This window comes from Mya arenaria, chromosome 7 (genome assembly GCF_026914265.1).
Source record: "Mya arenaria isolate MELC-2E11 chromosome 7, ASM2691426v1".
In the NCBI taxonomy this organism is placed as follows: Eukaryota; Metazoa; Mollusca; class Bivalvia; order Myida; family Myidae; genus Mya; species Mya arenaria.
Window position 1 is genome coordinate 19,418,278 of NC_069128.1, and position 72,089 is coordinate 19,490,366.

Below are 72,089 nucleotides of genomic sequence, written 5' to 3' on the forward strand. Positions count from 1 at the left end.
TTACTTTAATTTTTTGTTTGTTTTGTCATTCAAAGTTTGCAAAAAGGTCATTTTACGTTCGATTATAGATGAAAAAAGAGCGAATTTATAATCTGTGATAATTATAATATGTATCATGCAGTGCTGCTTTAGTAATAATCAGCCATAAAACCTTCCAATTTTTACCAGCATCATATGGGGTCACCAGCCATCAACATTGAATTTTTTTATGACAAATAAGATTTACCATACTTAATACAATTGTTTTAAAATACCAATAAGGATGAATAAATGTCGAAATCAACGTTTTTAATGAAGAAAACCGAGTTTAGTTTGAAAGACAGGTGCAGAAAACTCGGTATTTCTACCATATGAGACGATAGTAGATCACAGTAAATCTTTTAGCACCCACCAATCATTTAATATTTTTGCATTTTAAGCTATTGAATACACGGTTACAATCTTATTATCAATAATTAATATTTTCCATAAATGCAATATTCAATAAGTAGTTTAAGGTTTATCACTCAAAATTTATGTTTGTGATACATGTGTATGTATTGATTTTAAATAAGAGTGTCACTTGAAGCTTACTTGTGGGTCGGACACCTTAAACTACTTTTATATTCCCGTCCTGGTTTTGTTTTGTTTAAGATACTAACGAAAATCTTATCAGCACCTAGTTTATAAAATATTTCATGCGAGCGTTTTTACAATTTGGTTTAAATCGTATTGAGAAATGGTCATTTCTGCATGTTATTTTTTTTTTGGCAATTTTGAACAAAAATTAATAATGTGAAAATAAAGTGAAGACGCGACATTTAGAAAGACTACAAAAATGGTACGTACATTGTTTTAATTATCGGATTTTGGGTATATATTCAATCGTCAATAATTGTTACATTTATAAAAACATAATAAAAAAGTAACTGAATTGATATTTTAGCATGCAATTTAAAATACATATTCTTAATTTTAACAGCGTCCAATTATTTTCAACTTTAAAATATAGTTTCAATTTGCAGTCGTAGTTTTAAAGATGCACTCTTACTCCCTAATAAGATTTTACACAATGAATACAATTGTTTTAATATACTAATAATAACGAATAAATGTCGAAAACAATGGTTCTTATGAAGGATACCGACTTTAATTCGAAAGAAAGGTGCAGAAAACACGGTATTTCTACCTTATGAGACGAAGGTAAATCACAGTAAATCTTTTAGCACCCACCAATCATTCAATATTTTTGCGTTTTCAGCTATTGAATACACAGATGCATTTTTAGCCAGTAGTTAAAGGTTTATTACTACAAATTTATGTTTGTTATACATGTGTATGCAATGATTTTGAATAAGACTGTAACTTTAAGTAAAGCTGAAGTTATCATTCAAACGATGTAAATAAGAAGTCGCCAGTGAAATGTACTATAAGCTTTTTTTCACTAGATGCATAATTGAACCATGTTAGAAAGTGTTTCCCTTGCGTTTTCTTATATAAAAACGGTAACCAGAAGGCGGAGCTTAGCGGTTCAGTTAGGAGTATGCGTACTAAAAACACAGTTATTATTATCAAAAACTTATTATATGTGTTTTCGGTTATGCCGTATTACGTGTATCAGATCTTTTTTTGAGTCATTTGTTCCGTTAAAAATCATTTCTGTGGTCAATGTTCACCAAAAAGTATAATAATGCGTTTCTTGCATCCATGTCCAATGAATTGCTATTATAATAATTTAATAAATATTCATAACGTTAATTTTAAAGCAATTTCAAATATATTTTTTTTATTTGTTTCGTTTAATATTTATGTTTTTGAAAGATTTGTTAGATGACTCGCTATAACATGATAATTTTTAAAAAAATGCAAACTTTTAGCATTATCATTATTCTCTCTTGAGTAAAACAGATTCAAGGCATACATGCATACACTTAAACATATAAACCATTATTTTTGTCTGGTCACATATTAAATTTTAGAAAGTATAATTTCTCAGGTGACAAGCCAGATATGTCTTTACAAAAATAATATGATTCTACATGTAATTCCATTTTTTTTCGGTAGACCACCGCTTTGCGATCAAAATTATAACTCGGGAAATATACGCAATCTTTATATCCCGATTTGTGAAAATAACAAGTTTGTCCTTGTCTGTGAACAAGATGAGATTTTTAAGCATTCGTTAAGATTCATTGTTTCATCTCAAAGGTGAGATAAATATATCAATTAACAAAATGTTATTGTTTTCATTTCTACTTTTCAATAAGGAGACGATAATGATGATGATGATGATGATGATGAGATGATGATGATGATGATGATGATGATGATGATGATGATGATGATGATGAGATGATGATGATGATGATGATATGATGATGATGATGATGATGATGATGATGATGATGATGATGATGATGATGATGATGATGATGATGAAGAAAACTTTGGCCGGGATATGGTAGTACCTACCAAAATTCGTCGCTACCAAAGTACTGCGTATCTGAGATAAATTTACATTCTTGATATTTATAAACTGATTAAATATCATAGCTTACATATACAAACAATGCCAAGTAAAGCGTAATTCAACAGTGCACCTTTATCAAGCAATAATTTTAAAAGTTGATCTTACAGTACAGTAAAACAATCAAACGTCAAGATAAGAGCGAATCAAGTGGGTACGGATACATTTGATGTTGATATCATGATTGAAAGTCAAAATTCTAAACTCTTATGACTTTTTTGTTTACCAAAGTCTGCTTTAAGGTCTCCAGTGGTAATGTCACAAATTTTATTCACTTTTGCACGTATATATGTAAACCAAAACGATTGCTTATTTTGGTTAATAAAATGTGACTAAAAGTCTTGTTTTAATGATCAAACTTTCTAGATACGAATACGAATATATATTAGCTTTTCTCTTTTCTCAAGAGCTAAGTTACACAAAAGGTCGACATGTCTGCCCTAAAGTTATGAAGTAGTTCGTAGGTGGGCATAAATTTTCGTAAAGCAATAACTAACATTTGAAGGTGGGCGTCTGTTAATACCGTCTGCTAGATTTGGTACTGTATGCTTCTTTTAATATATTTGATGCAAAAATATACAGGAAAGTGATGATAACATGGATAAATAATCTATCACTTTCAAAATGAGCAGACAGACGAATAAAATTCACCCGGTGAGTGATGACGATGATGATGATGATGATTATTATTATGATGATGATGATGATGATGATGATGATGATGTTGGTGATGATGATGATGATGATGATGATGATGATGATGATGATGATGATGATGATGATGATGATGATGATGATGATGATGAAGTTGGTGGTTGTGGTAGTAGTGGTGGTGAAGATGATGATGATGATGATGATGATGATGATGATGATGATGATGATGATGATGATGATGATGATGATGATTTTATTGATGATGATGATTTTATTTCAGTCTGCTTCAAAACAACCACCGTCTTTGGCTGGAAACCGGAAGTCAACAGAGTACACGAACGATGCGTATCAGGCGTTTCCGGAAGAAGAGGAAGAACAATACAAGATTTCCGGAAGTGACGACAACTCTCACTACAGCGATGACTTTGAAAGTGACAGCGCCACTTCAACAAACGATAGTGCGTACCAGACGATCTCAACCTCAAAAGTGTCGTCTGCAAACGGTTCTGTGCTTAAACAGAGACGGAAGTCGACCAAGAAATTAAGGTAGGGTTTGTCTTTTTAACGTTCAATTCGAACCGCATGACTGTTTTCATATAATAAAATTACAATAAGAGTATTTTAAAAGGGAGTTGTTTTAATTTCCAGTTTTATGAAATAGTTATATTCCTGACACATTATGTGTAAAGCAGAAATTATCATTGTATTTGGACAATAAAGTCTATTGGCATTCTTGAGAGTGTAAAGTGACTTTTTTTTTTTTTTTTTTTTAAAGGGACACAAATAAATGGGACGTTTTTCGAGAAACATCTGCAGAAAACGTCACTGAAAGCGAATTGAACTTTTGGAAGACAGTGTTTCGGCTCACAAAAGTGTTATTTGCCATCATTTTGTTTGTGTTTGTTCTTGGGACGGCTGTTATTTCCAAAGGGACATTATTTCTCATCATTTCGAATATTTTCCCGCCAAATGAACTTCGGAACTCCTCGTTGAAGACCGTAGATGGGTACTTCCGATATAACACAACATGTACGTTATGATATTAAAATTGACTTAACTATGTCTTAAGAAGTTAAAACAAATGACCATTCCTTAAGTGAAAGCATGACTCAACATTGTAGTAAATATCTTTTTTTTTAAAATTGTTTACCTTTCACTGATTATAGGTCTCATGGATGTGCAAGCATGTTTAGATGACGTATTGCACAGAAAGTAGTACCATCTTCAGAATAACATTTTATTAACCATGAAAGCTTAGACATCTACTGTATAGTAAAATACATAGTTTATGTTGTGCAATACCTTTTCTACATGTGTCCCTGTGGTGCATAGACGCTTACAGGGGGTCTGCATTAGTTTGAATAATAATATGTGATGATAAACATATTTCATTTTTATAATATTGTAAGTTTTGGGTATTTTTTAATTGTGATACATGTATTTTCACATTTATCGAATTCTTACACTGTTGAAAACACACTTCTTGAGAACTTACTATAAATACAAAAGCACGTTTAAAATAGTAGAACTAATATAGCTGGTTTTAATCCCTTTTAACTTGTAAGTTGTACACATACTTTGATGACGTAGTTTTCAAAGTGTTGTCCACTAATACAACAAGTTGTGTATTTCAATCTCTCTGAATATTTCTGTATGTTTTACAGATACGGCGATAACCTACGTCTGGTCACTTGTACTGATCGTGGTGGCACCCTACGTGTTTACCGTACTGTCGTGTTTGTGGAAACTCATCTTTAAAAAAATCCGCCCCTTGGAGTTGAAACCACTCCTTCTGGTACGTACCGAACACTAGTTCTCAATCGGATAGCTCTCTGCGATTTTAATTTTAAGCCTAACATAGCGTATTTATTTGGCAAGGTGTAAATTTATTGGACTTTTTTATTTTAATCTTTAAAAACGTCGAAAAGAAGTTGCATATTAACAGGGTATCTCGGCCGTTTTGATTCGATACCGTAGCCGTACTTATTGAGCTGGAAAATATTGAACATTGGTATATGGTTCTTCATAAATGCCCTTATACATAATGCTATGTTGCAATATTATCGAAACTGTCGTTTATTAAGGCTAATGCGTAAATACCGATCGCCAGGTTGGGTAGGAAATAATTGTATCGCCCCCGTCAGGTGGGGTAGAATAATTGTGTCCGGAATGGTCGAGCTACCGCTGAGATTTGGATTATGTTTGATTTAATCGAATAATGTTTTGTCTTTTGAGAATACGTTGTAGTACACAAGTATTGTGCTGTATGTATAATATCGAACAGATATCCTCAAGGCATTGTGGATCTGATCTTTGAGGTCGGATGTCCCCGGTCTTATAAAGGGGACAGGTGCCTTTGCCTTTCAGCGGGGGGATTTCACGGCGTTTACCTTTTCAGGCTAATTCTTACGTCATTTTAGCTTTCAGGGGACATTTTGAGTCTTTAGCAGAATGCCACAGATTGTATTAAGGAGAAACATTTAACACACTATATTATTTTTTTGCCTCTGTCCAAATAGAAAAATTCCAACAAGAAGCGTCCTATGTGTCCGATTCCATAGGTAAGTAACTTCTTTATCCGTAAAAAAATGACCAAGCTAGATAAGGGATTAAAGGTTCGATGTTTTACAAACTATTGCAAACTGTATTTTACAGATGATGGTAGTAGAGACAACCCATTCGGCCGGTATGACCCTTTTCCTGTTTGGACTGCTGCCTAACCTTGACCCCGTTTCCGGATCCCTTTTCTGTATGAACATAGGACTACTTCCGGCCCTCCTGAATCTGTTTTACCCAGGTTAGTATATTTTTGACATCAATTCTGTAAATTTAATATCATTATAACTCTCTAAAAAGTTAAGATATGTAATTATTGATATTTTTAAATACGTCTTTACAAATTTAATTCAGCTTCATCGATAAAACCAGACGAAAATCCAACATGGCGACTGGTGCGGCGCGTACTTTCCATCGTTGCCTTGGTAACGAGTGCAACGTCTATTGCATTCTGGGCTGTTTACGTTTGGCGCGAAGACAGCGCGTGGCAACAAGATTATCCTGGTCTTCTTATTCTGTTTATTGTTTGTCCAGTATTCATTTCAATCTCTTGGTGGGAAAACTTTGTTCCGAAGGTTAGTTTTTCTCTCTTAGAATTCCTTTTTACACTTTTGTTCTTTTGACATATGCTGTTACTATTCATAGTAACACACGCAATAACTATTTAAAGTAACATACGCAATAACTGTTTATAGAAACAGTTGTTGCTACTATTTTTAGTATTATTGTTGTTACAAGGATTTTAACTAGCATATTTTATTAATTAAACATTGAATACCAGATATAATTTTGAAAGATATTCGTTTAATTTTGGTATAAGATCGAGAGCAGTAATTGTTGAGCCCAAAAATGATATATTGTCTAATCTTATTAAAATGTATGCTTAAAGTGACACTCTTATTTAAAATCAATACATTCACATGTATAACAAACATAATTTTTAAGTGATAAACCTTAAACTACTAACTTAATTATGCATTTACGGAAAATATTAATTACTGATAACAAGTTTATAACCGCGAAGTTAATAGCAGAAAGCGCACAAATATTAAAAGAATTTTTTTTCTTTCATCGTTTTCGATGAAATATGGGGTTTTAACAGTGAAATAAAAACAGTGAAAATATCAATTTGATATTTTCACTGCAAAATAAGGAGGGAATATATCATTTTTCAGAACTACTTTTAAATTCCTTTGTAGTTACTTGCCTTGATCAAGACAGAACATTTGACTTTTAACCAGTAAATGTTGGCAAAAAAAGTTTAAAAATTAAAGAAATGTTTTATAAATTTAAATAAATATATATTTGGAAATTAACAACTTACCGTTTATTACCGGTTATCTCGTTTTTCAAACATTTTCTTGATCTTTGAAGCTGAATGTTCGAACATTTGCTTTCATACCAAACAAATTACAGACAAAACAACTGTTCGAACATAAATATAATTTTATATCATCGTTCAAATGTATTTTGAACTGTTTGCCGTTGTAGTACGTAAAATGAGCTTCCCGGAAAATTCACACAACACACAATAATCCAATATTGTTTACCCCACCCACACCTCAAAATTTGTCAACAAACTAGCGTTGCATTCACTCTTTATCTGGAAAACAAACCTGTTTTCAAGCGAAACAGACTGGTCTCTGACAGTAAGATGACTGAATATTAATTTACTATGAAACTATGCAGTCTTAATCTAAGAAGAATGTTTAAAATCCAATGAGTATCCGCATCTGTTTTGCTTACACATTTGACCATCCAAATTTTCATTCATTAAATAGCGGCGTAGTAATTTGGTTATGTATTCATGCCCCACTTAAATAAAAGTGTTTTCACGATTTTTTCGGGACATATGTGCACTTATAAAACTTCTTTGATCACTGTTCCTAAAAGCTTTGTACTAAAAAACGAGCGAATATTAAACATTAAGAATGAATAGAAGAGAACTATTTCTCAACAAACCGGAAATAGAAAAGTTGACAGCTATAATTTTGCATGAGGGGCGCCCCACGGGTAACGCCTTAAAAACCACCCTTTTCAAAAAGGGGGTAATTAAGAAATAAATAAAAAACTAATAAAACTCCGAAAATAAGCATAAAAGAAACATAAAATCTGTTTATTTCAGTGTAAGATCGCTTCGCCACTCGTGAAAATATGTTTTTCTATGACCACTCGTGAAATAAAATACGATCTTACACTGAAATAAACAAATATCCTCTATTTTTTTTTATTTTATTGTTATTACAAATATTCCTTTTTAATGTTTTCTAAATTAAACTTGCATATTTTAAACTGAGAATATACATTTAGTATAAAAACTTATACCAGTTAAAGAATATAATTAGGAAATGGTTGCTTTTAAGGAAAATGTACAGTTTCATTTTAAATACTTCTGTATTAAACTACAACCTCAAATTGTTCCATGCAATGAAGAAAACATAAATATGTATATTTAATTTCCTAGGGTGATAAAGATTCAACTGGCCTCATTCGCCTGAAGCGCCAACTTCACAGCTGCAAGACAAAAGTTCACTTGATTGTAAACACGTGGAAAATTATCGTCACGGTTGGCATCGTCACTATCATGTTTAGCGTTGACTGCGCTGACGGAAATGGCTGCATCGAGACGCTCTACGACGTCACGCCAAACGCGACTCTCGCGTCAGGGACGTTCGGTCGCACGGAGCTTGTGATCAACGTAATTACGGGCACGTGCTCGCGGTACCTCCCACTCCTCGTGGCTGCTGTTAATATTGTTACAAGTTTTGTCTGCTACAAGTAAGTTTTAATTGGACCCGTTATTATATATATGTTTGCTTTTGGCTTGCCTGTTTTTTCCACGAAAACAACTTGAAATAGATCGTCGTCGTCGTCTTGGTCAACGTCGTGGGCGCTACTTTATAACCATTCAAGATGAAATTGAACCTTAGTATGCACATTAACATCAACACGGCGCACGTTTGTAAAAAATCCCATAGCTTTGTGAAGTAAGTGTTGAACTTTAACTCTTTGGCGATTGAATAAACGACATGTTAACAACAGACGAGCGATGACACCCGAGTCGACGCTCTGTTTTATGAATAACAGTTTAGTTCTTATTTAATCTGGTGGAAGCGTTTTTATCTATTCTGACTTAGAGGGGCTAGACACCAGATGATAAAATTGTAAGAAAACAGAAAATTGTCAAAAAACTTACATAAAATTGATATCGTTGTGTGAAACGCATTGGATCTTACTTACTGATGTATCACATCGCTTACGACACATGTATTTTTCGCGGTTATTGCGTATTTTGTCAATTCGAATTTAACTGGGTTTGTACTAATCACGTGACTTTCACCTTGTCATCTGGTATCTAGTCCCTTTAATAAATTTCTTTATTTTTCTTGACCTATCGTAATCTTGTTCTTAAATACTGAGTGAAGGAAAAATACACAACAACTAAGTTGAGTTGAGTGGAATTGCGAATATTAAATATCACTATAATTCATACACCGAAACTTCCTGTCTACAGGTGCGCGGCCGCCGCCAACAAGATCCTGACCCAGATTCCAAGCTTCTCGCTCCCCCTGACGCTCGCGACCCCTGTGGCCGTCGCCTTTATGGCGGGGGAGTTCTCTAGAGATGTACGTATTAGTATTTTGAAATGTAGTTTTAAAAAGTCCCAGTTTCAAAATAGGTTTTTACTTGACTTATGCACAAATAACTTTCCATTAGCTTGTTTCAGAATCTTGATCCCTTATCACAAACTCATATGCTCCATAGTTTATACTTACAGACGCAACTCGCTATGTCGAACTCTGTTATCCCGATGCTATTTTGGTAATGTCGAACTATTTTCAAATGTGTTTGGTTTATTAATACACTTGTTATATTTCGGTTATACCGAATTTTCGTTATCTCGAAGTATTTCCCGAGGTCCCAACGACTTCGACATAGCGAGTTTTGACTTTGTTTGGAAAGAAAACTTTAAGCTGATGCGAATAACATTTTATTCAGAAAGGCCAGATGCAGATCCAGGGATAACACTACAGAGGATTGCACCATTATAGAAATATACATGTATTAGCCATTATTTGTTTTGAGAGCGACCAAACCACATACTACATTTAGAACCTATATTTTGTTGTTCCGTGTGATAGGGGTGCACGCCCCCAAGTTTTGTCACCAAAGTTGCGCCCCCTCTTACATTTAATACCCGACCCCCTCATGGGTCCTGTTTCAATAAGATATCTTAGTCGTCAACCTTACCCTGCTTAAGAGTGTTCAGGTACACTCGAAAAGTTACGGGCAGAATCTATGCGATAAATTTCCTTACGATATTTTTTTATTGAAACGCAGTACTTAACGCGAAAAACGGAGTTACGAATAACATATAAAGGTACGATCTTAAGTCTTTCGATCGTTTTTGAAACTTAGTCCAAGTGCTTACATATGACCATGTGTCTGAGACACTTATTTCGCTGCATCCACGCCTCGCCATGTGTATAAGTATACTACATGAAGGAAGTACGTAATTTTACTTTATTACCCCCGCCAGACTTACAATGTGCGTCGGCCTAGTACATGGGGTGGGGGAGTTGGGTATCCGTCTTGTTCGGTTGTGGATACATACCGGATGTAACCCTTGTTACAGCTGCCCCTGGTTCTTTATCGTGTACTAGTGTATAACGCCTAAACGTCATTCACAGACGACGGTTAGTATTTTAGAAGCCAAAGCAGGCCTTGAAGAATACATCGATTGAGTTGAGTGTTATGTGTCTTACAACTAGATCGGGCATATTCGTATAAACCTATATTTATATTAGAATTCGTTTTATTTTCCAGGAATTATCTATCACTGATGCGTGTTACCTCCCTTTCCCGCGCTGGGAAGACGGACTGCAATATGATTGGTCGATGATTCTCGCGAGCATTCTGGGATACATCTCAATCGTCTGCTTGACGACACATATTTGGCGACAAGGAAGTGACCGCATGCAAAGAGAAGAAACGTACGATTCTGAAATGATAACTAATGACACATACTGTACATTTTTTGTACCCAAATACATAACTAAAAAGGTAAAAAATGGAGTAATCATATTTTAGTAATCATATGAAAATGTAAACGGTGATCGTGGTGGTGGTGGTGGTGGTGGTGGTTGTGATGATGGTGATGATGATGATGATGATGATGATGATGATGATGATGATGATGATGATGGTGTTTCAGAATGTTCGTACAGCCAATGTACTGCGGGGTGCTTCTAGAGCAATCGCTGGTCCTTAACAGGCGCAGAGATGAGGAGGACACGAAAGGAAGGGATGTCAAGGTCGGTGTCGCTTAAGCTTGCGTTCGACCTATTGTCCTGTGGTCGATTTCTCGACAGTACTTAAGTCTCTTATAACATGATCAAGCTAAGCTCAATTTTTTTTTCTTTTAAAATTTTGATATTAATTCTTTTTTGAAAGTTTATTGACTGTTTATTGAATTTATCTGTCTGTTAATCACGAAAAACGAAGTTTTATGTATCAACATCAGGTTAAAGTAAGAGATTTTACCAAAGAAGATAAGCTACTTAAGTAATGTTACGCTTAAGAAGTTTCGAGAAATCAGGGCAGCTGGTGGTTTCTTAGAGTGTGTCAACGTCTGCGCGCGCCAATATGACTTGACCCCGTTGTGACACAATCACGACTTAAAGTTGAAAAAAATGTCATTATTGACATGATTAAAAATTTAAGTCAATTGCAGTCCCATTCCAAGTCAAATACAGTCATTAGTAGAGTTAAGAAACAAAGTGAGATACACGTTATATCTGAAGCGAATAGAAATCTCAGTGCAATGCACCACACACGTGATACAACTTTCCTCAATTTAAACTAGTACTGAGCACCAGGCACGGCAGCTAATGGTACCATATCTCAGCCTATTTCGGTTTGATGTCGACGGGGATTGAACCCGCAACCTTCCCGCACCCGAAACGAACACTGTACCCTAGTCCATTTGGGCTGGAGTATTCAATTTCGTATGACATAATTGTAATTTAAATTGAGTATACGTAGGTTTCAGTGAGACATTTTGAGTTTGCAACCAAATACGGCTTACATTGGATCAATGTGAAATAAATGTGTTAATGAGATTTCTCAAGACTGCAACCAAATATGACTAATATTGGACCTATCTGAAAAACATTTGTTAAGGTTACAATTATGTCCTTTTAAGGCTAAAGAAACGGAACTGCCGATTCCCGAGAACCTGGAAGAATGGCAACCGGGCGAGGACGACTGGAGTCCGCTACGGACGGAGCAGACTCCCTTCATTTACCTGTGCGCTACATTGTGGCACGAGACAGAGAACGAAATGATCCAGATACTCAAATCCCTCTTCCGGTGAGTTATTTATAGAACTGCAGTTGTGGCACGAGATAAAGAATGAAATGATCCAGATACTCAAATCTCTTACAGTGAGTTATTTATAGAACTGCAGTTGTGGCACGAGATAGAGAATGAAATGATCCAGATACTCAAATCCCTCTTCCGGTGAGTTATTTATAGAACTGCAGTTGTGGCACGAGATAGAGAATGAAATGATCCAGATACTCAAATCCCTCTTCTGGTGAGTTATTTATAAAACTGCAGTTGTGGCACGAGATAGAGAATGAAATGATCCAGATACTCAAATCCCTCTTCCGGTGAGTTATTTATAGAACTGCAGTTGTGGCACGAGATAAAGAATGAAATGATCCAGACTTCCGGTGAGTTATTTATAGAACTGCAGTTGTGGCACGAGATAAAGAATGAAATGATCCAGATACTCAAATCCCTCTTCCGGTGAGTTATTTATAGAACTGCAGTTGTGGCACGAGATAAAGAATGAAATGATCCAGATACTCAAATCCCTCTTCCGGTGAGTTTTTTTATAGAACTGCAGTTGTGGCACGAGATAGAGAATGAAATGATCCAGATACTCAAATCCCTCTTCCGGTGAGTTATTTATAGAATTGCAGCTGTGGCACGTGACACATAATGAAATGATCCAGATACCCAAATCGGCAAATGATAATAACGTTAATATTTTTTCTGATCTTTTCAGCCTGATTCATTTGGTTTTCGAGAGAATGAGCGGTGTATGCCGGCGATTTTGAATTAATTCAGTTTGTCAAATTAGTCTTGTATCCATGTTTTTATTTCCTCTCAGAATGGATGACGACCAGTGCGCACGTCGGAACTTACAGTTATTCTTCGGTCTCCGGGATCCGGACTACTACGAATTTGAAGGTAAAACGTTTAACGTTTTTTTTTTCCAAAAAAAGTTTGTTACAAGTAAAATGATGTCCAAAAATGACATCAAGATAAATAAAAGTTGTCGAGCGCAACCATGATATGAAAAAGAAGCACTTGCATATTTTATGATCGTTTCTCGGACAAAAACATGACTGATATTCAACATAATTCTCGATTCAGTTGTATCTCAGCTATTGTCCCTTGCAATATCAAGAATTAAACTCATTTGAGTCTATTCTGGTATATTTCCTGCACTTGTAGAACTATTTCTGTAGAAATATACTGAGACCCAAATAGTGATGGTCAATATCTTCTTTAAAAATGAAAACCTACATCGACATATTTGTAGTAGCTTTAGGTGATCAATTTTTAACTTGTAAATTATGTTTTTCCATAAACGATGAAAGTTCTCTTTTTTTCTTACAGCTCATATTTTCTTCGACGACGCGTTCGATTACGTTGACGGTAACTCGGTAGCTAACGGTTACGTCAAACAGCTGATGAGGACTATTGACGGAGCTATAAGGTAAATAACGTAGTCCATGCTACATCGTTTCATTTTTTAGGGAACATAAACAATGATACATCATTACTTTAATTAGTTAAGGTAAGCCATCATACATCGTTACATTTATTAGCTAACGTAAGCCATGATACATCGTTACATTTATTAGGTAACATAAGTCATGATACATCGTTACAATTATTAGGTAGCATAAGCCATGAAACATTGTTACATTCATTAGCTAACGTAAGCCATGAAATATCGTTACATTTATTAGCTAACGTAAACTTTGAAATATCGTTACATTCATTAGCTAACGTAAGCCATGAAATATCGTTACATTTATTAGCTAACGTAAGCCATGAAACATTGTTACATTAAATAACTAACGTAAGCCATGAAACATTGTTACATTCATTAGCTAACGTAAGCCATGAAATATCGTTACATTTATTAGCTAACGTAAGCTTTGAAACATCGTTACATTTATTAGCTAACGTAAGCCATGAAACATTGTTACATTCATTAGCTAACGTAAGCCATGAAATATCGTTACATCGTTACATTCATTAGCTAACGTAAGCCATGATACATCGTTACATTTATTAGCTTACGTAAGCCATGAGACATTGTTACATTTATAAGCTAACGTAAGCCACGATGCATAGTTTCATGTATTAGCTAACATAAGCCATGATACATCGTTTCATGTATTAGCTAACATAAGCCACGATACATCATTTCATGTATTAGCTAACATAAGCCACGATACATCATTTCATGTATTAGCTAACATAAGCCACGATACATCATTTCATGTATTAGCTAACATAAGCCACGATACATCATTTCATGTATTAGCTAACATAAGCCACGATGCATCATTTCATGTATTAGCTAACATAGGCCACGATGCATAGTTTCATGTATTAGCTAACATAAGCCACGATACATCATTTCATGTATTAGCTAACATAAGCCATGATACATCGTTTCATGTATTAGCTAACATAGGCCACGATACATCGTTACATGTATTAGCTAACATAAGCCACGGTACATCATTTCATGTATTAGCTAACATAAGCCATGATACATCATTTCATGTATTAGCTAACATAAGCCATGATACATCATTTCATGTATTAGCTAACATAAGCCATGATACATCATTTCATGTATTAGCTAACATAAGCCATGATACATCATTTCATGTATTAGCTAACATAAGCCACGATACATCATTTCATGTATTAGCTAACATAAGCCACGATGCATAGTTTCATGTATTAGCTAACATAAGCCATGATACATCATTTCATGTATTAGCTAACATAAGCCATGATACATCATTTCATGTATTAGCTAACATAAGCCACGATGCATCATTTCATGTATTAGCTAACATAAGCCACGATGCATCATTTCATGTATTAGCTAACATAAGCCACGATACATCATTTCATGTATTAGCTAACATAAGCCACGATACATCATTTCATGTATTAGCTAACATAAGCCATGATACATCATTTCATGTATTAGCTAACATAAGCCACGATACATCATTTCATGTATTAGCTAACATAAGCCACGATACATCATTTCATGTATTAGCTAACATAAGCCACGATACATCATTTCATGTATTAGCTAACATAAGCCACGATACATCATTTCATGTATTAGCTAACATAAGCCACGATACATCATTTCATGTATTAGCTAACATAAGCCACGATGCATCATTTCATGTATTAGCTAACATAAGCCACGATGCATCATTTCATGTATTAGCTAACATAAGCCACGATACATCATTTCATGTATTAGCTAACATAAGCCACGATACATCATTTCATGTATTAGCTAACATAAGCCACGATACATCATTTCATGTATTAGCTAACATAAGCCACGATGCATCATTTCATGTATTAGCTAACATAAGCCACGATACATCATTTCATGTATTAGCTAACATAAGCCACGATACATCATTTCATGTATTAGCTAACATAAGCCACGATACATCATTTCATGTATTAGCTAACATAAGCCACGATACATCATTTCATGTATTAGCTAACATAAGCCACGATACATCATTTCATGTATTAGCTAACATAAGCCACGATACATCATTTCATGTATTAGCTAACATAAGCCACGATACATCATTTCATGTATTAGCTAACATAAGCCACGATACATCATTTCATGTATTAGCTAACATAAGCCACGATACATCATTTCATGTATTAGCTAACATAAGCCACGATACATCATTTCATGTATTAGCTAACATAAGCCACGATACATCATTTCATGTATTAGCTAACATAAGCCACGATGCATAGTTTCATGTATTAGCTAACATAAGCCACGATACATCATTTCATGTATTAGCTAACATAAGCCACGATGCATCATTTCATGTATTAGCTAACATAAGCCACGATGCATCATTTCATGTATTAGCTAACATAAGCCACGATACATCATTTCATGTATTAGCTAACATAAGCCACGATACATCATTTCATGTATTAGCTAACATAAGCCACGATACATCATTTCATGTATTAGCTAACATAAGCCACGATACATCATTTCATGTATTAGCTAACATAAGCCACGATACATCATTTCATGTATTAGCTAACATAAGCCACGATACATCATTTCATGTATTAGCTAACATAAGCCACGATACATCGTTTCATGTATTAGCTAACATAAGCCACGATACATCGTTTCATGTATTAGCTAACATAGGCCACGATACATCGTTACATTTATTAGCTTATGTAAGCCATGAGACATTTTTACATTTATTAGCTTACGTAAGCCATGAGACATTTTTACATTTATTAGCTTACGTAAGCCACGAGACATCGTTACATTTATTAGCTTATGTAAGCCATGAGACATTTTTACATTTATTAGCTAACATAAGCCACGATACATCGTTACATTTATTAGCTTATGTAAGCCATGAGACATTTTTACATTTATTAGGTTATATAAGCCATGAGACATTGTTACATTTATTAGGTTATATAAGCCATGAGACATGGTAACATTTCGTAAGCCATGCTACTTCGTTACATTTAATAGGTAACTTAAGCCATGTGGTATAATCAAGGTTTTGTCAGATGCTGAAACACATACATTTTTATATTTATATACAAAGCGCCGGAAATGGACTGCAATTAATGCTTATCGTTATTAAAAATGTGTTTTATAAGCACGTGGAGTATTGATTTATCAGCAAATGTTTGAAGGTTCACGTATATTTTACCTGTTACTAAACAGTTCCGTTCACACCTACGGAATGAAAATTCCTCCACCGTCGAAAATCGACACACCGTACGGCGGACGTTTAATATGGCGGCTTCCGGGTGGGAACAAGATGATTGCGCATCTCAAGGACAAAGCCAAGATACGTCACAGGAAACGGTGGAGTCAGGTACGACGTCCGTCCGTCTGTCCGTCTCCGTCTATCGTATATGAGACCCATCGCTTTGTCCGCCCGCCAGTTTAGTTTCTATCTAAAAAAAATTCCATATAAAATGAAAGAGGTAAAATTAATTGATTATCAAATTATCAACAGCAACCAATTAAAAGGCGAAATGAAATATATCTTATTGCACGAGGTAGTTGTTCTTGCTAAGTTCTTATATGTGACGATGCCTATAAAAAGGGGACCAAAGGTGGGAAAATCACAACGTTTTTAATTGAGCCCGAAGCCGTCTGTCTAAGGACCATTTCAGTGCAAAACAAATGACTCTTGGCGTTGCTGTGGGAATTTTTGATAAACTAAGGTATTCATGAACAAAAAGTAACAATATGGTCCTTATTGTTTTCGAATAATTTAAAAAACACTCACACATTTGAAGGAAAACAAGATAATAAATTGTCATGATTTATAAACGAAAATGTGTTGCTATGGAAACTGGTTTCTAAAACCATTCACAAAACAATTAAAAGCATTTTTGTTACAAAACTATAAAGCAATGGTATTTACTATATAATATCAGTTTACGCTAAAAAAATCGGCTATGAAATACGTTTGTAAAACCCTGTATCAAAAAGGTGTTTTGTATGACCTAAACTTACAGCTTTTATGTAGCAAGATCGTTTTATTATTATTACAAAAAAGCATGTCCACAATTGCAGGTGATGTATATGTACTACTTTCTGGCGCATAAACTCTTGTCAATGGGCGGAAGCAAGGAACGTATAAAGACAATTGCTGACAACACGTTTGTTTTGGCACTAGACGGTGATGTCGACTTCCAGCCGTCTGCGTTACGTCTCCTGATTGACCGCATGAAACGTAACGCTAACGTTGGCGCAGCTTGCGGACGAATTCACCCGATAGGATCAGGTAAATCGGCACTAGACTATAAAATATGCAAGTACCTTAGTGTGGTACCTCAAATCAGTTTAATGACGTCAACAGTATATAACAGTAACATGAATTATTTCCATTTGATTTAGTTCTAATTTTAAGAGACTAAATTTACCTCAGGTTACAGACCTAGTTCTTAGTCTAATATATCTTAAATAACGTTACCTGATTGTTCAATTGGTCACACCAGGGTGAGGAATCATTTAAAAAAAAATCAACTCGACGAAATTTTGTAGAACGTGTCGAATTGAAATTTTGGCCATGGAAAATACAAGCAATTCTAAAATATTTTACACGTGTAAAGCCGAAAATTGCATAGTTTTTAATAAGCTATTTTTTTGTCAAAATAGTTTAGAAATTCACGTCACTTACTTTAAACATCGGTTTTGACCCGTGGTGACCCATGTGAGAACCCTTTTAAAATCACGTGATTCCTTACCTTGAATATTGTGTAAGCTTTTGTCTTACATTGTCTGTACATTTAGATATACATGTGTATTTTAAAGCCAACGCTTTTAACCTTATCTGATGTCACAACCAGATATATCAGTGATGTCACATATTTCTTAAATTTCAAGGACCAATGGTTTGGTATCAAAAGTTCGAGTACGCCGTGAGCCATTGGCTGCAAAAAGCCACCGAGCACGTGCTGGGCTGTGTCCTCTGCTCCCCCGGATGTTTCTCCCTCTTCCGGGGTTCGGCGCTGATGGACGATAACGTCATGAAGCGCTACACAACACCACCAACGGAGGCCCGGCACTACGTCCAGTATGACCAAGGTGAGAGAAAATCACATTGTTTAGAAGTACTTATTTGGATCCTTGTCGCCATTATGCGTTAAATTCCCCAGAGGCGTCTAAATTGACCTGTTCGGACGAAAAATCAAAGCTTTTAAAACTAATAAATAAAACTTTATTGTCATAAGCAAAAAACTGTTTTGCATTTACGCCTGCAGCATCATGCATTTCAGACAGAATGTTTCATGAATGTTACATACTGACTGACTGTACCGCAATTGTTTCGAACACTAACATTGATATACTAAAATCGAACTCCGTTGGCTCGAACTCGTTTGGCCCGAATTCCTCGTTGGCTCGATCTAGATTTAAAGGGCCGATTTCTCTATACTGAAGATAAGCAATCCCGCTTGGCTCTAATTTTCCGATGCTCGATATATTTTGGCGGTCCCTGGGAGTTCGAGCAAAAGGGGTTCCACTGTATAATGTTTCTTCCACAGGCGAGGATCGATGGCTGTGTACACTCCTCTTACAACAGGGCTACCGAGTGGAATACTGCGCGGCGTCGGACGCCCTTACATACGCACCGGAAGGTACGTACGCCAACAGCGCCATATTTTTCATGACGGTCGGCAGGGTTTTTGAAAGTGTGTATCTAAAACATATAAGTACGTTCTATTAAGTCGTTTTGGGAATTAATTATTTAATTAAGTTAAACACAGCTTATTAACACATTCAAAGCATAGTTACCTGTATATGAATAGCTCTGTAATATATGTACCATTGATGTAATTTGATAAGCATTTATGCGGTTTTCCATATATTTTTCAAAATGTGTACATATGAAGATATTTTAACTTTATCTTAAGGTTTCTACGAGTTTTACAACCAGCGTCGCCGATGGACGCCCTCCACCATGGCCAACATCCTTGACCTTCTACTCGACTTCCGGAACGTAACCAAGCGAAACAACGACATCTCTATGCTCTATGTTATGTACCAGATGCTCCTGATGATATCCTCCATCCTCACACCGGGAACTATTTTTCTCATGGTCCTAGGTATGACGTCATCATTAATGTGTCGTCAGTGTGTGTATACCACGTGAAAAATTGCGTCATAAATGCTACGTCGGAAGGCAATATTTTGCTTTGAATGAAAACTTTAAACAAAGATAACTTCACTATTTCTTCACCCTTTTAAGTGAAACATAGCGCAGTCTACAATTCAGAGCCCCACCTCCGGTCTTTGACCAGAGTTTGATTGAGAATTTAGTTTCTTAAAACACTTCGACAAACCTTTTTACAATACGGCCTTTTGACGGAACACTGTCAATACACTATTTTGAAAACAGGTTTGTCGAAAGGTTTGATGAAACTAATCACCTTATCAAACTTCGGTAATAAAACGAAGGATACATGACGTAATTTATCACGTGGTGTACACACACACACTGTATTATAACGTGATGGCTACCTTTCTCATGGTCTTAGATATGACGTCATCATAATTGCATCGTTAGTAAGAAGTCATCGTTACGTCACAATATCATATCGATTGTATCTGCCATGTACCAGATGATCCTAGATCCCAGATGATAGTCTGTTCAATCCTAACACCAGAAACTACCTTCCTCATGGCCCTAGGTATGACGTCATCATGAATATATCGTCATAAGAAGTCACCATTACATCACAATATCATAACAATTTTGGGCCATGATATACCAGAGGGTTCTAATGGTCTCCTCGACCCCACGCCGGAACCATATTCCTTACGGCAATAGCCTGCATAGGTATAATGTCCTAATTTCATAAACTTAAACTACATAAAGCATCGTATGACGTAATCAAACTTTACGTCATGTACTAGATGCTCCTAATGTTGTCATCCTCTCTCACGTTAGGAATCATCTTTCTCTTGGTTATTCATGAACTTCAGATTTATTACGTCTGCACCATGGTTATTACATTATAGAATCGACTATCTGCTTTACACCATTTTAACACTAGTAACTGATGTGCCTAATGGTTCCCTACATAATTACGCCGAGATTCATGTTTCTCACCATCATTGTCATAAGCATGACTTTATCGTGACGTCACATCAACGTCTAATACATCTATGAAATACATTTTATGCAGTCATAGAAATGTCATATCGATTAGCGATGGTATGTTTAAGTGATTTTGATATTATATAATATATTTTCATCATAACGTATCGTATGGAATTCTCATAGTAGCATGTAGCCTTACATCGAACAAATAAGGCAGCGTGTTGGTTGTATGTAACCTTTTAGGGGCCATAAACATGGCTTATCTGCAGTTGTCCTGAACTTGGCAGTGACGCTGAATCTGGCTCCCATTTACTGTGTTTAATTAAAAAAATACAGCTGTCCCTTTAATGGGCCCTGGTGCTGAACCTGGTTTCCGTTGCTGCATTTATTGAAAAGAATCACACACCATGAAATTGCATTATGTATGACAATCTAATGGTATTTTTTTAACCTTTTAGGGGCCATAAATATGGCTTACCCGCAGCTGTCCCTTTACTGGGCTCTGGTGCTGAATCTGGTCCCCGTTGCAGTGTTTATTCTGCTATGTTACGTGGCAAAGTCTGATACACAGGTAATCTCCATGTTTATTTCAACAAAATTATTTGCAATTTAAGTAAATAATGATAGAATTTAACTAGATATTTGTATCAAAGAATTTCTGTAAAACGAAATTATATTTGGGGCCATGGTCAATATACCCCTAACCCTTATCCTAAGATATGTCTCCTTGATTCCATTCAGTCTACTGGTGCCATCGAAGGAATGCTGGGCTTGTGTTAATTGTATAATGACATTGTATAAAAATCTAAAATGGAATCTCCAATTTCTGTTTTCAGCTGGCGTATGCGGCCATTTTATCCACTATCTACTCGCTCGTGATGATGTTGGTGATTGTGGGGCTTATCAAACAGGCGGCGGACAATGGCTTCTGCTCTGTGACAACCGTATTCTTGCTCTTTGTGGCTGGAGTGTTCGTTATATCAGCGTTCATTCACCCTCAGGTAAGTACTGGCGGGGCAATTATAGGAGTGACGTCATACTTTGACGTCAGCTTTTAACATAAAAATAACGACGCGTCCCTTTTAGTAGATTGAACATAGATTGGTTTCGGATTAGTTTTATGACATTTGCCGGGCTAACGCTCCAAGTTGCTAATGTGGCCCAGACTATGGAATGCATCAGTCTAGCCAAACAATAGTGCAATGCATGAACACGAGTCGTGTAATCCTCAAAAAGGATGGTATGTGATCTTAAGGGTTTGTCTTCATTCTCCAGGTGTTTGTTTTTTGTAAGTAACAAACTTCATGAGTTAATAAGTGCACCTATTAGGGATTGAACCTTCGACCTCTTTACTCTGCAAGCGGAACCAATATGGCAAACCCAGTTATATGGCAATTCCGCAATGTCCTTCCTGTTAAGACTGCCACGAAAAGTTCAACATACTTATTTTGAATTTAAAGCATTTTTTATGTTTCGCAAAATTTAAAGTTTAGTTGTATGTAACCTTCAGGAGTTTTGGTGCATTCTCCACGGTTTCCTATATTTCCTGGCAATCCCATCAATGTCCATGCTGCTCATGTTATACTCCATTGGCAACCTGCATGTGGTCTCGTGGGGAACGCGAGAAACACCAAAGCCCGCCCAAGGTAAGGTTTGAACTTCCGGTTAATTTTCGTGTCGGAAGAGTCTCAATTAAATCGGTGTAAATTTTGCACAAGCTGAAATATTTGATACATATAGCTAATGGAAACATTTATCATTGCTGTAGAGGAAAAAAACCTATAAATGTTATATCTACATATGTGTCTGAAGTTTGGGGTTTCATTAAAGTAATATTCACATCGAGAGAATGCATACACAATTTAAATCTATATTTGGGCTGCAACACGTTTAACCTTGAGTTGAATGACTGTTAAGCGCATTGCTATTTTAGAGCTTTACAAAGAACGATTTGAAGTGCAACACAGTCGTTACTCCTTTTATTTTACATGGAGTTACTACGCTCTGGTGCTGATCCATAGGATTGTAAATTAAGTTCCAACAGTTGCATAAACCCTAGTCTACGTAAATTTCCTGTTTTATTTTTTTATTTAATTTCATTTCTAATCAACGACATCATTTATGTAGCCCAGAAGCCGGGGGAGGCTAGTAAACCGGTGGAGAAAAAGGGTGCGGTCGCCGAATGGTTGGAGAAAATCGGTATTGCGGATAAGGAGGGGAAATCGGGATACAGATTTAGCTTCGGAAATCTTTTCCGGTGAGTTTCGCTACTTTTCGTTAAATTCCGTATTGTTTATGCATTGATCTATTACTATCATACATTACACATTGTACTTAATTTCAATTCTTCTTCGGCTACATTTTAATTTTAAGATGTTATTTTTATCTTCCGCTCAATTCCGCTCAATTTCAAACGAATGGCTTTTGTCGTTCTAAATTTCAATGTCCGACTTTGACTGAAATACATTAATTTCTGGTACCATTAATGGTTTAAATGACATATTCATTGAAAAGCATTAAGTTAGGGATGGCAACGAGTACTCGAGTACCAAATCACTACTTGAATACTCGGAAAAAATATAGTTCTTTATGAATTTCACCAAATACACGATTGACAGACGTAAGTATCAGATCTGGCGCGTTTCCAAGAATACAATTTACGATCCCTCTTATCATGTATGACTAATGAGCCAACGTTTTTTTATCAGTGAAAAATTTTCATAAAAGAAACCCATTTCTGAATTTTTCAGGTGCGTCTGTTGTCCCACAGACACCGGTGATACAGGAGACATGAAACTCAGCGCCATCTTGGATCGCCTAGACGAACTCGAGGCTAAAATCGTTGATCCTCCTGGAAGTCACGTGACTGGAATGGATTTCCGAGGCGAGAAAGAGGTTGACAACAAAACATTTTCGGAAGTCTCGGATATGTTCGAAGGTGCTAAGGATAGAGGTACATTTACATGTATATACATTCCCGGAATTCTTTATATTCTATTAATAGCTCACAGGTTTAAATTCGCATGGATTAAAGTGCGATTGTCTATGCTAGTTGTATGATAATGCTATGATAATTTCAATGTCGTAAGAACGACGAATAATTATAGACAATATATTCATATAATCAATCTACTCGTTTCCTGCCAATAGATGAAAATAGTGGCGGCGAAAATGGCAATAATGAAGACGGTAATAAAACGATATTTAAATTGTTGCTTTGTGGTCTGTCATGCATTTCTTTTCGACTGTTTGATTGTAATCAATGTACAATATACATGTAACATCTTGGTATATTTTCATAAGACTTATATATACATGTACCCTGGACAATGTGAAAATGAAATAAAATGAAATTAGCATATATTTATAGGCATGCATCAATTACAATTATTATTATTGATTTTGCGAAATCATACTTGTACGGGTACGTGTACGTTTGAACTAGTTTTGGGGTGCTACGTCGTCCACGTAGTCTATGTCGTCCACGTGCGGTCACTTTGTAGAAGTTTAGAGCATGTAATCGGTATGCAGGACACAATGATGGAGAATCCGTGGTCGAGTGGTAAAACACTTGACTGTCAATTCAGGGGTCGCAGGTTCGATTCCCAACCGCATCACTAAACGAATACTTATCGTATTCCGGGAGGGACGTTGCGTGTGACGTTGCTATACACTGGTGCACGTTACTGAACCAGGGTAGCTCTAATTAGGGTTACATTCTCTCTGTGCACTAAGCTATATTAAACAACAGCTACCTCCAGCCGGCCAATCATAGGCCTGCAAAAGTGTTTGATAAATCTCACACACAACTGTTTTTCTGTTGGATATTTCAACTGGTAAATCTCGTGCAAATCGTGCACCTACTGATGTTACATGGACGTTCTTAATACTACAGAGATGTTTGTTTCCTGTGCTTTCCTCACATTTTTCTCATACAAATGTATGGTATCGGACTGAGAAACAAGCAATACACTTTCTGTTGTCTAAGTCGGATAGATCACGAGTAGCCGTTTAATATGAAATTATCAACTCGCTACGCTCGCTGATAAATTCCATATCAAACGGCTACTCGTGGTCTATCCTATACAAATATCAAATGATTAACAATCTTATCGGAGCACTCGCAGAATAGCAAGGCCATTATGTGGCCACACAGGTCAATGATGATAAGTATCATCGATTAAGGTCAACTGTAATTTTATCATTAAAGCGTGTATCGGCGGGCCTACTGGTAGACGTAGCCTGAAAGATTCGCAAATAAATTTTAAAGCTACAATCTCACATTGACAGTTTTGACATTTTTTTTTAGTTTTATCTCAAAAAACGCTAGTAACGCTTTAAAGCATAAAACTTCAATTTTAGAACGAAAATATTAAAGACTGCCATCTGATATTTTTCTCCACTGTTATATCACTGGTTTCCAGAAATTTAAGCAAAGATTGATTCATTCCAAGACTATATAAAGTTGTCAAACCGGTCAATCTGTGAGAGAGCAGCTTTAAGAGGTAATATGTTTTAAGAAGCTACACGTACAAGTAATGTTTCACAGTCTCTCGATTATCTAAATAATAAACTATATTGTAAAGCATGATTAAAACTGCATATTGTATTGTTGTGTAGACATTATATCATTCATATTTATATAATTAACATAGGTCAATAGTATACTAAACACCTCAAAATATGTTAAGGACCACATAAAGAAACAGATAGAATTTAGTTGTATATGAACTAATTCGTTTCATTTAATTAAGCACATACAAAGTTAATTATAGCACGTGTAAACCATTGATTAGAATAAAATCATATTGAGGCCATCGACCAACCAATTGTTAAGTGGCCCATCAAAATCGAATGATTTCGTCCATGTGGGTGGGGTCGTAGTAAACGTGTATCTTGTCGCGCAACCACTAATAACCTTAAAATAAAATGATATTTGTATGTGCATATCACTCATTCGAGTAGCAATACGCCCATTTCACTTAAATCTGTTGCAAACACATAAGTGTTTAAATGTTTACTATGGTTCAAGGCACCTCATCGTCAACTAGACCGATTGCATTGCAAAACCAATGCGTTTAAAACGTGAACAGTACGTCGCTAAAATCTTTCGAGCGACTCCAAACACATGTCCGAACATGTTGCATTCAAAATGTATACAAAAAGACACTTACACATTTGAAACATCCGGACCTAACGTAAAAGCTATTTTGTTGGAGCTTTTTTTGTCAACTTAAAATATCCTGTGTAACTTCGTTTGGACGTAGAAGGCATTTCCGGACTTCATTTCAGCAACCCAGTCATATCTCGTTCCCTATCTCCTAGTGGTCTACAAAGCAGGGATTGCTCGCGTAATCCATAGCTACCAAAGAAAGACCGCCAGCAGTGCCATACTCAAGGATACGCAAATCGCGATGCTTTATTCCTTTTTCGCCAAACCAGTTACCTCCCATTTAAGTTAGACGGCAACCCATAGATGAAATGGGCCCGCCCACATCAAAGGGAAAAAACACACGCAATGCTTTTGTTTTTTATAGTAAAATTAGGTCGAGTTTACCGTGTTTTTCCGCCAAAGGTGAACCCACATCATGTCTTACAGCGCATCTATCATTACAGAACGAATCAATTTTAAACGAATTTCTGCAGTTTTAATGACCCCCCGCCCAACTTTACGTGTTTGTATGGTTTATTTTTTTCATAAACAGTTTTAATGAACAGTTTAAAATGTCTTTTACTCACGCGCATATGGTCGAAATCATTGCATTTGGGCACGCTTCGCTCTAATACGCTGTTAGTTTCCTTTTTCTTGTATAAATGATATTTTTAATTGTAAACTTAAACTCCATATGCACCAATTTTATTGAAATATTTGACTGCCTTTGACACCATATAGGACATACCTATGACAAGATGTGGTCCTTTACTTATTGCGAGAATATATTAGAATCACATAACATAATTACTAACCTTTATAACATAAAAGTATATATAATTGTTTTAATGTATGATTATCTTTTTGAAGCACGTGCATGTTACAATATCTATATTATTCATTTCCCCTCTACCCTCCCTACTTTCTCCCAACCCAAATCGGATGTGACGTCATGACACTCGGATTTGACGTCATAAGTGAACCCTTTGTTTGAAGACGACGCAGGTGGCCCAAAGATGAATCGCAGTTGGCTCGAGGACGCAGACTTTAAAAAGAGCGCACAGGAGTACATTAAACCGGATGAGACGAAATTCTGGGTCGAGTTAATCGCCTCGTATTTGTTTCCTTTGGAAGAAGACAAGAAACAACAGGCTAAAACAAAGGAAGAGCTGCTTGAGCTTAGGTAAATACTATGACGTCATACCTGTTTTGAAATGCAATGATCAGATAACGTCAATTGACATTTCTTCATAAAAGATTGACGTCATATCTGTCCAACTTAAAATAACGCAATTTAAAGATAAAACAAGTGTAAAACTCAACTTATTTTCGATATGACGTCATATCTGTTTCGAAATGCAATGATAAGATGACGTCAGTTGAATTCTTCACAAAAGATATAGAGGATATTTGTTTATTTCAGTGTAAGATCGTATTTTATTTCACGAGTGTCATAAAAAAACATATTTTCACGAGTGGCGAAGCCACGAGTGAAAATGTAGTTTTTTTATGATCACGAGTGAAATTAAATACGATCTTACACTGAAATAAACAAATTTTCTGTTTCTTTTATGCTTATTTTCGGAGTTTTATTTATTTTTTTATTTATTTCTGAATTACCCCCTTTTTTGAAAAGGGTAAGCTTTACGCCGCTACCCGTGGGGCGCCCCTCATGCATACTTATAGCTGTCAACTTTTCTACTTTCGGTTTGCTGAGAAATAGTTATCTGCTATTCATTCTTATAGCTCAATATTCGCTCGTTTTTTATTGCAAAGCCTTATGAACAGTAAACAATGAAGTATTATTAGTGCACATATGTTCCAAAAATAATGAAAACACTTTTTATTTTAAGATGGACATGAAAACATAACCAAATTACTACGCCGCTATTTAAAGAATAAAAATGTGGAAGGTCAAATGTGTTAGCAAAACAAATGTGGATACTCATTGGATTTTAACCATTTTTCTTAGTTTAAGACTGCATGTACGCGTGTTTTTATAGTAAGTTAATATTCAGTCATCTTACGTACTGTCAGAGACCAGTCTGTTTCGCTTTAAAATGTTTATTTTCCAGATAAGGGTAAATGCCACGCTAGTTTTTGACACATTTTGAGGTGTGGGTGGGGTAAAAAATATCGGATCTATCTGTAAATTTTTGTTTGAATTCTCCAGGAAGCTCAATATACGTACTCCAATGGTTAACAGTTCAAAATACATTTGAACGATGATATAAAATTTTATTTATGTTCGAACAGTTGTTTTTGTCTGTAATTTGTTTGGTATGAAAGCAAATGTTCGAACATTCAGCTTCAAAGATCAGTAAAATGTTTGATAAACGGGATAACCGGTAATAAACGGTAAGTTGTTAATTTCCAATTATATATTTATCTAAATTTATAAAACATTTCTTTTATATTTTTTTAACATTTTTTGACATAATTTATTGAAGTCCAGTAGGCAAGTACATGTAACAACAAAGGAATTTAAAGTAGTTCTGAAAGTTGATATTTTCACTCCTTATTTTGCAGTGAAAATATCAAATTGATATTTTCACTGTTGTTATTTCACTGGTTAAACCCCATATTTCATCGAAAAGCATGAAAGAATGACGTCATATCTGTTCATTGAAAGAATAACGCAATATCGAGCTAAAACAAGTGTAAAACTAAACTTATTTTCAACATGACGTCATATCTGTTTCGAAATGCAATATTTAGATGGCGTCAGTTGACATTTCCTTATAAAAGATTGGCGTCATATAGGTTCGACTTAAAATTACACAATTTCAAGATCAAATTTGTGTTAAACTAAAACTAAAACAAGTTAACATAGATGAACGGAAAGACCACCTTTCGTTGACAGGCGTTTACATTTTAGTTTAACCAAATTTAAAAAGGTTCGTTGTTTTATTCATACTTCTTTTACTTTCATTCAAATACCAAGACCGCTTTCTCTGAACAGGAATACGGTGTGCCTATTTTTCCTGCTGGTGAACGCCCTATTCGTCACAATTGTGTTCTCCCTCCAACAAGTGAACTCGGACAGTGGCGGTTCCATTGCTATTGAGCTTCCTTGCGCGGATGGCGCAAAAGGGGAGGCTATCGAGCCCATCAGCATTGCATTTACTGCGGTCTTCGGTGTACTATTGGTAAGTTAACTGACAAAAGTGTCCCTAATTAAACCGTAAACGCGCACAGTGGCGGGCCCATCGTAAATGAGCTCCCCGTGCGCAGATGCGTATGAAAGGACGTCGATGGGCCATCAGCGTAAATATTTACCGCGGATAACATATGAAGTTAGTGAAATATGTCCTTTTTAATCCTTTATGCCAAGAGTGCGATATCATTTTTAACCACTGAATTTATCTTCGGTGCCGCTCTGTAGGTGGTCGCAAAGCATGAATAAAATCAATTGTATTGTATGGTCTCGTTTTTTTAAATCGTCTCCGTGGCCTAGTCGTTAAGGCACCGCATACGGGGCGGGAGGTTGTGGGTTCGATCCCGGGCCGCGTCACACCGAAAGACGTGAAAAGTTGGTACAAGTACCTCCCTTGGTTGGCGCTCGGCAATTAAAGGGTAGTGCTTGGAAAAGTGGTATACTCAGTATTGGTTTAACCCAAATTGTACCCCGTGTATCGGTGCTTTACAAGAGGTCTCTTCGCAAAGAGTTAGGGTATCGCACCCGGATCTCTTGTATCTCACTCTGGTTCTTTAAGTCTTCCAATGTTTGGATTTGACTGGGAATTGCTGTCGTTTCTATTTCATGTCACGTATGGCATTTTAACACAATTTCAGTAGTGATGGCGGCACGGCGGGGTCAAGCCATAATGCAGCCAATGTGGCGGGCAGACCATGATAAACTCAAATAAACAAATGGTCTCGTTTTGTCATAAATTTCATACAGCTGGTACTTGGTATAATGCAGAATTATAAGGATAGTCCTAGTTATACACATCGTCGGATACTCCCGATACACTATTGTTATTATTCGCTGTGTATCATAGGCGATTGTCCTAGGAAAATCTCGTAATCATGAATAATAAATGAGTGAGTTTCATTGGTTCCGCAAAGTACCAGATTCTTTCTCGTAGAAATCTTTTTCGCCAGAACTGAACCGGGTCCGTATTTTCAGTACGATAATTTTAGACAGCAGTCAAGACCACTCGCCTATGGAGGCTACTAATACTTTATGGTTATTGAAGAAAATTTTATAATAACATGCGAATTAATTGGAATAAGAGTTATCTCCCTGCCAAATGCATAATCATTAAAACGAGATTTTGTCAGACAATTGTCCAACGGTATTTATGAAGTATAACGGAATAAAGTCCCTTGGCTGCCGACAATGTGTTATATACTTTATCATGTTGTAGTCGTAATCAATTTCCAGTATATTCCCACCTGAAGTGACAACTGAAAACAATCCTGGTAAAACCCGTTCAAACATTTATATAACTGATTTATATTTCCTTTAGCTCATCCAGTTCCTGTGTATGTGCGTACATCGGATGTCGACATTCCTCCAAATACTTTCCATCACGGAGGTGAATGTCCGCTCACCCCGCCAGGTCTCCTCCGATGAAAGGGAGATCACCGTGGAAAAGGGGCTGCAACTCGTAAAGAACATGCAGGTGCGTGTGGTAGAATGGATAACCGTTCTTAGCATGTGTTGGTATGTGGCAAGACGCGTAAACATATCGGAAGATGAAAGTTTTGTAAGAAAATAAAATCGTAGACCAGATGATTTTTGAAGAATTTATGATGTATTACATTAAAATGGAATACATTTCAAAGGTTTTACTATACTTTTGTTTAACTTTTAATGACCGGTCATATTTTCAAAGAATGAAATGATCAAAACCTTGCTGTCACGCCGTCGTCACTATCATTAAAATTATATCGTGACGTTCACTTCATTCCATTACGTCGTAAAACGTGTATTTTGGATCTGATTTAAATGAGTTTGTGCCGTCGTCGGATTCGTCGTAGTCATGCAACGTTAATATTATTGTTCTGATCTCTGGTACCGCTCAAGATATCAACAGTAAATATGGTACAAGTCTATACAGTGCCATCATTTAAAATCCTTGTTGCTTACATTGCTCATCAGGCTCTTAAAGACGACGACGTCAAGTCAATGGCATCTGTGGACGCCAGTGTGGCGGAAGGAGAACAGCGTGACGCCGAAGAGACTGACGTCGTCGGCCAGAATGACGGCACGGACCCCCGGAAAAACCTCTGGGCAAAACTTGCCCGCCGACGACGAGAGCAGCAGTATAGTACGCTGAGCAACAATTTCATGCGAAACTTCAAGTAAGTTTCTCTTTTTCAAATTAGTTTCTGTTTATCAAGTAAGTCTCTTCAAAGAAGATTATTGTTTTCAAGCCAATCTCTAGTCTGTCAAGTTAGTCTCGTGTATTTATTGTGTGTTTCTTTGTATACGCCCTTTCATAGAATGGGTGTCGTTATGTATGTTGCACGATCAATAACTTTTGAAGCATTTGTCCAGTCATCACCAATTTTGGCCAGAATCTGTATGCGCATATGATCTCGGACAAGTTCGATAACCAGTAACATTTTGAGTCATCCGGGAGTTAGCTCCCTTTAATTATAGAAATTACCTAAAACGGGTCTTGTTTAAGTTTTATTCGTTTTACATCTGTATTTGTAGGGATTATGTTTGTCGCAAAAAACACATTAAAGGTTTTTGCTGTTTAACTCTTTTTGTACCAACACCCTTTTATAGAAACTTTTCAAATGTTTAAATTACCAAAATCAAATCGCTCAAAGTGCAGAAAAATAGTGCATTGCCTATCGCCACAGAAGCTTTAAAAACCCCAGAGCATCAGGGCTGGTAAAAACATCAAGAAAAAACGTGTTTAAGAGTACCGGGACTACTTACAGTAAGAGTAAAATAAACTTAGCAGAGGGTACGAGTGTTTGCGGTTTCGAGCCAAACCTGGGGAACGTTCTCTTTGCATCAATATAAAGGCCATCAGGACTAGTTTTTACCCCGGAAACTGACTCAAACGTGATTCATACCTGTTTGTAAAGTAGCTGTCTTTTCAAACGAGATAGCGTACGTAAGATATTAAGAAGACAATTTACTTTAACTGAACAAGAATCACTGTGTTTATTCCGCATTGAATACAACATTTTTTTAACTCTATATCGACGTTTCGGTCTAGAAGTCTTTGAACTTACTTATGGGAACTTTAAAATTACCAAATCAAAGCGCTCAAGGCGCAACTGGGTTAGAAACTTATCTATTGAACGCAATGTTTTAAAATAAAACTCTTAACAATAGTGCTCGCAAGAATTGCTAGAAAAAATCGTGTTTAAGAGTGCCGAACCTCCATGCATATATACGACCAGTAAGGGTTAAATAAACTCAACAAGGGGTACGAGTGTTTGCGGGTTCGAGCAAACCCGGAGAACGTTGTCTTTGCATCTATATAAAGGCCATCAGTACTAGTTTTTACCCAGGCCACGGACTCAATCATGACTCTTACCAGTTTGTAGAGAAGTTGTCTTTTCAATCGAGCTAGAGTACATAAGATATTAAGAAGACAATTTACTTTCACTAAACAAAAATAACTGTATTTATTTCGCATGGATTACACGTCAATAACGTTTAATTAAAGGATTTGAACTTAAATAAATCAGAAAACTACAGCGGCACATGGAAGACACGGAAATGAGTTCCAACATGAACCTGACCGCCGGAAATACCCTCCGCGTGCCAGCTTTCTCTTTTTCACCAACGGAAGAGGACGTCACGGAGAGGAAGACCGTCAGACGGAAGTTCAATCGATTTGACTGGAAGAGCGTCTCCACCATTGTTCAGATGTCCAAGGATCCGAGGTACTTTTAAGATTGTTAAGACGAACTTGTTTAACGATTATTCTGGCTGATTTCTTTTGCCAATGTCATTAGTATAAAGGGTGATGGGACGTAATGGGCGAGTGATCGTTGAGGTCGGTTGTTGGCGTACTATTGATAAGATGCTAATACATTAATTGTGCTTTCCCCCTGTCATTTCAGACTAGAAAAAAGTCCGTTTTCGCGGTCACGTGACCAACTGACTTTAAATATACATCACGTGGTCTTTTATCCTTATAATCTAAAATTTACACAGCACCTTGTTCAGTGTGTGTATACCACGTGATAAATTACGTCATATATGCTACGTCGGAAGACATCTTTTTGCTTAAATCGAAGACTTAAATCAAAGATAACTTTTATTTTACTACACCATTTTAAATAAAACAAAGATCAGTATACGCCGCTTAAAGAGCTCCACCTTTGTTTTATTACCGAAGTTTGATAAGGTGATAAGTTTCATCAAACACTTCAACAAACCTGTTTTGACAGTGCTCCGTCAGACGGCCGTATTGTCGAAGTGTTTTGCAAAACTAAAATCTCAATCAAACATGACGTGTAATATGTGTTTAAAGTCTTTTTTCGAGGCAAAATATTGCCGTCTGACGTAGCATTTATGACGCAATTTATCACATGGTTTACACACACTTTTGTTATTGGACCCATTTCTATGGAAGTGACAGGACAAATTCTCATGTTATTTTTGTTTGAAGTGACTCTTAAACAAAACAGAAGAATGGATAACAATGGATAACAGTTGTCCCCATCAAAAAATGTTCTATTATATATTATGGCGGCTGACAAAATATATCTGATCGATTAACAAGTGTTACATTTTCAGAATCAAGCAGTCCATTTTGAAGCGCGGTAACGTCGTGGCCAAACGCTGGCAGAGAGCCGCTCTTCGTGCAAAGATTCAGAACGCAAGGGACTCGGCGGAAAGGGGTGCCACCGGAAACGAGGCGACGGACGGCGCAGACGGTGGCGGCTATGCGGTTCCCCGCAAGGTGACGATTGCGGATATTGCGCAGCTGGCGGTCGTCGACAATGAAAGCAATGCTCCATCGGAGACGGAGTCCGAGGGTGAAGTTATACAGCAAACGACTTTTTAACGCGTTCCTTTATCGGGGCATATTTCAAACTTTTGTCTAACTTACAGGCCAAAAAAAAGTGTCATTTAAATTGCTTAAATGTATTTCATAAAAACAGTTAGCATTTCCGTCCTATACTTTTAGTTCTATCACTCTTCCAGAGCGTATTCTTTAGTTGGCAGCACTTGCTTTTAAGCGTAACTGTGTATGTGATGTGTATTATTCCAATTTTAATACTATAGAAAATACAATTTTTTTAAGGAAGATTCTTTGCAACCATTTTGTCCGAGATAGAGGCAAGGATAAGATATTAACCTCTAATTATACACATGTTACTATAAATAGTAACATTTTACTACAGAAATTCATTCCTGCAAGAATTATTATCGTCTCCGCCGTTATTCCTTCCACTGGGGGCAATTATCAACCAAAAGCCATGGTAAACCATGTATTTACCTACAACATAATTTATGCTTTGCAAAATTGCAGTCTTCTGCTCGGAACTTCTATCAACGTGTACCGGGGCTGACATGAAATTGAACAAACTTTTGAACGTTGTTTATGTTGTTGTTGTTGTTGTTGTTATTGTTGTTGTCAAATGTGATATATCTAGATTGTTCTTCAAGTATTCAATGTATTGCATGTGTATATGGCTGTTTTGAAGTTGATTCGTTAATGCTTATTTAAAAAAGTTTTAACAAGATGTTTACATATTTTCGTGACATTTTCTTGTATTAAGGAAATAAGTGGAATTTTAGATGCTCGGTGATCCCATATTATTTCGGTACAAGTTGAAAGGGTTTTCCAGGTATAGAAATAATGTGTAAAAATATGCCGAAAATAATATTACAAACTTGAAATATTCGAAATAGAATATGCCATTTCAGATTTCACTTGAAAAAGTACTTGGCTAGTATTCAATATTAGTCTTAATTAGATCTAAGAACGGTGTAGCTAATCGGATTTCTTGTTATAAATAACTTGCCAATAAAGTGAATGAAGTCAATGATGTATGACCATAAGATTGACTTAAGTGGAATATTGAATACAACCACTGGGACGTATTCATAAAGCAGCTTAAGAAATTTCCCAACTGATGTAAATTTCCTCAAAAAAGTAATGGTCAAATTGAAAGAAAAATATAAATATAAGTGTTTTTAACATAAAATTATCGGGTTTTCCATTTTAATCAATGAACATATTGTGAAATTATTCAGTTTTTATATAGTATGACCAATGATATATTTAAATTAGGAAAGGGAATTAAGTTAGGAAATGACTTAAGATGTTTTATGAAAGGCCAGCACATTTGTTTGCAAATGGAGATATGAAAAATGAAACAGTTATAAGTTATTCTTTATTAAATATCTCAAATCGGAATTGCAAAGGATTGACACAGTTGAAACATAAGATGTATAAAGCTTCTGTAGAATTTGAGACTGTGAATAATATATCATTGCCGTTGATTTTTGTTATGTATACGTCCAAATTATTTATTGTTTACTAGACGTTTATTTATTCAGATTGTACAATTATGATTGCTCACAATGTATGTATACACTCATAAAATAAGCTTAAAGCGGCACCCTCACAGATTGACCGTTTTGACTTGGTTTTTTTGTTGTTGTTTTTTTGTCGTTGAATAAACTAATTTCTTTAGCGTAAATGTCTGGTAACCAGAGATATAAGACTGCTGACAAAAGCTCATATCGCACTTTTCATATTTACGTTCGAAAATTTATGTTTTATGGCTAAAAGCGTTACTAACACTATAAGAAAAATGACTTTTTTCGGCATAAAACGAATATTTTGAACGTAAATAAGAAAAGTGCGATCTGATCTTTTCACAGGAGTCCTTTATTAATGGTCTTCAGACATCCACGCAAAACATGGGTTATTCCAGGCCAAAAAATAAAAGGTTGTCAAAACGGTGAATCTGTGAGAGTGCAGCTTTCAAGGATATCATGGCAATAACAGTTGTTTATATTTCTCATATCATATTTTATACATATTTCATTTATATATTATCGTGTTTTTGTATTATTATATTGTCTGATCTATTCACATACATATTATTATATTATATTTTCATACATTTACAATAGTAAATATACCCAAATAAAGAACACAAAACTGCTTCGTTGACCGTTGTTTTATTCGGCAAGAATTTGACATGATTTATATAAATGCCACATTTTAGCGAAGTAATAAACTGAATTGTTCAGATTAAAGATGCACTCTTACTCCAAAATAAGATTTACCACAATTAATACAATTGTTTTGATTTATCAAAAAGTATGAATACATGTCGAAAACAATGGTTCTTATGAAGGATACCGAGTATAATTTGAAAGAAATGTGCAGAAAAAAATAGCATTTCTACCTTTTGGGACTTAAAGTAGATCACAGTAAATCTTTTAGCATTCACCAACCATTTTTTTTTTTGCGTTTTCAGCTATTACATTCACGGTTACAATATTTTTATCAGTAATTAATATTTTCATTATGCATTATTCAGTAAGTAGTTAAAGGTGTATCACTAAAACAATTGTTTGATATACATGTGTATGTATTGATTTTTAATAAGAGTGTCTCTTTAAAACTACAAAATCAGAATTTGTTATTGTAAATGTCGTCCGGCATATTGATCACTGAATGTGATTGAAGTTTTCTATAACTTGCAGTTCCATACAGTATATCAATCAAATAGCATTATGTTAATCTTTGTTAACATAAATATAAGTATTTTTTTGATTATATTTTATCAACATAGAAATATTTACAGCAAAATAACCAGCACAGAAGTTGGCTGAAAATCATCGTATAACACAGTGTTAACTTTGACATCTTGTATATAACATAAATATAAATATAAAAAAATACAGTAACATTCAACAGACATTCACACCGAGCTAGGCCACACCAATTAATGTTTTGTTCTATGGAATTTAGCCGAATTAAATTGGAACGAGCGAGCGAAATAAAAATAGAGTTTCCTTTTTAGTTTATACACAAGTCTGGCGAATGCGAAAGCATGGTTTTCCTGTATAATTAATCATTGAGAATGATAATCATGAATATCAACACATTGATTCTCCGCTCTAAATGTTGTTTTAAGTAAATTTAATTTTAAATAACTGTTTCAGGCTTTTAGAAATTGTTTAACATATAAACACAAGTTTTGAGTTCTTCGTTTTAACATGGCTTTGCAAAAATGTCTTTGTGTCATTTTTTGTGTGATTTTTATTTTGGTAAAAATAGGAGACTTTTTGTTTATGTCAATTTCTGAAAAAAGGGAACACGGAAACAAAAATCAATTGGTTGGGCTCATACACACTTACCCTGTTAATAATTTGTATTTTACAGTTTTAATATCAAAGTATCCCGACCAATTGTGTACTATTTACTAAAAGCACACATGTACATCTAACATCTACATAACCGTAACATTGTAACACTAACAAGAACTTAAATATATTTGCACACAAGTTTGCTCATTTTAGGTTACATATCACTATATTTTGATATTTCAATTTGACGTATTAAGCCGAATTAAAATAATGGTATATAAATATAATTATATTGGTATATTTTAACATTCAAAATAACATGATTCAAGTAAATACTTATATTAACTTTTAAGAACATAAATACATGTCACACGTGACTTTTTTACTGATTTCAAACATACATGTTCATATAAATGTATTGGCGCATCGCATTTGTGAGATTTTTTTTTTCATCAAATGTTCATCAAACTTGCGATTTTATGTCTCTCCTCCCACTTTTCGAAGCTGGTTTAGTATTAAAACCACAAGTTAGTTCCCTTAAAGAAACTCAAAAAGAAGAATTACTATGTTTGTTTAAAAATAGAAAATCGGCATCAATCAGTTCGAATTAAATGCATAAGTCCAGTTGGAATATATGACTGATATCAATTCTGGACTTAAGTTTACAGTTCTGAAAGTACAACATGACTGCCGATGAGTTCGAAAGAGTTATTACATTTCCAAAAAAATCCTATTGCATAACATAGTCTTGAATATGACATCACTTTTGCAATGACGTCATCAGCTATCGACAATAAATACGTCATCGGGTGCCGGAACGCTGACACTTCCGGCCTCACGAAAGTTTTCGATATATTCCGGTTTGTTGTTAAATGTAACTGACGGTGCTCCGGAATTCGATCCAGTATCGGAAGCTTCCGGTTCTGACATGTCGGACTCCGACTCAATAGAGTTTGCGCGCGCATCTTCTTCACTGATGCGAGGACTAGCACCAACGTGTGTTTTCGCAGGCTCAGAAAGCCTGTTCAATTTCATGTCATTGTCTTTATTTACAGCTCTGGTGACTATGTTTGACCTTGGTCTCAGGTCAACTTTCACCTTTCCATATGCAACGTCATCGATTGTCACGGTATGTCTGTCAGTGGCATTTTTAGCTTTGCTTTTCAGCATTAACATATCCTCTTCTTCATCATTGTCGGCAATTATATTCAACGGAGTAGAACCACCGAAGCTTGCACGTTTTGGCATCCCCTTTCCTTTTGTTTCCTCCCTCGGTACGCCTTCGACAGAAGTAGCACGACTGAGCCGATTTCGCCAAGGGAGAGAACTGCGTTTCTCCTCCTCACCGATCGTGTTTAGGGAGATACGGGATTGAGTCAAAACGTCCCTAACAAGATGGAGCCAGGAATCCACCTTTCCTGTCGAAGCCTCCGCTCCCCCGTTCCTTTTCTGGATCTTCTGAAGCTTTGTTTCAATTGCGTCTGCCTTGTGTAAAACGGCGTCACGATCTTGTTGTATCGATGTCATCGCTCTAATCGTCTTTCTAGACTTCCGCTTGGTGCTGCTGCTACCTTTCCGCGTTCCGAATTTATCTGAATAAAATGCATATTGTTGAAGTATTGCGGTATACTGCCACATGTATAACGAGGTATTAAAACTATAAACACATATCAATTTTATTTCATTTGAAAGGATTTAATATTTTTAATAAAAACATAAGTCCTATTTTATCTTTGAGTCCATACTAGCAACAGCATGTCATCAATATGAAACCTAATGCATTTGATTAAATTACGGTCAAACCCGTTGGCTCTATATCGCTTTGCTCGATTTCCTCGTTGGATCGAACTAGATGTTAAATAACGTTTTTTTTACTCTTAAAAAAATCATTCAGGCTTGGCTCGATGTTCGCAGTGCACCTGTCGTACTGCGCCTTCAGCGCTTTGATTTAGTTAAAATCGCATCTTACCGTGGCTATGGTTGCTAGTCTCGCTTATCCTCTCCTTTCTCAGGTCGTTGGCCAGATCCATGAAGTTTTTCACGAACTTTGTCCCCAGATTGTCGCCGGCGGCCACCGGAATCTCCCCGCCCGCCTGTTGTTTGTGTTTCCGGCGCTGTGTGATCCGGATCACCGTCTTTCGGCGCTTCAGCTTAGGGGAGTCGTCCTGAATAATAATAATAATAATAATAATAATAATAATAATAATAATAATAATAATGATGATGGTGATGATGATGATGATGATGATGATGATGATGATGATGATGTAGATTTAAATAAATAACTTTCTTATTTTAAATTCAAACATACTATTTTAGTAGTAAATATACCGTTTCAGACGGAAAGAATAAAGAAAATCATCATAAATCGTAGCAGACGGAAAGTCCTATATTTATGTGACGTTTCTACCGTCATTTAAAACCGGAACTTTGAGTTCGTTCCTGGTGATGCATATCAGACAGCAAGAGAGGAACAAGACAGACGGAAGTAACATACAGCCTGACTCAGTAGAGAACATTTTGACAAATTGTTAGATAGATGGACGTACCTGTGTTATGCTACTGTCGTCATCGAAACCGGAACTGGAGGTTGTGGTGACGGACATTTTGTCATCATCATCATCCATCTGCTGCATTTCTTTCACCAGTGCGATCTTGCCTGAAAAAATGAGCGGAGGTTTGAAAACTAGAATATAAGGAAGAAGAATTTCTCAGCGTGTTTGCTGATGTGACAAGTCCGGGGATTACACGCGATTCGCCAAGGAGGTCAACACTCCGGAATGTGAAATATTTTTCTAAAAAACCTTTTTTAAAAGAAAATAATCGAAATCTTCCCTAGAAGTACAACATCCAATGTTGATATTTACTTCCGAGTTTGTGGAGTTTGCCAGAAGTAGTCGTATTTTAGCAACGTTATCCTTACCCCCAAAATATCACGACACACACAGCATTGTATTTTACAACGAAGTTCTTCGATTTGAAATTTTGAACAAGGACAACTTCGTTTAAATATAACTTATTCTAAACAGCTCACATGGTTTGAGGCAGAACACGCTGTTGTCTTTTATATGCTATGAGAGATTCTACATAGTTACGTAGATTTTGAATGGATATGATTTTGATATTTTGGCGATACTACTAACACGTCCGTCGCAAAGGTATCTTTAAGGACATTATTTTAAATGTAATTCGCTGTCTTAAAGGCCTAGTTTAAGCTTTCTGACCCCCCCCCCCCCCCAAACCTATTTTATGAATAACATAACTCATATGCTTATTCTTAGGCATAATAATTATTACAACCATAATAATCAATACACCGAAGTTATGTACAGTACACGTTGTTTTTTTTGCTTTTTTTTAATGTGTGTGTGTGGGGGGGGGGGGGGGGAGGCGTCCCTTAAATTAGGCCTTTAAGCGCAAAGTTCATACCTGCAATGTCCATGGCGTTTAACTCCCGTGTGTTCGGTTTCATACAGTTAATATCAGTAGAGGACATTATATGCAGCGCGGTCCCAAGCCGATGGAAGAACATGGACACGAATTGTATCACCAAGGCGATCCCATAAACCAACATGAAGAGTAGGGAAATTGGTTCTAGCGTCAGTTGGTTGCCGTTAGTCGCCGTGCAGGGTAGTGGAATGCTGATACCATTGCCCATTTTGATGGCGTTCGTGTACTGGAATTCAGAACAAATGAACGGTTGATAAACATTGACGCCACTAGCGGATCAAGGGGAGGACGGACGCACCCGGTGCCCCCCAAGAAATCTTCCTAGTTCACTTTTTATGTCAATATGGATAAACAGATAATAAAATACGCTCAAAATGCACCATTTCGGACTAGAAATTGATCAAACTTCTTTCGAGGAGAACCCCCATACACTCCCTGCAATCATTTTAATTTTGGTTTTGAGGGAGAGGCGAATGTCAAAATGTTGAGCCCCTGGTACGAATTGTATCACCAGGGCGTTGCTATAAATCATAATGCTGATAAGGGAGATGATAGTCAGTTGACGGCCATTGGTCGCGTGGCAGGTCTGGGGACACTTGTATAGTCGTGGAACGAAGGGATGTAATTATTTACGCTATTTAAGTACATGCGTGGATACATAGTTATTATACTGAATTATCCGCTGTATTAGTAATATTTGACATACATGCCTGATATATTTGTATTATTATATTAATTTGATGGACAATTTTGTTTATGCTTATAAATTGTCAAGGCAAAAACAAAGAATCCGACCTAAGAATAAAAAAGGCATTATTTGAGTGGACTTGGCAAAAAACCTAAATGTTACCTGTAGCGTAAATACGATGATAATGAACAGGCCGTTAAGCATGAAGAACATCAGCGCCATTTTGTTGCGTAGTTCCAAAAGATCGTTTTGAACGCGAACCTGCTGCGCCTCGTTCTTCTCCAGTGGAGTTAGGTACTTTCCGATTAGATCCTGTGGGAAGATAATTTTAGAAATTGCACTTTTGAAAACACTATAAACTAGGAAACCAATATTTGACAATTTTAAACGGGAACTTAAGCTGAGACAGCGATAAAATACTCTTTAAATCATGTAAATTGATGTATTATCGGCCTCATACTAGTTAGTATTGATAATTCTAGGCTTGTTTGAGGATGTAATGTATTCGTTGATTTTGGGATCCTCTTGTGTCTAGTCCATTTAAAGTGACCCTCTTAATTCAAAATCAATGCATAAAGATGTATAACAAACATCAATTTTTGACTGATAAACCTTTAACTACTTACTAAATAATACATTTATGGAAATATTAATTACTGATTTGTAACCGTGTAATTAATAGTAGAAAGCGCAAAGATATTAAATAATTGGTGAATGCTAAAAGATTTACTGTGGCCTACTTTAGTCTCATAAGATAGCAATACCTTGTTGTGTGCGCCTTTCTTACAAATTAAACTCGATATCCTTCATAAGACCATTGTTTTCGACATTTATTCATCCTTTTTGTTTGTAATATTAAAACAATATTATTAAATGTGGTAAATCTTTTTTGGGAGTAAGAGAGCATCTTAAAAGAAACGACATAGAAGTCACCTTCATTGACCTTAGTGTTCGGATATATTTAATGTACATACCTTCCAGAACGATTTCTCATCGTTGCCAAGGTAACGCGTGCGACCTTGACCTAGTCCGTCGTCATCCAGCCACACGGGAGAGTTCTCGGAACTTGTCGTCGTCGTCGGCGGCGACGGAAATACCGTCGGCTTGTATACAGGGTTAATTGCTGGAATATACATGTAATAGTATTTTGGAAAATTGTGATTGTGATTATTTTCACAAAACAGCCGTCTGACGGAGCACTGTCAAAACATAGTTTTGGAAACTGGTTTGTTGAAGCGTTTGATGAAACTAACCACCTTATCAAACTCCGAGAATAAAACAAAGGCGGCATCTTAAGCGGCATAAAATGCCATTTTTTTTTTTAATTCAAAATGGTGTAGTTAAAGAAACGTTATCTTTGTTTAAAGGTTTTCATTTTACGCAAAATGTTGCCTTCCGACGTAGCATAATAAATTATATGACGTAATTTATCACGTGATATACACACACTGATATATGACGTAAATTATCACGTGATATACACACACTGATATATGACGTAAATTATCACGTAGTATTCACACACTGGTTTTGTCCTTTTAAAAATAAGATAATTTTTAACCCACCTTCCGCTAAGCCCTCTTCTTCCTTTTCGTCCTCGCCCCTCGGGGTCGACCGCCGTCTGACGCCCTCCCCTTCATTTATTGTCTCGAACGTGACGCTCACGCCCTCGTCGGACGACATGCAACGTTCTATGCTTCTTCCGGTGGCCGCTTGGGACTCCTAGTAATACGAAATAAATATGTTCTAAAATTTGTGATATTCTCATCGCGATTTGTAATCAACAAATTCATTATTTAATAAAAAAAATACCGGTAACCAATTTTAATTAATATTCGGAATCAGCTGAAAACTTGAGATGAACTTTTAAATTAGTATAAAATAGCCTCTTACCTGGTTGCCGGAAGTGACTGCTCTTTCGATGTTTTCCAGTCTTTCGAGGACCATTTCAAATTTGGCTTCCGATGTGTCGGGGCGCGGTTTAGGACAGCATAAACACCGGAAGAGATTTCCAAACGAGAAACCGTAGTCGCTATCAAGGTCGTCCGCCCCGCTTGTATTGAATCGGGCGAGTAGAGCCTAAAAGTTTATGCAGTAAATACAGTTCGCGCGATACAATTAGCAAGTCCTTATTTTACCTTTTTAAATACTAAGGACAAAAAGGTTGTCCGGTTAGCGCACTTGCTTCTCCCCTAGGCGAACCGGGTTCGATTCCCAGCCTGGGCGTATGTGTGTTTGGTTTGTGGTCACCAAGTCGGACAAGTGGGTTTCCTCCGGGTACTATGGTTTCCCCCACAGCACAGGACCACACTCTCGCGTAATATCGTGCCAACGAGAGTGATTTATAATATGTTGTTTTAACTTGTTTCACAATCGTTGTAAAATAATAAGTTTAGACTACAATTCAGTAACTGTCTTTTGACATTGGTTGTATCATGCCAAAGAGAGAATGCACGTTTTTTTGCACGGATTTCACGTACAGGAAGTAAGCTAGAACTATGTCCTACCTGTAACTTGCTATCCGGTTTCTTTTGCGGTGCCGCCTTGGCGTTGGGATCCGTTGCGGTTGCGGACTCTCTCGTGCCCCACGAGACCACGTGCATGTTGCAGATGGAATAGATCATAAGCAGCATGGACATGGACGGCACCGACAGGAAGTAGAGGGCGCCGTGAAGCAGGTTTGTAAACTCCTAGAACGGAAGGGGTGTAGGAAAAGTAAGATATAAGGTTTTAAGTCAGTTTTAAGTTAAAACGAAGGCGGGACCCTTCAAGCGACATAGACTGCCCTTTTTTTCATTTAAATAGTGAAGGAAAAGAAAAGTTGTCTTTGTTTTAAGTATTCATTCGACGCAAAAAGCTGCCTTCCGACGTAGCATCTATCACGTACTTTATCACGTAATTTATCACGTGGTATACACACACTGTAATCTTCTTATTTTACAGGGTCTGCAGTGACGCGACGAAGCACCAAACAAAACATACTAGTAAATAAAATAACACAAGTTCTTACCTGTGGATGCATGATGGCCGAGATTATGAATACGCCGAGCAGGAAAAAGAGAAAGATGGCGGTTGGCGAGCACAATCCCTCTAGTATCATGTTCAGACCAAGTCCCACCACAACCACCATCATAAGGAGCGCATAGACCAAGGATAGGACCTGTGCTAACATCATCTGAAATGAAAAATTGAGATGGGATAAAAATGTTTTTTAAGTAGTTGCTATCTTAATCTGACGTATAAAGGAAAGGAAATCGTGTTGTTGAACTAACGTATAAAGTATATCGGAAGATAATTGGAGTAAAGAATCGTGGGACAAAGGTCTGTTTGGGACCCGACCCCACCATTATCCAGTACCATCATCGCCAGTAGCACGTACCGAAAGCCTAACAGTTGCTGTATCGTATATGGGGACAGTCAGGGAAATATATTGGTCGCTGGGCGCGGACAGCTTGGGGACACTCATTTAAGGGCAATGATAGACGGATTTAAGTTGAAGCTCAAATGGCCGTTTATGTCAGGTGACCGGCAACTTAAAGTGACCGCTAGGACAGGTCCAAATGGAGTCGTAATTTATTTTGACTGTCATAATGAGCTTAACAAAGGGCGCAATGCAACATGAATTTCGGCCAGAGTTTGTGGCATTTTTAAACATATGTGAATTGTAAATGGTAATGTATATACCAAATACAATGTAAATAAATAGAACAACGTTGCAGCTGCCGTCACTGTAGTCTCCACCGCCGACGACAGCAAGGCCACAACACTAACTTAACTAAATGTATATATAAATTTATTATATCGGAACGGCGAAGTCACATGATGAGTTGAAGTTAGAAACGAGCATACACTGCATGGTACATATAGACATCGAGCGTGGAGAAATATCGACCCTCGGTCCATTTAAATCGGTTCGAGCCAATGAGGAAATCGAGCCATGCGATATCGAGCCAACGAGTTTGGACTGTAAATGTACAAACCTGCCACTTAGATTCACAGAAGAAGCACGCCGCCATGAACAGTCCAACTGGTACGGCGTTACAGACGAGCGAGTTTATAAGGTCAAACGCGGGGAACGCGGTGTTGAGAGCCCCGGTGATGAGGAGGAAAACTGTGGCTGGGGTGAGGAGGGAGGAACAAAACAGCAGGAGCTGATAAGCCATGTACAGAAGGGACATGTTCTCGTTGATTTTGACGATGTTGCGCCAGTCACCTGAAGAAACGAAAAACGCGCATGAATGAACAATCGGAAAATGTTTTATAATAATGTGATAAAAACGGCTCACGTATTCGTATAAAAATCTTCAATCCATGCTTGCTCTGGCCACAACAATGCTAAGAGCACATTAAACTTGGCCTCTATAAAACGGAAAATTTGAAATACTGTCAATGTTACGCATTACAGGTGATATTACAATTTATAGGTGTAGTGTCGCCTAAACAAAGATGGCTGTGGCATTTAAAAAATAACAACACTTTGGTATACTGTAAGCCTATCTCCGATGGTCCCGATTTTAATACAACGTGTATCAGTACATGTTATTCTAGTAAAGTTCTTGTTCTGAAGGATCAAGTTCTATTCACGTCGACTAAATGGTAATGTTAACATTCACACTTGATTTTGAGTACGATAAAGTTTGCGTTCATTTTGCATGAACCGGTCGACCTTTTATGACCTCTGTAGGCGGAGTCTCACAAGAAGGACCTGAGTCATGTATATTTAAAACAGGAATTAAAAAATCTCGATACCTTTCTTGATAAAGGTGCAAATTATTGCAACGAAATGTAAAGTAATGAATAGGCGAAAATGTCAATTTAAGAATTGATTCTTACTTTTCGTGCGTTCATCCGGTGAACGCTCTGCCGCAATTTTGGAAATTTCAAAAAAGCGTTAAAACAAATTAACAAACCTAGCAGATCCATGATGTTAGCCATTGTTGAAGGCGACCATCGACGTCTTTGATTGTAGAACTCTACAAATCCCTCGGGGCAATAAGTCAGGGCGTCCGCGTTTGCGCAATACTCTATCCTGTAGCCTTGTTGTAGTAGTAGCGTACATAGCCAACGATCCTCGCCTGAGAAAGAAAGATACATACATGTTCTAAACTCTCGAATCATTATTGACACCTCAGTGTCTCCATTTTCGAATCTAGATCCCCATGTATGCGTATAACAAATGAAATTAACGTCATTTTGTTTGATTAGCTGAGCATAGTCACTGCGTATGATCAATATCCTCCTAACATTTGAAACTAGGGGTGGTATTCAATAGTTTACTTAAGCAAATATTATGGTCATACATCATTGACTTCATTCATTCTATTGGTCAGTTATTATTACAAGAAATCCGATTAGCTACATCGTTCTTAGATCCAATTAAAACCAATATTGAAAACCAACCCTGTACTATTTTTTTCTTCGAAAGACATGTTTGTACAATCCAAGATTATTTCGTAGTAATTTTGAGAATACATCTTAAAAGCAGCTGTTGGATTTCAACAACGAGAACTAAACCAAACGGGAGAAGATAAACAAATACATGACATAAATAGTGTGTCTTTTTAAGAGCCAAAGCCAAAACCGGTGCACGTGGAACAGCTTACATAACCATCTTCTTTTGCTTGCGGAACAGTAGTAGTGAAGCAAATGAGCATGACTAATTGATTATTTAGGGGGTCAACCGGTCTACGTCAGATAACAGTTACTTCTATACACCAAAATGTTCATGGGAGGTGCAGAATATGGAACAAAATTGTATTTTTACCGACAGTGCTGAAATCCAAAAATCCGAAATGGCGTCCAAGATGGCCGCCCAAAATACCCAAGACTTCTTTGTATGTTCTACTGAATGTCCGGGACTGGGTTGTGATGAGTCATACTAATTATAAAACGTACAGAAAAGTAAAAAATGTACCTTGATCATACTGCACGTAGTGTCGTGCCTGTGATGACAAGGAGGCGTACTTTCCCATGACGTTATCGTCCATAAGCGAAGAGGCCCGGAAGAGGGAGAAACAGCCGGGAGAACAGAGGACGCAGCCGATCATGTGCTCTGTGGCCTTCTGAAGCCAATGGCTGATCGCATATTCGAATTTCTGGTACCACACCATCGGACCTGAAGAAAAAAAAGTCAAAAATATCAATTGCCATCATATCATCGTCCTTGTCGTCGTCAATTTTGTCGCGGTAGACACCAAACAACAACGAAAGAAAACACTACAATTTGCACCACTACGAAGTAATGCTTATGCATCTCAACAGTTATACCAGACAGCCGTTTTGTTTAACCTACCCATTCCAATAGGATGAATCCGACCGCATGCCGCTCCGACCTTCTCATTTCTTTTCAGCCGATCTACAAGGACCTGCACAGCTGACGGCCGGAAGTCGACGTCACCGTCAAGCGCCAGCACGTACGTGTTATCTGCAAGCGTTTGTTTCCGGCGCGCATCCAGGTTCTGTCCGACCAGACGGTGACCAAGCAGGTAGTACATGTACATAACCTGTAAGTAGGTGGGTGGGATAAAGTAAAGAGAAGTGGAAAGGATAAAGAAATAAACTGTATGGTAGTGGGTGGGTGGGGTAAGAGCCTTATTTCATGCTTACATCGTTTACGATTTGTACTGATGATGAAAGTACTAGAAAGGAAATTTTTATGCGATAAGTAAGCTAAGGATCACTATACTGTCGAACCCCGTTGGCTCCAACTCCAAGGGACCGGCGAAAATACCTCGAGCCTCGGGGAGTTCGAGCCAAGCGGGAATGCTTACATTCAGTTTTAAGAAATCGGTCCTTTAGATCGAGTTCGAGCCAACGAGGTAAACGAGCCAACGGGGTTCGACTGTAGTTTATTAAAGCACTGTATTTGATCTATGTCAGTGAGTTTCTAGTAACGGAGTGGTAAAATTTGACGCAATATTAAAGATTTGGGCCCTAGATCTTAAAAGTAAAATATTATTTGACTTTGACCTTTATCATTTGTACAACTTAACCTTAACCTTGACCTTAATCAATGTTAGTGCTTACCTGGCTCCAGCGTTTCTTGATTCTGATCTTGGACTTATCCTTGAGGTGAACAATCATCTTGTTGCCCCCTAACATGGCCCACTCTAGTCTTCCGCCGTATGGGGTGGGGTAGCGGGTGGGTGGTGCAAGGCGCATTGGGACACGATGCACTTTACTGAAAATCGGAAACGTTAAGTTAAAAACAACGTTGAAACTGTTAAGTAGAAACAACGTTGAAAACGTTAAGTTTAAAACAACGTTGACACTGTTAAGTAGAAACAACGTTTACAACGTTAAGTTAAAAACAACGTTAAAAACGTTAAGTTGAAAACAGCATTTAAAACGTGAAGTAGATACAACGTTGAAAACGTTAATTAAAAATGCGTTGAAAATGTTAAATAGACCAACTTTGAAAACGTTGTTTAATAATAAGTGGGACTATGATGGCATTTTTTTTGGTATGGATTGAATTCGTCTGATGGGAAAGTATGAATATTTTTTTTATTTGGAAAGCAAACATAAAACAGTTACCTTGCCGCCTTGTCCACGATGCCTACCAGCTGGTGTACGAAACTGTTGACGTTGTAATCTTCCGCGTCAACATCATGCGGTTCATATGCATCGTCGAAAAATATGTGGGCTGGATTGAAAGAAATATTAGTAGAAACGTATGTGAGCTAAACTGGTAACAAGGTATGCGAGCTAAATTGGTAAAAAACATATATGCGCTTAATTGGTAAAAAACGTATGTGCGCTTGATTTGTAAAAAACGTATGTGCGCTTAATTGGTAAAAAACGTATATGCGCTTAATTGGTAAAAAACGTATGTGCGCTACATTGGTAAAACTTATGTTCGCTAAATAAGTTAAAAGGTATGTGCGCTAGATTGGTAAAAACGTATGTGCGCTAGATTGGTAAAAACGTATGTGCGCTAGATTGGTAAAAAAGTATGTGCGCTAGATTGGTTAAACATATGTGCGCTAGTTTGGTATTATGTATGTTCGCTAGATTGGTAAAAACGTATGTGCACTAAATTGGATAAAATGTATGTGCGCTAGATTGGTAAAAACGTATCATTAATATATCCGCTAGTTAGGTCCAAAACGTGTATTATATTAAATAGGAATTATTTCACATTGGCATGTTTCCAAACTGTAATGTGTGTTCGCCTTTACCATTAAATCATACAAAGTAGCTACTTGTAGCGAGCTAGTAATCGTTTCAATAGGTAACAAAAATATATATTATAACCGTACATAAATATATAAAAAGCAATGAAATAAATGAAATAAATAAGAAAGTAACACGCACTATGAACAAATATTTTTTATATAAAAAACAAAAACACTTTCACGGGGTTTACCTTCGAATTCGTAAAAGTCCGGGTCCACGACATCGAAAAATTTCTGAGCGTTCTTTCTTGCGCACTGGTCGTCGTCCAAGCTAAAAATATCAAATAGATCAATGTTCTCTAACAAATCCTCCAGTCGAAAAAACAGAGTATCTGTAATTTACGACACAGTCAAGCGTTTTATCTGGACGCAATTTCGATAGTACCCTGTATTTTTGAAGGATTTCAGTAACATTGCATTTTTGAAATACAAGTCAAAACTTTAAAGAAGAAAATATTATGTAATTATACAAAGAATCCATGTTCATTAAGCATGGTTGTTTCGTTGCATCCCCTACCGCGCCCCTTACACTCAAAAGACACAAGAAAATACCTTGATCTCGACACAATATTGTGTTAAAAAATATATTGAATAAAATTCGAAGATCCTCGACCATTTTTATCGAAAACAACCTCGGATGTATTTGGACGGTTTATATACTCAAAAAGTGGTACGTTTAAGTCCGCTGCAAGTAAATCGCGTAGTAATTTTACTTAGGAATTAAACTTTATGACTTTTTGGAATCTTAATTATATTTGCAATAATACACTTCATTGGCAATCAATTTAACTTTAGATCAATAAATACAACTTTCAAACACTACGTTTAATTAATGATATAAATTAAATTCAAAAAAATTACGAACTACTTCAACTGATATACCGGCATACATCCGAGGTTATTTTCGATAAAGAATGGCCAAGGAGTTCCGAATGATTTAAGAATTGTGTTCATACCGGAAGAGAGAGGTTAGAAATTGGAGCATCTCTTTCTCTGTCTCGTGCCACATAGTGGCGCACACGTAGATCATGGGGGCCGGCTCCTTGCGGACAGGGTCCCTGGGTGTCGCCGGAAGTTGGGACGGGAAGCCCCCGTCTAGCATGGAAAACGTCGTATTGCCCTTCCGCTTCTGTGACGTCAGAAAACAAAGTTAATGGTAATTTGGTTTGAACAGTACTTTTGTTTATAACGTAACATTCAAACTGTGTAAAATGTTTTTATGGAAACCGAACTTTACTTTAGGTTATAAATGACGCAAGTGTAAGGGTTTATATTTTGGGTACTTTACTGCCCGGAGTAAATAAAGCTACTTCAGTAAATCCAATGCTGTATGCTAAAATGCTTTAATTGTTCATAGATCCCGTATATTTGCAGATCGGGAGTAAAAGCTTTACGGTTCTAGGGAATTCAAATAATAAAGTATAAAACATACTCATTGCTTTAACCCTTTGAATAATAATTATTAGTTACCTGTTCCTTGTCGGAGTAACGCCGCGCGCGATCACGGTCGTCACGACGTCTGTTAAGCATGAGGGACTGTTCGAGCATGACGCCACAGTACAGAGGCTGCACAAAGAGGTGTTCCGTCTGGACCAGCCGCTCAACGCGGGGCATCCAGATATGAAACGTTACCCACATAAAGGACAGCCACCACACGAGGGCGACCGGAAGTAGATAATCCTCGTATAGCGTCCCTAGGTAACCACGTGAAATGCCGTTGATGTCACACGTCCAGTAAAGGTAATCCGGCATGAATGCTTTCATAGAGTCGGTGTACCAGGATTCACAACTCGCGATAAATAGTCCGCCAATGATGGGCGCGGCCAGCATGAGCGGAAGTGAGAAACTAACGACCTGCAGCATCACCTTACACGCGGTTTTGGAGAACTGGTAGCAAAGGAGACAAGCAACCACCTGGATGACGGCAACGTAGAAAGGGTTTGTCTCCATCTCGGCGGAGGCGACGTTATCACCGGAAGGATGGATAAGATGCGGACAGTCGGTCGCAAAATCCTGGTCACCATAAAGGACTTTCAAGCAGGAGCGACTTCCGGCTGTCACCATGACCGACATCAGAATAAGCGTCAGGATTATTTTCCAAAGGCTCGCTATCATGTATATCTTTGTCCGCATTCGGCGGACGCGACGTTTGAACTCCTTCAGGCGTGCTCCTAATTTCCCCATCGCCGTAAACTTGTTGATATAATTCTCCCACCAACCGATAGAAATAAGAAGTAGCGAAACGGGAATTGTCCAAGTCAATTCTGATTTCTCATTGACGACGAAGTCCCTAACCGGCCATAGAATAAGTATCGAAATTTGGGCGACCAGCGCCACTATATCCGCTATGAACACGTAGAACTTCCGGCCCTCCTCTCGCTGAGTGTCAAACATCTTGAGGAGAGCGGGCACGCAGCCGACCCCGAATGTTAAGGCGAGACCCCTTAAAGCGTCCATGGAAGGGAGAACGTAAAACGTAAACAACGTTATTCCCGCAGTGTGGAGCGTTTCGATAGCCAGCAACTAAAACAAATATATATATATAGATGTGAATAACATTTTTATAAAGTAAGAATGCAAACGAAAACATGAAGTAGTTTTCATCAAAGAGATTTAAATTAATTAGTTAAATCTTGAACATTAGATTGTTAACACAACGTGACATACATAAATAAGTGTTAAGCTTATTAACAGTGGTTTTTCGAGTTCTACTTTCTTGGACACACCGAATTAAGCCACTTTGAAACACAAGGAGAAGTATTGAAACAATTTACAAATTCACGATTTAAGCATTTGGAACAATCTGAAAATTCTTGATTTCTTTGACTATTATTTTTTATTAGTCATATACTTTTATAAGTATCTTTTATGACCGAGAGTGTAAGAAAGGTTCATCCTAATCCGAGCGTTGGGTGTTTTGAGGGAACGAGGTTAACCGTGTTTCCGCAGACCCCTGCTCAAGGCTTGGGATGAACCAATCTTACACAAACAGCATTGGTAGATGCTTTTTCTGCCAACTCCGCTAAATTAATAAATATAGAAAAAAATGTATTTTTCGCTAGATCTCTTGTGTGCTTAATGAAAAAAGTAGTTCCATACGGGTACTTTTTATCTTTGCCCGTGAGCAATATAAGGGTTTCCAGCATGGCTGAATATTTGGATCTACTTAGCTGGGTTGGGAGAATATTGAATGTAATCGGACTTCATACCAGAAACAGCACTTTCGGCGTTGGATTCCTCGTCGTTTTGAAGCAAACCCTCCAAAGGCATTTTCCAAACGTAAACACATTCGGAGAACACACAACAATGAATAGAGCCCACAACCAATGCGCCTGGACGCTTGGTGCTGGGTGGAAAGCGTCTCTGGTTACCCGATCAGCAGGTACCCGTCTACATGACGTCACTTCCGTCCCGGAAATCCATTCACATTCGAAAGTCACATTTGAGTACACATTGGATGTAATAAGGAAAAGAGTACTTTTTGCGACTATGGTAAAGACGAGTATGAACATTGTTAAAAAAACACTTAGGATTATTTTAAGCCCCTTCTGGACCTTGCTTAGCAATTCATCGTCAACGCCACGTTGCTTGCTACGGTTGACAACGCGGAAAACATCCCAGGATTTGAGCGTGGACGTCTTTCCTTCGCGCTCAAGGTCTGGTGCAATGAAACTGGAATTAAAGAAATGAATGTTTTGATTTGTCCATATGCGTTCTCAGGCTAAAACGACTAAAGAAGTATAAGTACTTAACTGACTGTATACGAAATTGTTTATGAAAAGTTGAAAAACACCAGACTTTGCTTATTTATACTAATATCAACTAATGATATGTTGTTGAAATTTGTGATAATAGTTATACATGTACTAATGGTTGCAAATATTTGGAATTCATGTATTTTTGGCACTTAATGTTCGGTTACTGTAAACAGTATAGTGTCTCGCTGTATATATAGTGGTAATGGCGTCAAGCCGGCATTCAAGTGACCTTGGTTCGATCCTCAGCTACGGCGGCTAATAATTCATTGCGACTTAAGATAACAGGACGTCGGTTGTTTCTGATCGATTTTCATTGTCATAATATTCAGTATACCACGTGATATACCCAATATTTTGCTTCGAATAAAGACTTTAAACAAAGATAACTTTCCTATTTATTCACCATTTTAAATGAAACATAGCGCAGTCTACACCGCTAGCCCCGTCTTTGGTCTTTTACCAGAGTTTGATTGAGAGTGCAGTTTCTTATAACACTTCGACAATTTTTTTCACAATACGCTCGTCTGACGAAAACATTATTGTGGAAACTGGTTCATTAAGCGGCATAGACTGCCCTTTTTCATTTAAAATGGTGTAGTTAAAAAAAAGTTATCTTTGATTTTAGTCTTCATTTTAAGAAAAATGTAGCCTTCTTACGTATCATATATGACATAATTTATCACGTGGTATACACACACTGATATTATTAAAAGATTTTATCAGCTACCTTTTATCGTTCATTTTCTTTGGGAACCGTGGAAGGCTGTCGGTGACGCCATAACTCTCACGCTTCCTGTTGGCGCTGGGGTCGTCCCTGTTGTTGTTGTCACTGGAGGTCTCGCTCCACGCGGGGCCGCCAACACCGAGGCGGTCTAGCGAGTCGAATGCGGGATTCACAACACCTTCGTCTGACTGCAAAACGAGAAGTGGATGTTTTAGTATGAGAAACATGTCATCCTTAATTTGAGTAATTAATGTATATAGATCCAATAATTTAATAAATTTAATGGGACCTATATTAACATTTCACGACGGTCCTTTAACCTAAATATATTAATTTCCCGCCATTTCCCCTCTCAATCGTCCGCCTCATTCCCAAAACCATCGAGCACCCCATCCCCATCCCCTCGACCATCTTACAAACCCTATAAACTTACGGCCATGCTATCCCTGTTCCCGGGGGTAAGTATCGGGTCTGAATCTTCCACACCGATCACCGGAAGTGGTATCATTCGCTTTACCGTCGGCGGTGATAGATTAGTGTCTGGTAGGTTGTCCTGTTGTTGAGAGAAAAGAAAACTGTAATGTATTAATTTTCTTTTTGAATGTTTATATATAATTTTAGAGAAGAAATAATAATAATAGAGTATATGTGGACTAGAAGATCATTGACAGAATCATTGGTCGAGAAACGGTTTCGTGATAATAGATTTCACCGCCGGCTTGGAGTGAGTAATTTCTGCAAGTTTGTGTTGTCGTCGTTCGTAAGCGTTGTAAGTACTGGAATATGTTGCTGCTGTTTTTGTTGGTGGTGTTGGTGTTGTTTGCGTAGTGGTATTGGTACCGTCAGTTGTGGTGGTGCTAGTGGCTGTCGTTAGTTAGTGATGAAAAATTATTGCTGCTGCTTTTGTTGGTGCTGTTGGCGTAGTAGAAGTTGTACCGTCAGTGATGGTGGTGGTGGTGGTGGTAGTAGTTGTAGTGTATTGACACATTGACATATACACATGACGAAATACATGTATATACCATTAATGACACATGCTCATAAGCAACGTATATACAAAAGGGAAAGTTTGAACATCAAACGCATATTTCTCAAACGAAAATCTAATCTTTGGTAGTCATTAGAACGAACGCAAGCAAATGAGACAGAAAAATGCTTGTGTTGCCAGCCTCCTACAGCTAATGGCTGTGCAAAGGCCGCTTAGCGCACGTTAAATGTTACAGCGCCTGATAAGGACTGAAGCGCTTAAGCGTTAAAGCATGGTAACTAATAGTACGAACTATTAAAGTTACGACATTTTTGTGCTTAAGTCGTTGGGATTGGGGTCGGAGCAAAAATGTAATAGCTAATGACGAAAATTCTACATAGTTACGCCAGTTTTGCGATTAACTTTGGGATGAGTGTAGAATCTCTTGGTCCAGAGATAATTCGTGACCAAGGGCTTATCAGTAAATCCTCCCAAATGGCGAAACAAAGTAATCATGCTATGGGGAAAACTTGATTATCACAGCATTAACCACTTCAGTGTACATGAAAAGTGAAAGGTCTCTAATATTTAGTTTAGACGAAGGGCTTTTTAATTTTCTAGTGGGATGTTTGCCTACTTTTAGCCTGTGTGAAAAATTGTTACGAAATGCACCCATATCTGATGAAAATACCATGCAGTAGATTTAAGATATCAGAGGTTAAATGTTTAATTAAATGATTAATAAATTACGTTCACTATAAAGCGAGTACAATAAAATATGTTGTTTTTTTTCAAATCAATTATTGCAATATACAAGTAATATATTTTAACCAAATCACGCAACTAATCTTACAACGTATGAGCCGAGAAAGTTCTAAGATCGAAACCCAAATAAGATACACTCGGAAGCCGTTTGCTCGAACTCGCTTGGCTCGAATTCCTCGTTGGCTCGAACTTGATGTAAAGAACCGATGTCTTAAAACTGAAGGTAAACATTTCCTCTTGGCTCGAAATTTCCGACGCTCGATGTATTTTCCCTGGTCCCAGGGAGTTCGAGCCAACGGGGTTCGACTGTTCATCAATAAACTCTCAGACAGACCGGTACAAGACGCTCAACAATAATGTTAACAACGACAAATGACAACAACATGAACAATTTGAGTTCTTACCATATAAAAATAATCCAAATTATCTAACTCAATATCAAACGCATCCATCGTTACACGAGTTGAGTTAAGTTGAGTTGAGTTGAGTTGAGATTGTATATTTTCCTAATACAATATCATACACAATGTATTTCTAATATTTCACATAAGTATTTGAAATTGGCACAGTATTCATTTTTCTTTTAACAAATGTAATATGTTTATGATATTATATAATATATAAGTCCACACTAATAAATAAATATAATTTCTATAAATAATCAAGTCGTTGTTCGACTATATTTATTGTTCAGTAACAGTGAACTGTACGATCCGTGTTCTTCAATTCATATATGTACTTTGACATGAAATTAAAAGTTAATAAGATTATATATTGAAAACTCTTCCTTATAGCCAGCCGCCTACACAATTTTATCCGCAACTGTACCGCACAAATATATATTTTCCTCAACCAAATTGATAAAAAATGGGCGTTGTGACGTCATCACTATTAAGGCGTAGCGTTGTACAATCGTAAAAAGTTATGCAATTTGGAGTTGACTAAATTGAAGTGTAAACAAAGGTAACATCTGCGTGTATCATCAGGCGCAAGCCATCCAAGATAGGAGAAACCGGGCGAATTTTAAAATGCATTCCTTTAAGTCAGCGACTGCCGATTAATATCTAAGCATTCCTATTGTGATGAGTTGTTGTCTAAATGAGGCAAATGTTCAAATCACGCTTTTGAGCGTTGCAGAAGTTTCTTAAACAGGGGAATGATGTATGAAGTATAAATGCAAGTGGTTTACACATTAACCACATTTTTGTTAACTATTTAGCTTCAAATATTTAGTATCTAACATTTCACAAAAATCATGTATATATGTATTTCCTTATTTGGTAAAAAACTTAAGTTTTATACTATCAACGCGTGATAAGCAATTTGGCTGTGAGAATTTTGTAGCTAATTAATAATAATATAATAATAATAATAATAATAATAATAATAATAATAATAATAATAATAATAATAATGATAATGATAATAAAAATAATCATATTATTAATAATAATAATAATAATAATAATAATAATAATAATAATAATAATAATAATAATAAATATAATAAAATTTATTATTTTAGATGTTACAAATTAATGTTTTTAACGCAATTTCTATATATACTTTTTTTTTTTAATCTGGCAACTAACAGTATTACAATATTTCCTTTATGAAATATTTAATACACTAATATACTTTCAAAAAAAAAAATCAGAAATAAAATTAAATAGTTAACGAATCACCCATACAAATCTATAATACATAATACTAAAACATGAATGATACAAGTTTTAAAGAACTCGAACGACCTTCAGCAGAGGTCATCCTTCGAGACTTAAAATACGCGTGTACGTGATTAACTAAACATATATTTTGTTGTGTATGTCGAAATGAATGCAGTAAAAACTGATCTTGTTCTAGACATAAAAAAATTCCCGACGATTTATTTTATTTTACAAACGAATTAATGTTTACCTGTCTGTAGACTAGAAAAACACACACTCAAAAAGCATAGATCTTTGTTGTGCTTGTGTTAATTTAAAATGTTTCAAGATAATTCCATATCATAGTCTCTTTTTTTTTGCTATGCAAGTCATCACTGTCGCACTCGTATATTTTCTGTAATCACTCGTATATTTTCTGTAATCACTCGTATATTTTCTGTAATCACTCGTATATAATACAAGCTTACACTGAAAAACCTTTTCACTGAATTACATCATTTATACACAAAAGTCGGCTTTTCTAATTGTATTGGTTTTAAAGAAAAACAAAGTTTTAACGGTCGACGACAAAACGAAATTTGCAGTCTTCAAAAAGTGCTTCCTAACTGAAAATTATGGTTATTGGATTGGATAATATTATGTATTTGATAAGGGGAGTTAATGTCTTCGCGGCATCCATTCGTAATTTTATTAGTAGACGATAACCGGTAAAGTGGGTTTGAACACGTGATCTCTTTTCGCGCCATAATCAAAAATCTGCAGCGATAAAAAATATACTAAACCCTGGAACCATGGTTTAACATGCATAAGAAATATGAACGTCTAAAGGGGTAGCAGACTCGAATCATCTCTTGCAGCCGCATCCTGATTTTACTACAAATTATCATCTATTAAGGTGCTGTCATATTATGTAAAACTCAGCTATCAGAGTATACAGTATATGTACAGGTACTTTCTGAGATTTTTTTTAACTATTGAAAGGCTCTTTTGAATATTGAAATAAAACGTCTTTATTTATGTCAAAAAGCTCTGTTGAGAACGCGTGTGTGTTGATAATTAATACAGGTTTTACTGTTTAAATGTCCCGGCCAATTGTGATGTCCCCGTCCCTATAGTTCTTATTACAGAACAAAGAAAGGGAGCCATCGAAGGCTCAGATTTTTTGTGACTAAATTAAGCAGTTAAAATGAAACCCGTTTTTTAAATTATTTATGCCTTACTAATACAACGCTAACACTTACGTTACTAAGCACGTACCGTCACCATAACGTCCCGAAACCGAGTTTGAGACCGAGGCTCGGAATAAAGAATTCTATTTCTTTATTTCTTGAAACCGAATTTGAGACCCTGGTGCCCGTTTCCATCAAGTATTTTGGTCGTAAATTTAATATACTTAAATCTGTATGAACGTCCTTAAAGGCAACACATGGATTAAATTTATTTTCTTTGTGTTGCTTTTTAATACGAACTTGTATCAAAATGATGAAACTATAACACTAAAATAACTTTTATTTACGGCTTAAAAACACTAAAATCTTTGTTGAAGGGGCCCACGGGCTCGGAATAAAGATTTCTATTTCTTTCAAAATACAAGTTGAAGCGGCCCACGGGCTCGGAATAAAGATTTCTATTTCTTTCAAAATATAAGTTGAAGTGGCCCACGGGCTCGGAATAAAGATTTCTATTTCTTTCAAAATATAAGTTGAAGCGGCCCACGGGCTCGGAATAAAGATTTCTATTTCTTTCAAAATATAAGTTGAAGTGGCCCACGGGCTCGGAATAAAGATTTCTATTTCTTTCAAAATATAAGTTGAAGCGGCCCACGGGCTCGGAATAAAGATTTCTATTTCTTTCAAAATATAAGTTGAAGCGACCCACGGGCTCGAAATAAAGATTTCTATTTCTTTCAAAATATAAGTTGAAGCAAATTTACACATTTAAGTCACATCAATAATTATTTTTTAACAATTGGGCCGATTGTTCAGGACTTTGACAAAGTTAACTTAAGGAATGAATTGCGGGGTTGATGTCATTATCGGGGTATGAACGCAATTGGGTTGGTCAATGTGTGTGGAGGCCGAACAATCGGCCCACTGTTATGCAGAAAATAGAACAGTCAAGAACTATATTTGTATGCAAATATCCTAAGAACGAAAAACGTATTCTGTAATTAGTATTTGAAAAAAATGTCATGGGCATATTTGTCTCAATTTCATTATAGTCAATGCGGTAGCTGATATCATAATAATAATAATAATAATAATAATAATAATAATAATAATAATAATAATAATAATAATAATAATAATAAACAATAAATGTGCAAATATTTCCCAAAGCATACAACAAGCGCTCTGATAAAACTATTAGTATGAGAATAACCGACATACACACCATAATAATATATGAATATTATAATAAAAGCATTGATGTATTAATAATAGAACAACTCAGCTTTGGTTGAGCCTAAGGTATTTCTTATATTTCTGCTAAAACTCTGCCTTGAACGCGATATTTCTGACATAAAGATGGATATTATTTCATAGTGCATCTGCAGCATATGAAAAACCTTTAGTACCATATTATATTCCATATCTAAGCTGCAGAATTTAAATGGTAAAGCTTTAATACTACATTAAGTATTCGTCTACAAATGACTGGTTCTTTCAGAAACTATCAATTTTACGGACTGGCTTTGGTAACGACCGATCGAGGCATCACCCGTTTGTTAAACATCTTTAAAATATTTCAATTCTACGCCCGCTACTACCAAAATTACTTTTGTTTTGTTTAATTGAAAAACAACAACAATGACTATAAGTAGTCTACGCTTTTCGTTTAAAACTTCAATACAGTCAAACCCCGTTGGCTCGAACTCGCTTGGCTCGATTTCCTCGTTGGCTCGAACTCGCTTGGCTCGATTTCCTCGTTGGCTCGAACTTGATTGATGACCGATTTGTTTCGAATGAATGTAACAATTCTCGCTTGGCTCAACTTTTCCGAGGCTCGAGGTATTTTCGCCGGTCTATGGATTTCGAGCCAACGGGGTTCGTCTGTACGTATGTCTTTGTTTTTAAGATGCTATTCTGATACTTTGTAGAAACATTGCTAACACGGTTATTTTAAAATAAATATGCTCCTTAGAATAAACATTTTGGGAGACAATTCTATACATCATGTAACGTTTTCGTCTAAGGCAAACCGTCGTTCATCATTTATAAATAAACTATTTGTTTGTTTTCAAAGATCAAGCTCATACACGATCAATCAATGTAACGTTGCCATCGACAAAACAACATTTACGAGAACTAAATTTGTCATTTTTTCCCAAGGATTTAACCAAATATTTTTTATTATTGTATTTGAAGATACCATCGCCCAAGTAGATTCCATACATATCCAATCAACTTCGCAACCACTCACCAAGTTTAGGCCTCTAAAATCACAATTTCTCTCACAGCGGTCATAATCTTCCTCGTTGTGTTTATCATTTATAATAATACTCTATATAGAAAATCATTGACCGTTTCGAAAACAGATTAAAGACCAAATACCATTTAACGTGTAAATGTTCTAAACTTGTTTTGATCTATGTGCAGTAATTAATATATTTCTTCCGAAAAGTTTGTAGTCAATAACTATTATCATAAAAAATTGCCCAAGAAATCACGCAAGAGCCAAGGCCGGTATTAATTAAACATCTAAAGTCATTTCTTAACCTAAGTCGATTTTTTTTTAAGTTTTCATAATCAAAAAAGAGGAAAGTATAAGTTGTTTTTAAAATAAAGTTTGTATATTGAATAAAATCAATGTCTTTTAAGTATTTTAACTATTTTTAAATTATTATGTCATATGAGCAGTGAGGTACTTATGAAAACGACTTAATATAGGAAATTACTTAATATGTTTTGATTATACCAACCCAGCCCTTTTGGCCGCAGAGAACGCATTTGCAGTTTTCATTCTCAAAATAATATTATATACTAAGTCATTTATATTGATTCTTGTTTGTATAAGACGCTAAGCAATATTAATTCAAGGGCCCACTAAGCACCATTGGCTTATGTGAACACGTCCGTCGTAACCTTTATTGAATACATTACATTTAATTGCTACCATATATATGTTAGAGAAACAAATCAAAGGTTAACGCAAGAATCCCGCCATTTTGGGCTGACGTGAACTAGTCCGCCGTACATTTTACTTAACACTCAAGAAATGTTAAGTCTACCGTTATAAGATATGTTTCAGGGCCGTATATGTGTGTTTAACGTAAAAGTATGGGTTTATTTCAATCAAATTAATGAAATTTAAGTAAACCAGATAGTATTAAGTTCATATATCATATGTGTAGAGAGATACTTATCTTAAAAATGACTGAAGATGTTTTATAAATACCAGTCAAGCCTTTTTGGCCTCAGTGAACGCATTTGCAATTTTCATTCTCAAAAATATAAGTGATTTTGATTGATTCTTGTTTGTTTAAGCTGCCAAGAAATATTAATGCAAGGGTTAAAGTCCCATTGGCTTATGTGAACTAGGCCGCCATAATCTTTACTGAATACAATGTTTTTCATTGCTACCAAATATATGTTAGAGATACAAATCAGAGGCTAACGCAAGAATCCCGCCATTTTATGTCTGCCGTGAAATAGTCCGCAGTACATTTGACTCAATATGAAATAAATGTTTAGGCTTCCATTATAAAAATATGTTTTAGAGCTACAAATCGCTCAATCTTCCAATTTCTCCAAAAGGTTAAGTTAAGCCAATAATTATTGATCGTTTTTTGCAAGATATCGAAGAAAAAATAACACAAGAATCCCAGTCCCATTTGACGTAAGTGAACTAGTCCGTAATAATATTTACTGAATACTAAATTTTTGATTGGCATCGTTATGAAATTTTGTTTCAGATATACAATTCTGCCATTCTTCCAATTTCTCACAAAGGGTAAATTAAGCCAATAATTATTGATTGTTTCTCGCAAGACATCAAAGAATAAACAATAACCCAAGAATCCCGCCCTCATTGGCTTATGTGAAATAGTCCGCCATAATTTTTACTGAATACTATTTTTTTATTTGCGCCAATATAAAAATGTTTTAGAGCTACAAATCTGATATAATTTAAATTTTCCAAAAATGGGTTGAAGTTAAGGCAATAGTTATTGATTAGTGTTTTTCAACATATCGACTATAATAATAATAACACAAGAATCCAAACCCTTTTTGCCACAGTAAATTTTACAGTTTACTAATTTATTTGATTGCTACCATTTTGAATATATTTTAGTTTATAATTTCAATTTTTTTCCAAAAGGGTTAAAGTAAAGGCAATAATAATTGATTATCCCAGCCCCTTTTCACTTGCTTACGTGAACTATTCCACCGTAAAATTTGCTGGATAATAAATTTGATTGCTTCCATTTTAAATATATTTTAGAGTAACAAATGTGTCGTAATTTCAGTTTTACCAAAAGGGTTAAAACCTACAATAATTGATTATCCCAGCCTATATTGGCTTTCGTGAACTAATGTACCGAAAACTTTACTTGATACTATTTTTTTATTGCTACCATTTTGAATAAATTCTAGAGTAACACATCTGTCATAATTTCTTTTTTTCCAAAAGTAAGGCCAATAATAATTGGTTATCCCAGCCCCTATTGGCTTACGTGCACTAATCCGTCATAAATTCTTCTAAGTCTCTCCGGGGTCCTTAAACTAAGATCCTCTGGGTGGGTCACAAGTAATTTCCCTTCCATTGTCTTCATACTGTCCAGCAGCAACGTCCAGAGAAAGAACACAAATAGAAGTAGAAGGAGGAGGCAAAAAACAACACCTTCTGGTAATTGTTACAATTCTAATTAACAAAGTCATCGTAGCTAATAATTGCTAATAGCTAAATCCCTATATGACGATGTAGGTTCAGGATTAGCGCAGCATGCGGTCCCGGCAGCCGGGTGGAATGTTGGCCTCTCGTCGGAAGCAGATAGCGCGGTCGTCACAGCCACTAATGGGTTTGTGTTTACATTGCTGCAAACGCAGGGCCTCGCCGTACAAGACTAGGCAACTGGGCAAGGTCGAATCAGTGTAGATATCATGAGAGGTGAACACCAAACTAACCATTTTATCTACTTCGTTATTCATTGTTAGTTAAACCGTTTTCGCTCTTAGCCGTTATATCTATAACGTAATAACATTTGTGGGCGGATTCTGTGCTTTAGTTTTAACATTCACTCTCATTAAAGAAAATTGTAACGAATGTCGCCATCTACAGGAGCGGAAACTTATGCGTACACTGCCTTGATTCGTGTTTGTTTATTTTGAAAGTATTCATTCTAAATAAAGACAACTGTAACGAGCACATGTATAGTTTAGGGTGCAGTTTCATTTCTAATGCTCTGATTCGTGTTTGCTTATTTTGAATTTTTTCAACCGCAAAAATGTCTTGATGACGAAATCTGTGACGGTGCATGGCATGATCGAGTTTACTTAGGTGGCAACGGAAACAGTTAAAAGGCGCATTGGTATCGATGATTGTATTCCTGGCGTCACTCTGGATACTTTGAATCCAATGATTTCAACCGCAAATAAGAAACTTGTAATGCATGATGAAGCAAGTATTTGTAGAAATCTGTAAAGGTAACTAGGCATCAGGGCCGGTCTTCAGTAATTTCCTAACTTAAGTCACTTTCCTAACTTAAGTCACTTTCCTAACTTAAGTCACTTTCCTAACTTAAGTCACTTTCCTAACTTAAGTCACTTTCCTAACTTAAGTCACGCTTTCCTAACTTAAGTCACTTTCCTAACTTAAGTCACTTTCCTAACTTAAGTCACTTTCCTAACTTAAGTCACTTTCCTAACTTAAGTCACGCTTTCCTAACTTAAGTCACTTTCCTAACTTAAGTCACTTTCCTAACTTAAGTCACTTTCCTAACTTAAGTCACTTTCCTAACTTAAGTCACTTTCCTAACTTAAGTCACGCTTTCCTAACTTAAGTCACTTTCCTAACTTAAGTCACTTTCCTAACTTAAGTCACGCTTTCCTAACTTAAGTCACTTTCCTAACTTAAGTCACGCTTTCCTAACTTAAGTCACTTTCCTAACTTAAGTCACTTTCCTAACTTAAGTCACTTTCCTAACTTAAGTCACTTTCCTAACTTAAGTCACTTTCCTAACTTAAGTCACGCTTTCCTAACTTAAGTCACGCTTTCCTAACTTAAGTCACTTTCCTAACTTAAGTCACTTTCCTAACTTAAGAATCTCAATATTCACATGATATAATGAATAATATACTAATTTCTGAAACACATTTTCATTGGCTTTGCTAGAAATTGGTCATTGCAAGAACATAGACGATCTATCTCGATCTTGCTTAAATTTTAACATGAACAAAATAATTGAACCATCAACGAGAGTCTATTTTCGATATGTATCATATTCGTTTAAAATTGAGTTACAGGGACAAGCTCATGCCACATACTTGATGTGAAATGGGCTATTATAGTATAGATATATGCAATTACAAGTTAATTATACACATATCCGCCTTAAAGATGCACTCTTACTCCCAAATCAGATTTTATCAAAATTAATTATATTGTTTTAATATTGCAAAAAGGATGAACAAATTTCGAAACACGTTTTTTCTACCTCACGAGACTATAGAAGACCACAGTAAATCTTTAAACATTCACCAATCATTTAACATTTTTTGCATTTCTGCTATCAATTAAAAGAGCGGTTACAATCTTGTTATCAGTAATTAATGTTTTTCATAAATGCACTATTTAGTAAGTTAAAGGTTTATCAGTCAATATTTATGATCGGCATGCATGTGTATGTTTTGATTTTAAATAAGAGTGTCATTTTAACATAAATGCAACTAAAACCATAATGCTGCAAGGGTTAAAGCAACATTCACGCCTTAACAATTAATGTCACTAAGTAATAAGTAGATGGCATTGATTAAAATCTTTATGATTAAGAATGGGCGGAATGAACGTAGCAAACGAACCCTTCTTAATCATTAAGATTTTAATTCATCTTATATAACTGACTTAGAATACAACCTCATTGGCTGATACATTGATAACGCAAAATCTTACGTAGGGAGTGTGTATCGGATGAGTGACAGTGGGCGGACCTTTAAACACCCGCGAAGTTGTTTTTTAATGATAAAGCCTAGAACTTAATGCATGCTTTTTATTGGCTATAAAGGTAGGCCGAATTCTAAAAGCATATGGCTGCAGGAGTAAAAGTAACACTGAACGTGAATAAAACCCTCAATGCACTATAAAGCTGCTATGGTTATCAATCATTCGAGAAATGGCTACGACAGAGGTACTTAAGAACTAGTCATATACAGGAGTAGAAGCAAGAAGTGGTTGTCTGGTTAGCGCAGTGGTTAGCGCGCTCGCTTCCCACCTACAATGTAGGCGACCCAGGTGCGACTCCCAGCCTGGGCGCATGTGAGTTTGGTTAGTGTTAGTGGTCACCAAGATGAACAAGTGGGTTTCTTCTGGGTACTACGCTTCACCCCACTACACAAGACCACAGTCTCGCGTAAAATCCGTCTATTTTTCATAGAATGCTCTGCCCTCTGCGCTTGCGCGAACTATTATTGATAAAATCGTGCTAACCAGACTGAATAAAATAATGGTGTAATAACTTGTTTCACAATCGTTGTAAAATAAATATGTTTAAGGAGTGATATACAGGATAATACTGACAATCTCCCCATGTCCAATTAATATAAGTCCTCTGTTAGGTCACTGAAACCTAATTATTATGACAACCTTTGATATGTATAGAAGGATGGCAAATCGTGTAGTACAGATTTGGTCAAACAGTCGGACAAGCCTTTCAATCAAAGCATTTGTCACCAAAGGTAGAAACGACGGTATTCAAGTGGACGTTTTAGTGGAGTTGACATAATCGTATAGGTACATAGTAGTTTAAAAGATTATAACTGGAGTCTTCTTAGAGAGTTATATTTTTAGATTAGAATTACATGTATAAATATGCAGCCGGAGTCAGTTTTTTTGTTAAATAATTTTCTAGTAACTGATTTAAAATTTCAAATTTAATATAAACATTAAGTCAATGCCAGGTAGAAAGTAATAGTTTGATGACGTGAATTAAAATCTTAATGATTAAGAATTGGGCGGAGTGAGCGTTGCGAAACAGCCCTTCTTAATAACTAAGCTTTAATTTAGGTCATCTAACTGACTACAATACAACCCCATTGGCTGACACATTGTCAACGCAAAATCTAACCTAGGGAATGTGCATGGGATGAGAGGCAGTAGGCGGACCTTTGAACACCCGCGAAAGTTGAAATTCTTATTGATTAAGCCCAGTTCTTCCCGATTGCCTATCTGCAGTTTCAATTGGCTGTAAGTGTAGGTTGTATTCTAAAAACAAATGCTGAGTGAATTATACTCAGCATCCAACGTTTTATTAGAAAGAGCTTACTATGAATTGATGTTCGCACATACTTGTGGCCAATGGCAATGGAGGATTTACCCCATTTACTGTAACTCCATTTCATGTAGAGCAGATTTGAAGGTGAATACAAACAGTTATTGTCGTAGAGAGTATTTTACAGGTCTACATGATTTCGTTCAGTCGTCAATTTTTCATAGATCGCTCTGCCCTCTGCGCCTGCGCGAAGTATCTATGATTAATAGTTATGCGTGTCGTTTTCTGGAGGCAGTTGAAGCTTACGTCATGAACCCGAATTTGAAATAAAAGTGTAATCAGGTATCAACTCGTTTTGACAACTATTCAGGGCACAATATTAAAAAAAAATCTCATGTACGTTTCTTCCTTTAATATGATCTTTATAGTTTCAAGTTTCAAGTTTTATTTATAATATACATACAGTCAATCAAATAAATTCAGAACCAAAAAGTACAATATTTTGTTTATCGTTTTGAGTTAAAAAAAATATCATGTATTCTCATAGTCGAAATTTATAAACAGTCTGTTGATTTTTAAACGAAAAGTACCATAAACGTTAATGTCTCGGTGTTTTTCAATTTTTGTACAAACATTAATCTATTGTATTTGTTTTTATAACATATTCACATAATCGCTAAAGTTTACCATCGCCCGACACTCATTAAATGAAACTAACTCCTGGGTGGTTTAACTTTCGCGCCAAAATACCACGTGATTATACAAAGGGTGGAGCAAATAGGTGAAATATGTGCGAACTCCAAATAGGTTTCTGTGCTCCAAAAACATAAATGACTCACAATCATATCGGAACACTCGCCGAATGGACAAGGCCCGAGAGCGAGTATAAATAAGCTTACACACTACTAACATAAGGTAGTGTTCATTTTGGCGACCTACAGAAAATGGTCCGAGCATTATCGGACTACGGCCTCGCTGCGCTCGCTCCAGTTTCAGTAGTTCGCCAAAATGAACCCTAACATATACGTTATATGTTGTACCAAACTTGAGATGCTTGTTTACTTTGTTTAGTGTGTTTATTAAAAAAAGTATATAAGTACAAGCCCCACGTCATCACTTGTGATAAAAGAACTTACAAGCCAATGAAATAGAAATTTAATAAAATTTCTCACGACTTCTCTTTGTTTAAAGAACGCCTATACCAGTATACTCAACACATACCGATGCAACTTTTATGAAAACAACTCTTAACGAAGGGGAAAACATTGCAAAAACATCCTTGAACAGTTTGCCCTTCCTTTGATGAAGTATAAGAAAACAGTTCCCTTTAACTTAGAGTGTTTTGACTTTAGGATATGTCCGTGTAAAGTTTTGGGACGATTGAGAGAAACATCCTTAATCTAATATGCGTTTGAACGAATATGCCATTTAAAATAAAAAAGAGTATCGTTGGGAAAACAAGATGTGATCCAGACTTTTGGATAATATAGCAGTAAAACGTAATTTAGAAATAAAACAAAACAATAACAAATTCAGCATGGATTTATTTTCCCCAAACATTTGGCATACCACTCGCAACATTTTATAAGGCATTGCCTTATTGGTGATATGTTTAGGGTTAACTGACTGGTATGTTTTGGGCTTTTCAACCATCTACCCCATATACCCGCACATAATCATCAAAAACAACAACAACAACAACAACAACAACAACAACAGAAACAACAAGAACAGAAACCAACACCACCACCACCACCACCACCACCACCACCACCAACACCACCACCACCACAACAACAACAACAACAACAACAACAACAACAACAACAAAAACACTATCAAAATAAAGCGTTCTTATTAAAAGGTGCTGTAATCCTGAAACAATTACAAGTATTTTACTTACCTTAAATTTGTTTGATTTTGAAAGTTTGAAGGGGGGGGGGGGGGGTTATGTCCACCTATACAAAAACGACCGGGAGGAATTTTTGTTCGGAAGGATTTTGTCTGCCCCCGGATTAGAAATTTATTGGATATGGCCAATGGTGAATAATAAGAATTACAAAATGATAATTTGATAATTGACACAGCTGATTTAATTAATACCTTTTTGTCTAAAACCACAACACGCTTTAAATATCAGATACGTAAGGACTACCAAAAACTCTCGGCTCTACCATAGCGATACACACATGCAGAATACGTAGTTAATCATTTGTTTGGATGAGTTAATCAACTTATTGCGAGGCAACCACAATGATTAAAGTGAAAAATCCTGTGTGTATTATTGAAGTGGGTAATATGCCACAAATAGAACTCTAATCTTGGGTGTTCCGTGTAATGGGCACGTCTTGCGCCCTCAATTTCGAATTACCGAAACACCACGTTTTAAGTTGAAAAACTATTTAGTCGAACCCCGTTTGCTCAAACTCGCTTGGCTCGATTAACTCGTTGGCTCAAACTGAATGTTAAAGACCGATTTGTTTACTACTGAATGTAACAATTCCCGCTTGGCTCGATTTATCCGAGGCTCGAGGTATGTTCGCAAGTCCCTGTGAATTCGAGCCAACGGGGTTCGACTGTATGGTTCGATATGATAAACATGGGCACTTTAATTTATATGAAACGGTTTGACAAGAGCAATATTTGACGTACGAGCCTCAGGGTATTTAAAAACGTAATGTTACTTGATTAATTACATATACACTTGTATATACAAAAAAATAGACCAATATATTTCCTATGCACGTTATTGCACTGTCCAAATACTGACCGGTGTATATGGGATACATTGCTTAGTTATCATTACTTATCATTTCTGTATCAGCTTTTACGAAATATTCAGGACAATGTACAATGTATGAACTATCAATCGTAACTTTCTAAAGCACCCTTGATAAAGTGAGGTTAAATAGCGAAAAATTTATATCGGAGACATAAGTGAGGGGGCGGGGGGGCGCCAACCGTCCGACCGACCGACAGACATACATACATACAGACAGACCAGCGTTTTTATGACGACATATGATAAACTGTTTCCGGAATATAAAAAGACACGTCAATATTGAGTTTAATTTTGTCTACGAACATTGCTTTTCGCCCAATCATGGACAGTTCATTTAAAGATCATGCATTAATATAATATATACAAAATACATACAACATATAACGACAATACATATACTGACGGTTATTTGTATTGAGGCGTGTCTTTCAATAGACATGCCTGTACGCCCTTAACTTTCAAATTGACTAAACTCTATTTTTAAAGTCTGTTTATGCATCGTGCAACCATCCATCCGCCATTCAAAATAAGATAAGTACGCGGTCATATGTGATTCAATCTAATATATTTACACCTCAACTTCCATTCCTTAAATGAACTGCCTTTCGGCAATTGCGTTCATCAATCGATGAACGCAACATCTTCGGATATGTTCGGATCGTAATTCATTGCATAACAATATACATGAAAGCTATTGATCTTGCTATTGGTTGTATTGTGTCTGCAGGTCCCGTAAAATATAGATCAACATTTTAAAAAGTGTTAGTTTATTATATTTTAAATATATTGGTACCAGAAGTGTTTCGATTTTACGTTTTAAAGTGATTTCAAGTGGTTGATCTTTTCCCGCGTTATTGTGACGTCATTTGAAAAATTATTTCCGGTTTCTGTCGGGTCGTTCTATTTTTAGAATGGGTAAGAAAGGATTACTGAAAGGTTTTCTTTAATGAAATGAAGTCTTTTTTTAACAATTCTTGAATGGAATAATGAACAATTGGTGTACGTATAAGGAATGGATTGCGGGGTTGATGTCATTATCGGGGATATGAACGCAAATGGGCTGGTCACACACACTTTGACCAACCCATTTGCGTTCATACCCCGATAATGACATCAACCCCGCAATTCATTCCTTATATGTTTATTTGATATGCAGCATTGTTGTTAAATGTCCTATCATGTTCAAATTCATCCAAGAGAAGTATCAAACATTTTACTTGGACCTCAACAGGGAAAAGCTTACTAGAAAAACCTTATTTAGTGGTCAACATAATATTTTGTCCTATGGCAGTATACTTCCAATTTGCCAATACATTTATTTCAGTAAATCAGCGGTCACTGAGTCAGCCGTTATTGGTTCTAGTCAGGTGAGGCAAAACACGTTTATGCGGCGATGCTGCTATGCAGCGTTACAAAGCATCGAACCATTTATTTTTGTGAGTTCATGCGAATTTTTTTAACCATTTCTAAATGGTACGTGCTGGTCGTTCCAGCTGTGAAAAAGGTATTGCAAACGTTTATGTTCACAAAATCAGTATAAAACAAGATTTGAAAAAAATGTCAAGTTTGCTTGTGTAGTTTTGAACATTTTCATGATTTTAGGTGATTAACGCTAGAAAGAAAAAGTGAAAGACATTCTAGTTGAAGTTTTATCTTTTGAATAAATTACAAATAAAGTACATTTCAAAATATAGTTATAAAATAACACGCCAAAATCAGATCTCCGAAAAGTCATTGCTAAGTGTATTAATATAAAATTCATTGTTTAGTTTGTCATGATTGAAATCGTTGCTTAAATGATAGTATGAGAGATGACATTGCTTAGTGTATTATTAGATAAGGCATTGCTTAGTATATTCAGGGTGAGGAATCACGTGACTTAAAGGGGTTCTCACATAGGTCACCACGGGTTATAACCGATGTAAACAAACAAGTAAGTAACGGTAACTTCTAAATAACGTTTTTTTTTTACAGAAAATATATGGAAATAGTTCTAATGCTATAGAAGACTTTGCTACTTTCTGCTTTTACACGTGTGAAATATTTTAGATATGCTTTTATTTTAATGATGCATTCCTTGGCCAAATTTCAGCGTTGCATCATTATACAAAATCCCGTCAAGTTGAAATTTGGGGCAAGGTGTGTTTACATCGTCTGTGACCCGTGGTGACCCTTGTGAGAACCCCTTCGAAGTGATGCGATTCTTCACCCTGATGCTACGAGATATGTCATTGCTTAGTTTATTTTGAGCTTTAAAAGTTGATTCTGAAACCAGGGACCATATGTCATTTTATTTCAATCATTATCCTAAGAGATGGCACCGTTATTTCATTCAGTTTTTTGCCCAATTAATTTTACAGTCAAATCGAAATACTCAGACCTTAATCTTATCAGATTATCTCATCTTAATTAAATAATTCATATATGCTAAATATTCATTTCTGATAACAAGATTGTAACCATGTATTTCAAGGCTGAAAATGCAAAATTTTTTTTAAATGATTGGTGAATGCTAAAAGATTTACAGTGGTTTACTATTGTCTCATAGGGTAGAAATACTGTGTGTTTC

General features: G+C 36.3%; 2 protein-coding genes across 2 annotated transcripts; one reads left to right on the forward strand and one right to left on the reverse strand.

Moving 5' to 3' along the window:
- Nucleotides 1-9,253: 9,253 nt before the first annotated feature.
- Nucleotides 9,254-34,001, forward strand: LOC128241407 (chitin synthase chs-2-like). Its single transcript, XM_052958322.1, has 23 exons — nucleotides 9,254-9,342; nucleotides 10,544-10,710; nucleotides 10,932-11,037; nucleotides 11,922-12,088; nucleotides 12,897-12,976; nucleotides 13,409-13,508; nucleotides 16,806-16,959; nucleotides 17,670-17,880; nucleotides 18,483-18,683; nucleotides 19,142-19,234; nucleotides 19,511-19,702; nucleotides 21,159-21,271; nucleotides 21,537-21,701; nucleotides 22,211-22,346; nucleotides 22,828-22,957; nucleotides 23,451-23,653; nucleotides 26,831-27,035; nucleotides 28,815-29,001; nucleotides 30,328-30,483; nucleotides 30,963-31,165; nucleotides 32,519-32,716; nucleotides 33,576-33,657; nucleotides 33,697-34,001. Exons 1-23 carry the CDS (start codon nucleotides 9,319-9,321, stop codon nucleotides 33,844-33,846), a joined length of 3,423 nt encoding a protein of 1,140 aa, XP_052814282.1. The 5' UTR covers nucleotides 9,254-9,318; the 3' UTR covers nucleotides 33,847-34,001.
- A 3,894-nt stretch (nucleotides 34,002-37,895) lies between these two features.
- On the reverse strand, nucleotides 37,896-56,096 carry LOC128240990 (chitin synthase chs-2-like). Its single transcript, XM_052957977.1, has 23 exons — nucleotides 56,049-56,096; nucleotides 54,346-54,465; nucleotides 53,916-54,100; nucleotides 52,640-53,102; nucleotides 50,901-51,953; nucleotides 50,387-50,559; nucleotides 49,622-49,701; nucleotides 48,790-48,898; nucleotides 48,280-48,433; nucleotides 47,546-47,756; nucleotides 47,168-47,368; nucleotides 46,164-46,328; nucleotides 45,234-45,466; nucleotides 44,264-44,428; nucleotides 43,761-43,943; nucleotides 43,147-43,332; nucleotides 42,819-42,975; nucleotides 42,228-42,376; nucleotides 41,416-41,565; nucleotides 40,545-40,791; nucleotides 39,665-39,774; nucleotides 39,085-39,280; nucleotides 37,896-38,707 (listed from the first exon to the last, which is right to left on the reverse strand). Exons 1-23 carry the CDS (start codon nucleotides 56,094-56,096, stop codon nucleotides 37,896-37,898), a joined length of 5,550 nt encoding a protein of 1,849 aa, XP_052813937.1.
- Nucleotides 56,097-72,089: the final 15,993 nt, after the last annotated feature.

Excerpts from the sequence above, each read along its gene's own strand:
- LOC128240990 (XM_052957977.1), bottom strand. The coding sequence starts at position 56,096 with ATGGATGCGTTTGATATTGAGTTAGATAATTTGGATTATTTTTATATG. Across the intron at positions 41,566-42,227 it reads ATGAGAAATCGTTCTGGAAG|GATCTAATCGGAAAGTACCT; the intron begins GTATGTACATTA and ends ATCTTCCCACAG. Across the intron at positions 40,792-41,415 it reads TCATCGTATTTACGCTACAG|TACACGAACGCCATCAAAAT; the intron begins GTAACATTTAGG and ends TCTGAATTCCAG.
- LOC128241407 (XM_052958322.1), top strand. The coding sequence starts at position 9,319 with ATGGCGGGGGAGTTCTCTAGAGAT. Across the intron at positions 12,977-13,408 it reads GGACTACTACGAATTTGAAG|CTCATATTTTCTTCGACGAC; the intron begins GTAAAACGTTTA and ends TTTTTCTTACAG. Across the intron at positions 32,717-33,575 it reads CAGATGTCCAAGGATCCGAG|AATCAAGCAGTCCATTTTGA; the intron begins GTACTTTTAAGA and ends TTACATTTTCAG.